Source organism: Entelurus aequoreus, linkage group LG03 (genome assembly GCF_033978785.1).
Source record: "Entelurus aequoreus isolate RoL-2023_Sb linkage group LG03, RoL_Eaeq_v1.1, whole genome shotgun sequence".
Taxonomy (NCBI): Eukaryota; Metazoa; Chordata; class Actinopteri; order Syngnathiformes; family Syngnathidae; genus Entelurus; species Entelurus aequoreus.
Window position 1 is genome coordinate 79990039 of NC_084733.1, and position 65958 is coordinate 80055996.

General features: G+C 38.7%; 2 protein-coding genes across 5 annotated transcripts in view; both read left to right on the forward strand.

The window, feature by feature from the left end:
- alx1 (ALX homeobox 1) overlaps positions 1-78 on the forward strand; it is a 13549-nt gene extending 13471 nt beyond the window's left edge. The window contains 1 exon segment of the mRNA XM_062042875.1: positions 1-78. This exon segment is cut by the window's left edge and continues 674 nt beyond it. The gene's annotated coding sequence lies outside the window, so the exon portion shown is untranslated.
- A 7409-nt stretch (positions 79-7487) lies between these two features.
- LOC133646931 (uncharacterized) lies at positions 7488-50379 on the forward strand. Of its 4 annotated transcripts, none has more exons than XM_062042870.1 (16): positions 7488-7779; positions 16471-16728; positions 20370-20630; positions 26094-26345; positions 30900-31157; positions 35587-35644; positions 36595-36643; positions 36726-36820; positions 40653-40701; positions 40790-40884; positions 43690-43904; positions 43983-44245; positions 44333-44449; positions 44540-44666; positions 44771-44809; positions 48218-50379. In XM_062042870.1, the coding sequence occupies exons 1-16, from the start codon at positions 7563-7565 to the stop codon at positions 48487-48489; spliced, it is 2625 nt and encodes an 874-aa protein (XP_061898854.1). In that variant the 5' UTR covers positions 7488-7562; the 3' UTR covers positions 48490-50379. The 4 variants fall into 4 exon arrangements, with proteins under 4 accessions (XP_061898854.1, XP_061898857.1, XP_061898856.1 ...); XM_062042873.1 differs by having other exon boundaries at positions 40793-40884; XM_062042872.1 differs by having other exon boundaries at positions 36729-36820; positions 48218-50378.
- The last annotated feature ends 15579 nt before the right edge of the window (positions 50380-65958 follow it).

Sequence of the window (65958 nt, forward strand, 5' to 3'; positions counted from 1 at the left end):
CATTTTTATTTTAAAAAAAATAAGGAGTCAACCCCATTAAAACAGATTCTGCTGCTTTTTGTGTTCAACCAAAAAATAAAACGAGGACCAAAACGCAATGTTGAGTTTTGTCGCCCTCTGCTGGCGAACAAACGCATCGCGGTGAGTAACTTTAGACGTGTTTGTTGTAATGGTTTTACTGCCTTTAATTATTAGCACTCAATTATTTCCCTAAGATTTACAATATTAATGTTATTTTTGATTTACTTTTTATATTTATATCTTTAAATGTCAAACACGTTTAAACCACATTTACATAAAAACATAATATATCCACTGCTATTTCAGGACCTAATTTAAGAATTTTCCTCGGTTTTTACCTTTTCAACCCTATTACGAAAATGTGTAAATACTTTTGCTTGTGACTGATTTAATTTTAGAAATGTACTATTGCTTCTTTTTGTGTGAAATCGAATTATAATGAAAACTTGACGATGAAGTTGATTGTTGTCGCCCTCTGCTGGCAAACAGACGCATCGCGGTGAGTACGTTCAGAAGTGTGTTTGTTTAAATTATTAGTACTTGATTATTTCCCCCAAAAGTTTGAAAATAATACTCTTTTTGATTTAGGTTTTGTATAAATTCATTTTCATGTCTTTAAAAGTAAAAAAACCCACACGTTTTATCCACATTTACATAAAAATGTAATCTATCCTCCACTATCTCAGGACTACATTTGAAAAATGTTGTCATTTTTTTGCATTTGAACCCTATTACAACAATGTTTAAACGGTTTTGGGTGTGATTTATTTATTTTTAGACATTTATTTTGCTTCTTTTTGTGTGAATTCAAATTAAGTATGAAAACTTGAAAAAGTTGTTTTTTGTCGCTCCCTGCTGGCAAATAGACGTATCGCGGTGAAAAAACTTTCGAAGGTTTTTGTTTTTTTAAAAATAATTGTTGCTGTCAATTATTAGTACTCGGCTATTTCCCAGACGTTTACAAACAAATATTTATTTTTGATTTTGTTTTCATTTATTTCCATCTTTAAAAGACAGATACACTAAAACCCCACTTTAAAAAAAAATAAAATTCCATGTTTTCATGAAAATGAAGTATCTCCTATTATCTCAGTTCTATACTAAAATATTTTGTTTTCTATTTCTGTTTTAACCCTATTACACAAATATCTTAATAATTTTGGTTGTGGTTTATTTTTTCTTCTTTTTGTGTAAAATCAAATTAGGATAAAAACTTGATGATGATGTTGACTTTTGTTGCCCTCTGCTGGCCGATAGACGCATAGCGGTGAGTAACCTGAAGTTTTATTGTTCTCAGTAAATAATCAATTCTATCCCAAGAGTTTACGATCATTATTTACCTTTTGATTTTTTTTATGTATTATCTTTTTTTATATGTATTTAAAATACACTATACATAAAAAAACACTTTTTAATCCATGTTTACATAAACACGCTGTCTCAGTATTATATTATTATGTTTACTTTGCAATTAAGTAAACACAATCTCATCGGAATATAACCTGCGTTAACTCCTGCCACGAGAGCGTGTGACTTCAGAGGGGGCGGAGCTATGTGTTACGATAGAGGCAACATTTCCATTTTTGGACATGACGTACGTACTTATTAACGATAGTATACAAAATGTGAATTAACACCAATGGGAACATTTTAAAACTCCGCCAGACTCAATTCCACCTGTTTGACTGATGAACATTATCACATCATTTATTCAGAAAGTACAAACAACATCATATAAAAATAGAATACCTTCAGCCGCAACATGTAAGTGTAAAAAGAACCCAAACATTATGATTTGTACATTTTTAAACAAATAAAAAAAGTTGTCTTTATTTTTAAGTTATCATGCAATGATAACAATGTGACCTCGGACTATGTTAAAGGCCTACTGAAATGATTTTTTTTTATTTAAACGGGAATAGCAGATCCATTCTATGTGTCGTACTTGATCATTTCGCGATATTGCCATATTTTTGCTGAAAGGATTTAGTAGAGAACATTGACGATAAAGTTCGCAACTTTTGCTCGCTGATAAAAAAAAGCCTTGCCTGTCCCGGAAGTAGCGTGACGTCACAGGAGCTAGTATTCCTCACAATTCCCCGTTGTTTACAATGGAGCGAGAGAGATTCGGACCGAGAAAGTGACGATTACCCCATTAATTTGAGCGAGGATGAAAGATTCGTAGATGAGGAACGTTACAGTGAAGGACTTGAGAGGCAGTGATGGACGTATTTTTTTTCGCTCTGACCGTAACTTAGGTACAAGCTGGCTCATTGGATCCCACACTCTCTCCTTTTTGTATTGTGGATCACAGATTTGTATTTTAAACCACCTCGGATACTATATCCTCTTGAAAATGAGAGTCGAGAACGCAAAATGGACATTCACAGTGACTGAACATGTAAATACACGATTAATAATATTCAGCTTTGCGAAGCTAAAAAAATAGAAGCTAACCTAGCAACGTAGCCAACGTGATAGCATAGCAGTCTCAAATGCAGATAGAAACTAAATTTTAAAAAAACCCTGACTGGATGGATAGACAGAAGATCAAAAATACTATTAAACCATGAACATGTAAATACATGATTAATAATATTCAGCTTTTCGAAGCTAAAAAAATAGAAGCTAACCTAGCTACGTAGCCAACGTGATAGCATAGCAGTCTCAAATGCAGATAGAAACTAAATAAAAAAAAACCCTGACTGGATGGATAGACAGAAGATCAAAAATACTATTAAACCATGAACATGTAAATACACGATTAATAATATTCAGCTTTTCGAAGCTAAAAAAAAATAGAAGCTAACCTAGCTACATAGCCAACGTGATAGCATAGCAGTCTCAAATGCAGATAGAAACTAAATTTAAAAAAACCCTGACTGGATGGATAGACAGAAGATCAAAAATACTATTAAACCATGAACATGTAAATACACGATTAATAATATTCAGCTTGGCGAAGCTAAAAAAACAGAAGCTAACTTAGATGCGGCGGCGGGCTTACTCACTGTAGTGCGTCTGCTATCCTGCTCAAAACACAACACAACCTCCTGGTGTTGGTGTTGCTGTAGTCCGCCGCTCCACCGATCGCACCTACAACTTTCTTATTTGCAGTCTCCATTGTCCATTAAACAAATTGCAAAAGATTCACCAACACAGATGTCCAGAATACTGTGGAATTTTGTCGAAGAAAACAGAGGTATTTGAATTGTGTCCAAACACTTCCCTTGACTTCGTGACGTCACGCGCATCCGTCATCATACCGCGACGTTTTCAAGCGGAAGTTTCCTGGTAAGTTTAAAATTGCACTTTATAAGTTAACCCGGCCGTATTGGCATGTGTTGCAATGTTAAGATTTCATCATTGATGTATAAACTATCAGACTGCGTGGTCGGTAGTAGTGGGTTTCAGTAGGCCTTTAAGGTAACGTGTGGAGTTCCCCAGGGTTCGGTTCTTGGCCTTGCACTCATCATTATCTACATGCTACCGCTAGGTGTCATCATACGCAAAGTTATCACAAAACTTTGTGTTTCAATGAGTGCCCAGCGAGAAGACAAAAGCTGTCTTTGAACCTACCAAGAAGAAGGCTTGTAAAACTCCACTGTGTAGGATGGGAAGCAACATGAAGGTGTTCTGTTTCTTTCATGTATTGTAATCAACAGAAATATATTGTTTTGACCCGAGAACTACAAAGCGAAGAGGAAGCAGGACCAGACTCTCCTCCAGGCACCGCTTCTTTGAACTGTTTTACGACCTTTTCTTTGAACTGTTTGTAATCAAAGGCGATGGCTGTTTACGACCCCCGTCCCTTAGAAACAGCTGTTGCCATGAAATCAGGGAAAGTCCAAATAAAAGAGGAGGCGTACCATTTTTCGCCAGAGCGTGCTGGGAGACTGTTCAAGAGTACAGCCCAGACGTATCTCCTCAATTGAGCCTAATTTTATTCTGTCTCTGTTTAAATATTTGCTTCTTGTCTTGTTTAATAGATGTCATCAGTGTTTGAACCTGACATCTTCTTGGTCCTTCGAGCCGGATTCCAACACGTCTGACGATTCCGGCAGAGTGAGTTAAACCAGAGGACCATGGCAAACATCTCCTGATTGAGGAACTGTTTTTTTTTCAAACGGCTGGAATCTGAAGATTAACGGAAAACCGAGGACAAGAGAAAAGAACGCAGAGTTCAGTGAGTACGTTTTGAATTACAAAGGGAAAAGCGTGTGACTGAGGGTTACGATGCTTAGACAAACCCTGTAAATCCTAGGCTCTAACAGGTAAAAAGACCAATAATAAGAAGGGTGGCAAAGAAGAAGAAAAAACAGAAATTTCCGTAAAATTCAAAATTGAAAGTAAGCTAAATTAAGGACAGCGGAGTACGCGTAAAAAACCAAAATTCTAAAACTGAAGAGGCCAATATACTGAAGGGCGGCGGCGTCCGCGAACACTGAAAAATCTGTAAAATCCGAAAACAAATATACTGGAGGGCAGCGGAGAAACACAGCAGAAATGAACCATTAACTGAAAATCGCAAGAAGAAGTTATTGGGGATGGGGAGATTTTGGGGAAGTTATGTGATAAACAGGAGGGAACTGTCAGAATAATTGTATCTAAGTTATCAAATACGGTGTTAGCTTTCACTGTTAAGCTGATGACACCCAACTCTACATGCCCCTAAAGCCGACCAACACGCCAGATTGTAGTCAGCTGGAGGCGTGTCTTAATGAAATTAAACAATGGATGTCCGCTAACTTTTTGCAACGCTAAGAAAACGGAAATGCGGATTATCGGTCCTGCTAGACACCGACATCTATTTATTAATACCACCTTAACATTTGACAACCAAACAATTACACAAGGCGACTCGGTAAAGAATCTGGGTATTATCTTCGACCCAACTCTCTCGTTTGAGTCACACATCAAGAGTGTTACCAAAACGGCCTTCTTTCAGCTCCGTAATATCGCTAAAATTCGTTCCATTTTGTCCACTAGCGACGCTGAGATCATTATTCATGCGTTCGTTACGTCTCGTCTCGATTACTGTAACGTATTATTTTCGGGTCTCCTTATGTCTAGCATTAAAAGATTACAGTGGGTACAAAATGTGGCTGCTAGACTTTTGACAAGAACAAGAAAGTTTGATCATATTACGCCTATACTGTATATACCTTTATATACTTATATACATATATATCTACCTATACTGGCTCACCTGCACTGGCTTCCTGTGCACTTAAGATGTGACTTTAAGGTTTTACTACTTACGCATAAAATACTATACGGTCTAGCTCCATCCTATCTTGCTGATTGTATTGTACCATATGTCCCGGCAAGAAATCTGCGTTCAAAGAACTCCGGCTTATTAGTGATTCCCAGAGCCCAAAAAAAGTCTGCGGGCTATAGAGCGTTTTCTATTCGGGCTCCAGTACTCTGGAATGCCCTCCCGGTAACACTTAGAGATTCTACCTCAGTAGAAGCATTTAAGTCCCATCTTAAAACTCATTTGTATACTCTAGCCTTTAAATAGACCCCCCTTTTAGACCAGATGATCTGCCGTTTCTTTTCTGCTCTGCCCCTGAGGGGGGGGGGGGGGGGGGGCACAGGTTCCGTGGCCACGGATGAAAGGCTGGCTGTCCAAAGTCAGGACCCAGGGTGGACCGCTTGTTTGTGCATCGGTTGGGGACATCTATGCGCTGCTGACCTGTCTCCGCTCGGGGTGGTCTCCTGCTGGCCCCACTATGGACTGGACTTTCACTATTATGTTAGATCTACTATGGACTGGACTTTCACAATATTATGCTAGATCCACTCGACGTCCATTGCACCGGTCGCCTTAGGGTGGGGGGTCCCCCACATCTGCGGTCTTCTCCAAGGTTTCTCATTGTCATCTCACTGGGTTGAGTTTTTCCTTGCCCTGATGTGGGATCTGAACCGAGGATGTAATTGTGACTTGTGCAGCCCTTTGAGACACTTGTGATTTAGGGCTATATAAATAAACATAAATTGATTGATTGTACCAGTCCGGCTCATTTGGGAATAGATTTTCCTTCACGCGGCCCCTGAACTGAAATTATTTTGACACCCATGACGTTGGCAATTTGCACGGGAGTCACTTTCACCTCACGATCTCGGCTTCCGTCTGCTCCAACATCTCACTCTTCCTTCGTGCTGGCTTCTAATAGCATCAATTCATCCTCAGTATGTTCAGCTTCAAAAAGGTGAGGTTGTGAATCCTCATTTGTCCAAAAAATAGTCGTCTTCGTTGTCTGTTACCGAATCTGCCATGATTAGGACACACTCGTGTTTGTTTCCGGAAGTAAGAGCACGCCTTTGTTGCCAGAAGTCAGAAGTGCGTTGCTATGGAAACAGAAAAAAAAAATGCGCAGAGGAATTAGTTCCGGCAATTATTAAAATGACCAAAATACGATAAATATTGAACATATTACATATGAAGGTGTCTGTTACTACATTATATATATACTTGCAGTGTGTATATTGTATATATTACATATTGTTATGAAGGTGTATGTTACTACATTATATATATATACTTGCAATGTGTATATAAAACATATTGCATATTATTATGAAGGTGTCTGTTACTAGTATACTACATTATATATATATATATATATATATATATATATATATATATATATATATATATATATATATATATATATATATATATATATGTATATATGTATATATATATACATATATATATATATATATATATATATATATATATATATATATATATATGTATATATATATACATATATACATATATATATATATATATATATATATATATATATATATATATATATATACTTGCAGTGTGTATATTGTACATATTACATATTGTTATGAAGGTGTCTGTTACTACATCATATATATACTCGCAATGTGTATATAAAACATATGATATATTATTATGAAGGTGTCTGTTACTACATTATATATATATACTTGCAGTGTGTATATTGTACATATTACATATTGTTTTGAAGGTGTCTGTTACTAAATTATGTGTATACTTGCAGTGTGTATATTGTGCACATTACATATTGTTACGAAGGTGTCTGTTACTACATTATATATATACTTGCAGTGTACGTAAAACGCTGATGCTCGCTGTTCGTCGCAGACATCGAGCGACAGAAGCAGAACAAAAATGCAGTTTATAATAACACCAGAAAAAGATGCTAGATTTGTTGCTCGTCGTTTTTGATAAAGAAAAAAAAGTCACTAAGTGTCCAAACACTTGAAAAATTCTCAACAAAGCAAATTGTACAATAATCTGAAAAATAGAGCAAAAAGATATGATAAAAAAAAAATGTTGATTGTAATTAATATTCAAATTTGTTTTTAAACGTATGTATACATTTTTATTTACATATCATAGCAAATTATGCAAATGCACTGATGACGTCATTGTGTTCGCGCCCCCCACCATTCCGGAAAACCCCCGAACTCGCCCTTACGGTCGGACGAGTGACTGTTTTGAGTTTTGGACGGACTGTGAGTTTGTGAGAGAGATGGAGCTCAGCGAATCGAATGAGGTAAAAAGGCTGTCAGAACTGACTCCTGAAGACTTCCAGGAGTTTTGTACTACACTGAGGAGCCGAGGGTTGTTGAAGGAAGGAAGTTACACCGAACCGTCGCAGGTGGTGGAAGTCCTGCGTTCCTCGCTGGGCGTCCGCGAAACTCTCGCCTCGATACAGTCTTCACTGGGTCGCCTCCTGGAAAATATATGTAACTATTCTACTATTTTTTTTTAACGTGACAAAGTCTGAACTTTTTGGCGCCTTTGCTATAAATGACGAGTTGCTCTAACAACACAACGTCGAACATTTAGACCAGGAAGTATGACGTCATTATTGGAGGCGGGGCAACAAAACATGGCTTGTGCCGCCTAAATGTTTTATTTCCCACCATTACTCAACTAATAATCTGCTTTTTTAAAATTGCGAACCAAGACTAAAAGCAACATGGAGAGCAATTTTAACTCATGAGTCGATACAATAATTACTTTTTTTGCCTTAAAAATACAGATATGCCAAACAATGCCCATTTCACACATTTTACTGTTTATTTTTCATAACATCTCGTCCACAGGTGTCAAACTCAAGGCCCGAGAGCCAAATCTGGCCCGCCACATTATTTTATTTGGCCCACGAAAGCCTGGAAATAATATGCGTTAATAAAATGCTTAATCTTTTCTTACTAAACATCAATTTGTTCTTTTCCTTTTGACATTAAAAATCTTGTACTGCATGCAATTGCATATCTTTTAAAATTCAATATTATCAAAATCAAAATATTCTAATATCATGTATTCCAAAAATATTTTTTGTTAATATAAAGATAAATACTGTGCTTAAATATCTGCTTGACTTATGATTTCAAAACAAATGATCAATTAAATTTTAAACTGTAAAATTGACAATAGATTGTACGATTAAATTCCGCCGAGTGAACTTTTTTTTTTTTACCGTAAAAGCAACTTTGGTACTGTTTTCTTCCATATACAGTAAGACACTAAAACATTTACAAAAAAAAAAAAATTAAAACAACAAGATTTTACGGTAAAAAAATAACAAACTGACAGCTCTGTTGAATTGTACCGCTAAAGACAGTGTTGTTTTTCCATTTATTCAACTTTTTTATATGCTGTAAAAAAAAACACTGCTTTTCCTGTAAAATTCTGGTGACTGAGCTGCCAGGTTTTAAAGTACATTTTTATGTGTGTATATATATATATATATACATATATATATATATATATATATATATATATATATATATATATATATATATATATATATATATATATATATATATATATATATATATATATATATATATATATATATACCTCCCGGGGGGTGATCAAGGGTGATGGGTCAAATGCAGAGAATAATTTTGCCACACCTATTGTGCGTGTGACAATCGTTTGTACTTTAACTTTAATATATATATGTATGTATATATATATATATATATATATATATATATATATATATATATATATAAATATATACATATATATATATATATATATATATATATATATATATATATATATATATATATATAAATATATACATATATATATATATATATATATATATATATATATATATATATATATATATATATATATATATATATATATATTAGGGCTGCGACTAACAACTAATTTGATAATCGATTAATCTGTTGATTATTACTTCGATTAATCGATTAATAATCGGATAAAAGAGACAAACTACATTTCTATCCTTTCCAGTATTTTATTGAAAAAAAACAGCATACTGGCACCATACTTATTTTGATTATTCTTTCTCAGCTGTTTGTAAATGTTGCAGTTTATAAGTAAAGGTTTATAAAAAAATAATTAAAGAAAGTAGCCTCTGCGCATGCGCATAGCATCGATCCAACGAATGGATGACTAAATTAATCGCCAACTATTTTTATAATCGATTTTAATCAATTTAATCGATTAGTTGTTGCAGCCCTAATATATATATATATATATATATATATATATATATATATATATATATATATATATATATATATATATATATATATACATATATATATATATATATATATATATATATATATATATATATATATATATATATATATATATATGTGTGTGTGTACATGTATATTCATATATTACTCAGTGTTAAGAGCAGCCCCCTGAGGGCAACCATAACTGCAATGAAAACGAGTTTGACACCCCTGATCTAGTCATAACAAAACTTAATTTTATCACAATTTAACCTAAATTGTTTAATTTCTGCCACCAAATAATCTGCTTGTGTTCTTGTCACATATTTTGCACCTTTGCAGTTTTTTTCCCCACTCCGGCCTGAAAGTCTCTTCTTATAAATTTGTAGTAGAAGTGTTTTTTTTAAAGTCAATTTAAAATGCACGCATGCAGCTCAAAATGTTTGCATATTCATTATTTTGTTCATTTATTTCTGACTATAAAAACTATTTATATTTTATATATTTAAGCAGTTTTCAATCCATCCATCCCTCCATTTTCTACCGCTTGTTCCTTTCGGAGTCGCGGGGGCTGTCATTTCCACTATATTTATGTTTTCTCTTTTTTGTGTATTGTAAACTGTAAAATTGTGCTTGTACTAGACCACAGGTGTCTAACTCAAGGCCCGGGGGCCAGATGTGGCCCGCAACGCCATTTTATTTGGCCCTCGAAAGCCCGGAAATAATAGGTATCAATAAAGTACTGTAACTTTTCTTACTAAATGAATTATTTCTTTCTATTTTGGGGAAGAAAAAAAAAAAAGTACTGCATGTAATCACAAATTATGTTAACTTAAATATTGTCTAATTATGCAAAAATATATGATCAAAAATTCAAACCATTTTTTAAATAGAAATAAATGCTAATAATAATTATTTCAAAGCAAGTTGTCCATCAAATTGTGCAATGTAAAAGTATCAATTTACTGTGGTTTTTACAGCATTTTTCTCTAAATAAAAACAACTGTGCTTTTATTTTACTGTAATAAACTCTAGTGCTGTTTTGGCATTTACAGTAATACACCGAAAATCCAATCCAATCCAATCCACTTTATTTATATAGCACATTTACACAACAAGAATGTTTCCAAAGTGCTGCACAGCCATGTTAAAAACAATATTAAAAACAATATTAAAAACGATATTAAAAATAATATTAAAAACAATATTATGCTACACCAATGACTGAATAAAAACAAAGAATAAATGAATAGAAAACCAATACAGAGACAATATAAAAAATAAATATGATTAAAAACGATTTTAAAGGGTAAAACCAATTAAAACAGTAAAATAGACATCAAAATTTATAACCCTAACCCTAACCACACAGGACAACAGAGGACAGAAGACCACACAACTCACGTAGTGTTAAAAGCCAAAGAATAAAAGTGGGTCTTAAGACGAGACTTAAAACACTCCACTGTGGGAGCAGTTTGAACATGGAGGGGCAGAGTGTTCCAGAGTTTAGGGCCGACCACAGAGAAGGCCCTGTCTCCCCTGGTTTTAAGTCTCGTCCTGGGCACCACGAGCTGGAGCTGGCTCTCGGACCTCAGAGCGCGCGCAGGTGTGTAAATTTGGATGAGGTCCGAGATATACTGAGGTGCCAGTCCATGTAAAGCTTTAAAAACAAACAGCAAGGATTTAAAATCAATTCTAAAATGAACAGGGAGCCAGTGCAAACTCCGAAGAATTGGGGTTATATGCTCGCGTTTCCTGGCCCCTGTTAAAAGTCGTGCTGCCGCGTTCTGGACTAACTGCAACCGGGAGAGAGCTTTTTGGCTAATTCCAGCATAAAGTGCATTGCAGTAGTCCAGGCGACTTGAAATAAAAGCATGCATGACTTGTTCAAAAAGGTTAAAAGATAAAAATGGTTTTACCTTTGCTAAAAGACGAAGATGATAAAAACACGATTTTAAAACGCCATTGACTTGTTTGTCAAATTTAAAATCGCTGTCTATAGTGACGCCAAGGCTGGTGACTTTGGGACGCACATGATTTTGCAATGGTCCCAAGTCAGTGAGGGCCGGACCAAAAACTGAAATTTCCGTTTTTCCCTCATTCATTATTAAAAAATTCTGGGCTAACCAAGCCTTGACATCACATAGACAGTTGAGAAGGGGTGTCAGGGGGCCGTGGCCTTTTGAAATTGGCATATACATTTGGCAGTCATCTGCATAAAAGTGATAAGACACTCCATGTTTCTTAAAAATCTCTCCAAGAGGGAGAATGTACAAGGAAAACAGGATGGGGCCTAGAATGGATCCCTGGGGGACACCACAGTAAAGCGGAGCAGAAGAAGAGGTGGCGTCCCCCAGCCTGACAGAGAAGGACCTCTCTGACAGGTAGGATCTGAACCACTCTAATGCAGTCCCCCTGACACCCACACAGTCTCTCAGGCGGTCTAAAAGAATTGTGTGGTCGACTGTATCAAAGGCAGCTGTAAGATCTAAAAGCACTAAAATGGCAGAGCTACCAGAATCAGACATTAAAAGCAAGTCATTTGCGTGTCTGGAGCTCCTGGGTCCCGCCGTCCATCCCTTCCGGGTGGCCGTCTTGGTTGGGGCCTGCTGGGTCTGGTCCCTGCGTCTACTGTGGTGGCTTGGTGCTGCAGGGTATTCCGAGGTGCTGCGAGTCAGCCAGTTGTTGGGGTAGCGACCTTGTGAGTCAGCATGTCTGTGATCTTCTTTTAATTCTTTTTTTTTTTTTTTTTTTTTTTTTTTTATAAATAGATTTAATTATTTATTTATTTATTTTTTTCCCCCCTTTTTAAAAAAAAATATATTTTATTAATATTATTATTATTATTATTATGTATTTATTTATTTTATTTATTTATTCCCCTACCTCGGGGGGGGGGGACTCGGCGTTGGTTGTTCCATCTCCATCGTTGGGGTCCCTGCGGGTGGGGTGGGTGGTTCCTGTGGCCCCGTGCTGGGTGGTCCTGTGGCGGCCGGCTTGGGTGGGGTGGCCGTGGGCTGGCCTCGCCGCGCTCTCCGGGGGTGGGGGGGGGCTCGTGGGGGCCCTGTTGCCGGTGGGGCGGGGGCGGTCTTCCCGTCCGGTTGCGGGGGGTCTCCGGGCCCCTCGGGCGGGGCGTCCCGCCTTTCTGTCCGTGTGGGGTGTGGTCTCTCGCTGGCTTGGGGTCTGGCTTCCCCCTGTTTTTCTCGTGCCTTGTCCTCTGCCGGGTGCGTCTGTCTGCGGCCTGCTGCTGGCCCTTGTGGGCGGCACGGTGGGCCAGGCTCTGGGGTTCCTGTCGCTGTCCGTCTTGGCTGCGTGGGGGCGGTGGCCCCTGGTTCCCTGGGCACCACACCTACTGTTTGTGGGTTGGGTTCTCGGGGAGTCTGGGGCCGTACTCTGGCTCCCGCACACACTGGGAGTCAAATGTATTGTACATGCAAATTCACATATACTCACACACATACATACAGACATACATAGGTACCTACGCTCCCACATACATATACAAATAAATACAGTACATATTTACACACTCAAAGTTCGTACATCCACACGCACATTCATTATACAAACATACTGTATACACATACTGTACATATACATTCACTGTAAAAACATACATATACACATACTGTACATATACATTCACTGTACAAACACACACATACTACACATACATTCACTGTACAAACACACACATACATATACTGTACATATACATTCACTGTACAAACACACATTTACACATACTGTACATATACATTCACTGTTCAAACACACATACTGTATACACATACTGTACATATACATTCGCTGTACACACATATACACATACTGTACATATACATTCACTGTACAAGCACACATACACATACTGTACATATACAAGTAAAAAAGCACACATACACTCATGCACATAATCACGTTTCATCAAACATATATTAACGTTGTTGCCCTAGGGTAAACTGGGTATAACACATGGCACACTGACAAAGCTTAACCTATTGTTACTATAACAATCTACAAGGTTAAGGTTGCTTCTCTTTCTTCCCCTCCATTTTTCTGCATTCTTTCGTATCTCAAGTTATCATTACGTATATGTATTGTTGCATTTGAACAATTGTATTGTTGATAATAAAGGTAAAGTACTGGTATTGTTTATTATCAATAGCACTATTTCTATTGGTATTCATATTGCTCCATTTTTAGTGTAATAATGCTCATTGTCATTTCTGTATTTTTTTTTTTTTTTTTTTTAATTTTCGCTAACTGCTTATTTGCTATTACTTTTACCATCATATTTGTACATGTCGTATTTGCTGATGTTGCTCTGTTGTTGTTGTTGTTGTGTTTGCTGTTGTTGTTTTTGTCTCTCTGTCTAATCCCCCTCTTGTCCCCACAATTCCCCCCTCTGTCTTCCTTTTTCTCTCTTTCTATCCCCTCCTGCTCCGGCCCGGCTGCACCAAATGATAATATAAATACATTTAATAAAGTCAAAATACAAGTAAGGCAACAAGAGAAGTATCCTACACTTCTCTTTTGTAAAGTAAATCTGAACAGCCGATATGGGCATCTACATCTGCTATATGATTTGCCCGAGAAGCTGGGCAGGACATAAAAAAAAAAAAAAAAAAAAAAAAAAAGCAAGTCATTAAAAACCTTTAAAAGTGCAGATTCAGTACTGTGCAAAGCCTTGTATCCAGACTGAAATGGATCTAAAGTGCTATTTTCATCTAAAAAAGGCTGCAGTTGCGCTAAAACACATTTCTCCAGTATTTTTGACACAAAAGGTTATTTGGAAATGGGCCGATAATTTGACAAACATGTCGGATCTAGACCTGTTTTTTTTATCAAAGGCTCGACAACAGCTCTTTTACAAAAAGAGGGGACACAGCCAGAAATCAAGCTGCTGTTGATGATGTCCCTAACAGACAAGTCAATAGTGTTCCAGATTTCTTTAAAAAAGCGAGGGGGGACTGGGTCTGTGGGACAGGACGAGGGTTTCAGTTTGTGGACTATTCCTGTAAGCTCAGGCATGGACACAGGCTCAAAGTGACTAAACACAGCCGAGCACTGAGTGGCCACATTAAAACTCAACGGAGAGCGAGAAAGATTTAGTAGAAAAATCTACACTTGTTGATTTGCGGTACGAAAAAAAACCAAACAAACTGGCAGCTCATGCGTCAAAATTTTACTGTAAAATTGCAGTTTTTTTTATTTAAAGTAAAATAACAAATTTACATTTTACAGTAAAATTTTGGCAATTGAGCTGCCTTTTTTTTTTTTTTTTTACCATAAAAACAGCAGTACTGTTTTTCCATTTACAGTAATATACATACAATTTGGAGGTGAAATTATTGCAACTTACCATATTTTTTTTACACTTTAGTTTTGAACAAAAATCTACTAATAAAATGTATAAAAAACTTGTGTGATAATAGTATTCACTGTTAGAAGCGAGTCATCTAATCCGCCTATAAATCCCCCTAAAAACCGCCAACAATACTCCATTTACATGTCATGACCTGCATATCAAACACGTATTAGGGACATTGTTATTAGAAAAGCTAACGCAGAGGGACTACTTTTAGTGGCACCTTGATCACAGAGAGATAACAAGCTTATATATATATTAGGGCTGCAACAACTAATCGATTAAATCGATTAAAATCGATTATTAAAATAGTGGCCGATTAATTTAGTCATCGATTCGTTCGATCTATGCTATGTGCATGCGCAGAGTTTTTTTTATTTATTTATTTTTTTAATTAAAGATTTTATTTATTTTTTTTTTTTTTTTTTTTTTAATAAACCTTTATTTATAAACTGCAACATTTACAAACAGCTGAGAAACAATAATCAAAATAAGTATGGTGCCAGTATGCTGTTTTTTTTTCAATAAAATACTGGATAGAATAGAAATGTAGTTTGTCTCTTTTATCCGATTATTAATCGATTAATCGAAGTAATAATCAACAGATTAATCGATTATCAAATTAATCGTTAGTTGCAGCCCTAATATATATATATATATATATATATATATATATATATATATATATATATATATATATATATATATATATATATATATATATATATATATATATATATATATATATATATATATATATATATATATATATATATAACTTATATCAGTATGTCAGTACATATTGAGCTGCTGCGTCACCTCTGAGATGGTAAAAGTTTGTGCAGGATTATACATTTTACGCCGCATTTACATAGTGGAAGGATGTGGCCATAAATTGAGAAGTTGGTCAACCTTGAAGTTTGATTTAGACCTGAAGACACGGCAAGATCCTCGTTTGCGTCCAGCATTTCTACCTGAGAAGTGCGGAGTATGTTGAAGTCATCGTCTAAACGGGGAAGGCAGGTCTTGTGCTGAAAGATATAAACATCCCATTGGTCGTTGTACAGAAAGCGATCGTTTTATTGTGTTTGTAGTTTGTATTTCTTGTTTAGCAGTTAGCAACAGTGCTATGATTATATTCAATTCAATGTTACACCGGACCTGTTATGCAAAACCAACTTGTCTTACCCTTTGGTACCTGTTTTTGTGTATTTAGGATCTGCATAAGTCCCGGAAATGTGAACTGAAACTGAGATATTGCCTTCCTTCATACTTCCTCCAAATTATCCCAATTTGAGACGTTTTTCCCATTGATGACATCAGTGGATATCTCCGTAAATGGTCGAAATTTACCCAAAATGCTTTGCGCGAGATTGCCATTCTAGTCGGGCGTAGTTACAATAACAAGTAGTACGTGTCCTAACTGTCCGTGGACTCCATACTGAAGCGCTAAACACTATAACATGGCTGACAGGGGAGAAGACGCAGTCGAAGTGGAGGCACGTAAAAAAGACCGCTTACTGACTTTCTATGTTTCCATTGTTTTTCAGCGTTTGAACCATCCAACGTTCCGAAAAAGAGGCCTACGGAGAGGCACGAGTTGTCCTCTGATCTTCATCAGCTGATGGATGATCTTGAAAAGGACCAAGTCTTGAGTCCCACAGAAAGAGAACACATATTGAAGAACCCTGACCTTAGAGAAATAGTTCGATGTCTCTTTGCTCTGGCAGAACAGAAAGGCCCTGAAGCAAGCGAGAAGGTGACACGTTTCTTAGTCCGGAACAAATATTTTTTCGTTACAATCCATGGTGAGTTGGAGATGCCCTTTACAACCAGACCTATGGACTAATGGTTTTAACTCTGCAATATAAACCACCTTCATTATTTGCATTATTTGTTGAGGTGTGACAAACCATGGAGGCATTGCAGGAATATTTATAAAACAATCTTGTTTTCCTTCATACTTCCTCCAAACGAGCCATTTGGAATTTGCACAACCTGTGAGTCCGCCATTGTAGTCACTAAGTTCCTTATTTTTTATCTGTGCTGTTGTTGTGGGGCAGACATTAGAAATGTTGTCGTTTCTAATACAAAGTAGGGTTGTCCCGATAAAAATATTTTTGTACCGGTACCAAAATGTATTTCGATACTTTTCTAATTGAAGGGGACCACAAAAAAAGGCAATATTGGCTTTATTTTAACAAAACATATTACATACATTAAACATATGTTTCTTATTGCAATCCAGGAACAATTTTGTGCTTAAATGAAATAGTAAACATACTAGACAACTTTTCTTTCATTAGTAAGTAAGCAAACAAAGGCTCCTAATTTGTCTGCTAACGTCTGCAGTAACATATTGTGTCATTTATCATTCAATTATTTTGTTTTTGTCAACATTATTAATCTACTTGTTCATTTACATTTAATATCTGCTTACTTTCTGTTTCAACATGTTCCATCTACACTTCTGTTAGAATGTAATAATCACTTATTCTTCTGTTGTTTGGATACTTTTGATTCGTTTTGGATGATACCACACATTTAGGTATCGATCCGATACCAGGTAGTTACAGGATCATACATTGGTCATATTCAAAGTTCTCATGTGTGACATATTTTCTGAGTTTATAAAAATAATATGATTAAAAAAAAACGAAAAAAGATTTTGTGATGCTAAAAAATATCGATGTAATCATAGTAGTATCGACTAGATACACTCTTGTACTTAGTATCATTACAGTGGATTTCAGGTATTGATCAACCCATGGCATTTGTTTACATTCAGGAGAGCTAGCTCGTTGTCAGCGGTGAGCTATTCTATCCTCCTCTGGTGTGTAATGAAACATGTTTAGCTATTCCTCCTCCGGCAGGGATGATACTTCAGAATCGAAATCAGAATAGTTTTTATTGCCATTGTTTGAGAACGGGTTCCCAAACTAGGAATTGTTCTTGGTGCAATCGTGCAACATAAAACACATATAACACAGAATAAGAATAAAAATGAGCTGTAACTGAGCTATCAGATCTTGTTATTGTTCATGAGTCTGATGGCCGAGGGAAAAAAACTGTTCAGGTGGCGGGAGGTGTGGGTCTGGATGGACCGTAGTCTCCTGCCTGAGGAGAATAGTTTGTGTCCAGGGTGAGAAGAGTCAGCTGTGATCCGACCCACACGCCTCCTGGTCCTGGAGGGATGAGAGCCTGCAGCCAATAACCTTCTCAGCAGCACGTACGATGCGCTGTAGTCGATGCTTGTCCCGGTCTGTGGCTATGGGGAACCACACGGTGATGGAGGAGGTGAGGATGGACTCGATGATGGCCGTGTAGAACTGCACCAGCATCTCGGTCGGCACCTTAAGTTTCCTCGGCTGCCGCAGGAAGTACATCCTCTGCTGGGCCTTCTTGATGAGGGAGCTGATGGTTGGTTTCCACTTGAGGTCCTGGGTGATGGTGGTGCCCAGGAAATGGAAGGAGTCCACGATGGAGACGGGAATGGGAGAATACATCAGGGTGAGGGGGGATGGTGAAGCTGTGACTTTCCTGAAGTCCATGATCATCTCCACTGTCTTCTGGGTGTTCAACTCCAGGTTGTTGAGGCTGCACCAGGACGCCAGCCGGTCAATCTCTCTCCTGTAGGCGGACTCATCGTCATCCGAGATGAGCCCGATGAGGGTGGTGTCGTCCGCAAACTTGGTCAGCTTTACGGACTGGTGACTGGAGGTGCAGCAGTTTGTATACAGGGAGAAGAGCCAGGGGGAAAGTACGCAGCCCTGAGAAGTACCAGTGTTCGTGGTTCGACTGTCCGAGACAATCTTCCCCAGCCGCACGTGCTGTCTTCGGTCCGTCAGGAAGTCATTGATTCATCTGCAGAGGGAGTCGGGCACGCTGAGGTGGTAGAGCTTGTCTCGTAGCAGTCCAGAGAGGATGGTGCTGAAGGCAGAGCTGAAGTCCACAAACAGGATCCTGGCTTAGGTTCCTGGGGAGTCCAGATGCTCTAGAATGAAGTGGAAGGCCAGTTTCACTGCATCATCCACAGACCTGTTGGCTCTGTAGGCGAACTGCAGTGGGTCCAGGAGGGGGGCGGTGATGTCCTTGGGATGGGGCAGGACAAAGCGCTCAAAAGACTTCATGATTATGGCACAGGTGTGCCTTAAGCCGCCCACGATAAAAGGCTAGTCCGAAAAGCACAGTTTTATCACACAGCACAAGGCCACAGATGTCGCAAGTTTTGAGGGAGCGTGCAGTCGGCATGCTGACTGCAGGAATGTCTACCAGAGATGTTGCCCACGAATTGAATGTTCATTTTTCTACCCTAAGCCGTCTCCAAAGGAGTTTCTGAGATTTTGGCTGTACATCCAATCGGCCTCACCACCGCTGACTATGTCTAACCACACCAGCCTAGGACCTAGGTGCACCTCCATGATCGTCTGAGACCAGCCACCCGGACAGCTGCTGCAACAATTGGTTTGTATAACCAAAGAATTTCTACGCAAACTGTGAGAAACCGTTTCAGGGAAGCTCATCTGCATGCTCGTAGTCCTCATCAGGGTCTCGAGCTGACTAGCAAATGCTCACATTCGATGGCGTCTGGCACGTTGGAGAGTTGTTCTCTTCACGGATGAATCCTGGTTTTTACTGTTCAGGGCAGATGGCAGACAGTGTGTGTGGGAGAGCGGTTTGCTGATGTCAACGTTGTGAATGGAGTGGCCTATGATGGGAGTGGGGTTATGGTATGGGCAGGCGTACATTATGGACAACGAACGCAAGTGCATTTTATTGATGGCATTTTGAATGTACACAGATACAGTGACGAGATCCTGATGCCCATTGTTGTGTCATTCACCCGAGACCATCACCTCATGTTGCAGCATGACAATGCACGGCCCTATGTTGCTAGCATCTGTACACAATTCCTGGAAGATAAAAATCATCCCAGTTCTTGCATGCTAACCGGACTCACCCATTGAGCATGTTTGGGATGCTGTGGGTCGGCGTATACGACTTCCTGACAATATCTAGCTAGCCATTGAAGAGGCGTGGACCAACATTCCACAGGTCACAATCCACAACTCTATGCCTGCGTGAGGCAAATGGTGGTCACACCAGATACCCCCAGACCCTCAAGAAAGCAAAACTGCACATATTGTGGGCAGCCTAAGGGACACCTGTGCAATAATCATGCTGTTTAATTAGCATCTTGATATGACACACCTGTGAGGTGGAATGGACTATCTTGGCAAAGAAGAAATGCTCACTAACACAGCTTTACACAGATCTGTGAACAATATTTGGGAGAAATAGTTTTTTTTTGTATGTTTTACATCTTTGAGTTCAACTCGTGAAAAACGGGAGCAAAAACAAAAGTGTTGCGTTTATATTTTTGTTCAGAATATTTGGTCAATCACGCCATCTGAGCGGCATGACTTTCTCATTTTGCATTGTTTTTTAGGGGACCACCGAGCAAAGATTCTACACATGAAGTCTAGGATCGTGTCTGATGTGTCTTCCTCGGTTCTACGTCAACTGTTGGATGACCTTGTAAAGGAGTTTGTCTTGAGTCCCATTGAGGCAGAAAAGATATCAAAGAATCCTGACCACAGAGAAAGTGCTCGGTCTCTGATGAATCTGGTCCTACAGAAAGGTCAAGAGGCAAGCAGGAAGATGCTGCTTTTCTTAAAGCTGAGAGATCCAAGATTTGATGACAGTTGGGGTGAGTCGTAGTTTCCATTTTGTGACATTGTTTAGCCACTGTAGACCTACTTTAACAAGCAGACCTATGGACTAAAAATGTTAAAGGGGACCTGAAGATTTTCCTCTTTTCTGACTTACAAATGTTGTTACAATGTTGGATACTCGTGTTAAACAATGCCAAAGTGTGAAATCATGAGATTCATGTATTTGGGTGTGAGCTTGCAACCTGTTTTAGAACCTGTGTGAAGTTGGCCCCCCACCTTGTCCAAATCTTCCAAAACTTGTCCAAAATCTTGTCCGTTACAGTTTTTAAGTTATTCTAAAATACAATTTCTGACTAATGAGGTCACCCCACTTGTCCAAATCACCCCAAACTTGTCCCATTCGCTTGTGATGCAACTATTATAGTTTTTCATGTTACGCTTTTATTCCAAAAATACCAGAGAGGCAAATATACAGACAGAGTCCTTTTAATTTCACCAAAAACTGCAAGCAGCGTTAAAAGGGCCCTTACCCCCCGTACCCACTTCCCCACGCCATTCCTAATGCCTCAGCATCCATCCAAAATTTCAGGAAGATGGGAGAATGTGGAAGGAAGTAATGACTGTTATGATTTTCCACCACAAGAGAGTGATATTGGTGTTGATATCAATTTGTAATCATGAACAGACCCCAATTTAAAGGCCTACTGAAATGATTTTTTTAAATTTAAACGGGGATAGCAGATCCATTCTATGTGTCATACTTAATCATTTCGCGATATTGCCATATTTTTGCTGAAAGGATTTAGTAGAGAACAACGATGATAAAGTTTGCAACTTTTGGTCGCTGATAAAAAAAAGCCTTGCCTATACCGGAAGTAGCGTGACGTCACAGGAGGAAGGGCTGCTCACATTTTCCCATTGTTTACAATGCAGCGAGAGAGATTCGGACCGAGAAAGCGACGATTACCCAATTAATTTGAGCGAGGATGAAAGATTCGTGGATGAGGTACGTGAGAGTGAAGGACTAGAGTGCAGTGCAAGACGTATCTTTTTTCGCTCTGACCGTAACTTAGGTACAAGGGTTGATTGGATTCCACACTTTCTCCTTTTTCTATTGTGGATCACGGAATTGTATTTTAAACCACCTCGGATACTATATCCTCTTGAAAATGAGAGTCGAGAACGCGAAATGGACATTCACAGTGACTTTTATCTCCACGACAAAACATCGGCGAAACACTTTAGCTACGGAGCTTACGTGATAGCATCGGGCTCAAATGCAGATAGAAACAAAATAAATAAACCCCTGACTTTAAGGATAGACAGAAAATGAACAATAGTATTAAACCATGGACCTGTAAATACACGGTTAATAATTTCCAGCCTGGCGAAGCTTAACAATGCTGTTGCTAACGACGCCATTGAAGCTAACTTAGCTACAGGACCTCGTCAGAGCTATGATAAAAACATTAGCTCTCCACCTACGCCAGCCAGCCCTCATCTGCTCATCAACACCCGTGCTCACCTGCGTTCCAGCGATCGACGGTACGACAAAGGACTTCACCCGATCACTGATGCGGTCGGCGGCCCGGAGACGGAGGAAGTCAAGGTGAGGTTGGCGGCTAGCGCGTCTGCTATCCATCTCAAAGTCCTCCTGGTTGTGTTGCTGTAGTCCGCCGCTAATACACCGATCCCACCTACAGCTTTCTTCTTTGCAGTCTCCATTGTTCATTAAACAAATTGCAAAAGATTCACCAACACAGATGTCCAGAATACTGTGGAATTTTTCGATGAAAACAGAGCTGTTTGTATTGGGACACATTGGTGTACCAATACTTCCGTTGCCTCCGTGACGTCACGCGCATACGTCATCATACATAGACGTTTTCAACCGGAAGTGTCGGGGGAAATTTAAAATTGCACTTTATAAGTTAACCTGGCCGTATTGGCATGTGTTGCAATGTTAAGATTTCATCATTGATATATAAACTATCAGACTGCGTGGTCGGTAGTAGTGGGTTTCAGTAGGCCTTTAAAAGCCTGATCATCTAAAGTGCAGTAATGACAGTTTGATGGTTGATTGAGCAGTTTTCGTCTTAAGGCGCCACCCAATACGAATGGGTACAAACAGGAACTGACAGATGTCGTCATCATTATTTCTACCAATTAGGGTTAAGACCGATTTTTGTGGAGCCGACGTATTAACGTTTTGTGTTTTGTGGTGAATTATCGGCTCAAAGTTTGTAGCCATACCACGCCCACATCTTATGACTTCGGCAAAATTCCTTTGCAATTTATCATCGCCGGTACGTCTAGTATCTGTCATTTAAACCACAACTTATTTGGTCAAAGTTTGTTAAAGTACGACCCCTGTTTTTGGCCTAAAAATGGCAGACGGAAACCAAGATGACCGACTTCATGTTTGTTTTCAAGTATGGGTTCTTGAGGCTTTTATGTGCATCCCGTCATGATAGAGGTCTCCATCTTTTTTAGGTGAATCTGGTGGGAGGAGCTAATTTTTTTCAAACTTTGAAGGGGGTGCTATAGAGTCAATTTTGAAATTTCATTTTCGGTAACGACAAAATATACAATTTTTCACCAAACCGAAGGTGCTTGCATATATTGGTGAGTTTTTGTTCATGTTAAGGGCCGCAAAAATGTGATCAAAGTGGGAGAAAAACAGCCTTTGCTGCTCGGGCCCTAATGATGATCCGGGTTGTAAGGGCCAGGATTATTAAAGCCAGCAAACTACGCTAGGCTAGCAGTGACGAAAACATAAGACAATACCGCTGAGGGGAGAAAAGTACAAATAAAATAAGTAACAAACAAAAGTAGACCGCAAGGGAAAAACGGCAGGACCGAGCACTCAATTACAAAAACTTACAGAATCGAGATGACGCAAAAATAAACTCAACGAGCAGGAAGACTGGAACCAAGATGAGTTGGCGTGGAGCAACGTGTAGGAACAACGTGGAAAGATCCCGCTCCAACAGGTGCGTGAGATGAGACTAAATAGGCAGAGGGTGATTGAAAACAGCTGTGGTCGTGACTCCCACCTTCCCTTGGGAACCATGGCAGCTGAAAGGAAAAGGGACCAAAACACAGATATGTGGTTTTTCAACCGCGACCAAACCAAAAAACGGCAGTGATGTTCGTCTGTCAGAGTTGCATCCATTCAATCTTTGTGGATTATATGACCTGACGACTGACAATCTACAACATATTTTTATACTATTTAAATCCAACCATAATGGAATTAGATGCGCAGGTTTTGGAGTAACACAAATACATGGGAAACCAATTGTTCAATCATAAGCAAACCTAACAGAATATCTTTATTTGTCTTCAAAGAAACTTTTTCTGCTGAACTTAAAATAATAGAAATAACAGTTTTAACAGAAGTCTGTCCTGCTTAACCTAAAACAATATAAATTAAGTGTGTAGATTTATGATAGAAAAGGTCCCTAACTTTCATCAATGAGAACTACTTTGACAAAGACAAAGTAGAGATATTTGTCTTTTATTAATATGACTGATAATAATCAATCAATCAATCAACCAACCAAAGTTTACTTATATAGCCCTCAATCACAAATGTCTCAAAGGGCTGCACTAATCACAAGGACATCCTCGGCTCAGATCCCACATCAGGGCAAGAAAAAACTCAACCCAATGGGAACAAGGAGAAACTCTGGAAGGGAACACAAAAAATTGGTGCAGGTTCAAAATCACCATGAAGACCACAATGAACTTAGACTTTGTCTCAGTGTATTTACAAAGCCATTAAACTTTAAGCACTTCCTGTTTAGCGTTCTCATGTTGGCAGTTTACCATTAAAGACGTGTTTGGAAAAGCAACCGAGTGTTTCCTCAAACCGCCACATTGGTGAAATCCGCACCTGCCACAACACATTATTATCATCATTGAAATATTACAATTATAATATAATTAAAACAATTTTCAAAATGACACCATTATAGCCGAATTAAAGGTAACAAAACTACAAACTCAACCAATGTGAACATGTTAGATTTAAGCATTAAATAAAAAAGAACCAAGAACAAATGTAGAAAGACACATTTTTATAATGGAGTTCAGGGTGCGCATAGCGCCATCAACCAACTGCGAGCGCTGCACGGAACTCAAACTACTTCAAGGATGATGGTCATGGTGACTTAAGTCTTTGTATCTTACCGTTTTAAGATGCAAAGACTCCACCCGGAAAAGGGTGGAGTGCCATCTCCGGGTTGGGGAGGAGACCCTGCCCCAAGGGAGTCTTGTTCAGGAGAGAGGGAAGAGTGGATCGTGAGATCGACAGGCGGATCGGTGCGGCGTCTTCAGTAATGCAGACGCTATATAGATTCGTTGTGGTGAAGGAGGAGCTTAGCCGGAAGGCAAAGTTTTCAATTTACCGGTCGATCTACGTTCCTATCCTCACCTATGGTCATGATCTTTGGGTTATGACCGAAAGGACAAGATCACGGGTACAAGCGGCCGAAATGAGTTTCCTCCGCCGGGTGGCGGGGCTCTCCCTTAGAGATAGGGTGAGAAGCTCTGCCATCCGGGAGGAGCTCAAAGTAAAGCCGCTGCTCCTCCACATCAAGAGGAGCCAGATGAGGTGGTTTGGGCATCTGGTCAGGATGCCACCCGAACGCCTCCCTAGGGAGGTGTTTAGGGCACGTCCGACCGGTAAGAGGCCACAGGGAAGACCCAGGACACGTTGGGAAGACTATATCTCCCGGCTGGCCTGGGAACGCCTCGGGATCCCCCGGGAAGAGCTGGACGAAGTGGCTGGGGAAAGGGACGTCTGGGCTTCCCTGCTTAGGCTGCTGCCCCCGCGACCCGACCTCGGATAAGCGGAAGAAGATGGATGGATCTTACCGTTTTTATATTTTATCCTTTGGGTGGATTAATTTCAATTAAAGACGGTGTTGTGTGTCACTACAGCATTAGTCTGCCGCCAGCCATAACAGGAGCAGCTGATTGTTTGCACCTGCGCTGATTGGAGTACAGCCAATCCACAGGGCGCTTAAAATCAGCTGACACGTCATCTTGGACCACTATGGACTGGACTCTCACGTTATTAACCATATCCACTCGGCATCCATTGCACCGATTACCCAGAGGGGGGTTACCACATCTGCAGTCTTTTCCAAGGGCTCTCGTTGTTGAGTTTTTTCTTGCCCTGATGTGGGATCTGTGGCTTGTACAGCCCTTTGAGACATTTGTGATTAAGGGATATATAAGTAAACTTTAATTGATTGATTGATTGATTTTTAAATAATGACATGTGTGACGTTGGTTACGCTTGAATTGCTATTGCGACATCCAGTGGATGCATTTAAAACAGCAGCTTCTTTCATTCTTTCATTCTGTCACACCATCTGAGCTGCAGTTTACACTCAGATTATCCTGACATGTGCCTCACCTCCACACATGAGCATGTTCTCCTGGTCTGTGATGTCTGACATGACTTTCTCTGTCTGCATTGTTTTTAGGTGACCATCAAGCAAAGTTTAGATACATACAACGTAGTAGGATTTCTTTCTATGGTCTACATCAACTGTTGGATTATCTTGAAAAGGAGGATGTCTTGACTCCCACAGAAAGAGAAGAGATATTTAAAAATCCTACACGTGAAACAATTCTTAGGTCTCTGATTGATCTCGTCGTACAGAAAAGTCAAGAAGCCAGCAGGAAGATGCTGCTTTTCTTAGAGCTGAGAAATCCTGAATTAGAAGAAAATAATGGTAAGTTGGAGTTTCCTATTTTTTTTTTACCTTGGTTAGCCACAGTAGAGTAGAACTTTACTACCATTACACCTAAAAAGTACAGCAAAGGTAGTTTTCAGTACAACCCGCCCAAGCACAGACATACAGTTTACAGATGTAGACAGAACAGGAAGACTGATAGGTCGTCACCGAGCGCCGCCTCTTAAAGTGGTAGGAAGGAAAGGTAACAATTGGAAATGGAGGAAAAAGAGCAATTTCCAAACTAAGCTTCTTGGTGGTTTGGAGGTGGTCTCAGTTTGTGACCAGAAAAAAACCTAAAGCAACATAAGCACAAATGAACACATATTACGACACACAAGATCTCGAGAGCTGCAACGGGGGAAGAGGGGCATCCGGCCCAAAGCTGCAGCCATCAGGGGCGCTGCAACTGGTGTCCCTCGTTCTGCTGGGGTTGAAGCGGGGAAAATGTGGGATGGGGGTTGGGGGTGAATGTATCCGCATCTGTATAGTACTAGTCCATGGGTACATGTGTGCCTATAAGCATGGAAGATGCTCCGTTTGGCATCACGGCCTTTTGCTTCATTCCGCAGAGTGATATCGCAAAATCGCTGGTTGCTACAGAGGCGTCAAATATGTAGTTCAACCAAGTGAAAACATCCCAGGTATCAATGAAAGAGGGGAAAATGAATTTCAGGGCGTCTTTTACTGCAACAGACTCCCCGGAGTGTTTACAGCATGCCCTTGCCAAGGCCCGGAGCCAAATTCTAGAAAAGTATTGTTTTGATTAGAGCGAGCAGACGCATTCCATTATGTTTGCCTACTTCAGTTGTTAGTTGTGTCTCTCAAATTGTTCATTCGTTCGCATTACAGAGCGCAAAGATTCTCTGAGATGTTATCCATTTTGCGATTCAGTTCAGAAATCGCCAAGGTCTGAGTGCCCCCTGCTCTGCCCAACCCATCCATCACGACGGGCAGCCAATTAGCTTCCTGAACAGCTGCTTTCGTCTTCAGAATTTGTCGATAGACCAGATTAACACTTAATCCGATCAGCAGATGTCTTGTTATCACGTTTCCAAATAGATAAATATCTTAATGTCTCCGATGGAAAAAATCGCCAGGCACACGACCCTCCCCTCTTCTCACAGGTGCATTGGAATGTTCTGCCCCCTCATGTCAGAATGGCCCCCACTGTTGAATGTTTTAAGTCTTGTTTTAAAACCCACTTTTATTCTCTGGCTTTGAAATCGGCGTGAGTCTTGTGGTCCTCCGTGTCTTTTATTGTTTTATTATATCATATTGATTTATTTTAATTGTTTTATTTGATTTTATTGATGTCTTTTATTATTTTATTCTATTTTTTAATTTTTCATTGTTTACTTGTTTCATTTTAAATGCTTGTAATTTGATTACTTTTTATTGTTTCTTTTTTATGTGCAGCACTCTGTAGACAGTTTTGTTGTTAGTGCTATATAAATAAAGGGGATTGGATTGGATTGGGTTGGAAGAGCACACACATCTTTCCTTGTCTGAAAGATGTGTGTGCGACCCGACATGCCACAAACATGGAGCATTTTGAAGATAAAATAACGGCACTGCTGCGGGAGTTTGAGCAACGCTTTCAGATTTTATTGCAGACTGGAGAAAGACTTCAAAGTTTTTTGCTCACCATTCATTGTGAATGCATCTGGGGCCGTACTTATCAAGCTTCTTAGAATTACTCCTAAGAAGTCTGCTAAGAGTTGACTTAAGAGTAAATAAATTATTCGCTGAAAGCTGCACTTAAAAGTTAGTTATCAAGTGTCTTACTCACACTTTCAGCGAAGTGTAGGACTGAATCTTAAGAGTCACACTCAGAGCTGAATTACGACATTACTATGTGCTGTAAACGGAATTTTAGGTGACGTCATTTCTGTGTCCATAGAAATGACCAATCACGGAAGGGAATCCCTTGTCTAAGAAAAAAGAAATATCTTAGAAATATTTAAGTGGACAATGGGAGTGTATATTTTGACAATAAACTACAAAATAATACAAAACCAACAAACAATATTGGCAATGAATCAAAAATAAATGTTTCCTTTTTGTTGCACCTTTCCTGCTTCCTGCTCCCAGACCGTAACAAAGAGGCAGGGGAGACACTTCTCCAGGATGTATGCTCGGGGCAACACTCTTCACTTTACCCGGCAGTGGGTCTCCACAGGTGACGACTTTAGAGTGAATGATGAGTCCGGCGATTAGTTGCAAATCTTGCTTTATTGATTGCTTGCACACAGCCAATCCAACACAAAACAAACTAGTCCCCGCTCGCACTCACAATACCGTTCCCTCTCTTCTCTCGCCCACACACTCACTGACGTCACTCACCTCACATGCTGTAACCTAGCGTATGTGTGTGCCACACACATACGCTACTCTCATAACATTTTCTTTCCAATTCATTAATTAGGCAACTAATTTGAAACTGGTGTGGGTGGCTCTATATATACTAGTCCACTGCAGCCACATGCAGAAATCAACAAGGAATCGAAAATTATTAAATCTGTGACAAAAATAATACCTGCTCTGTCTAAACGATACCGTTTGATCAGCTGCTCGTCATCAAACAAAGATGAACGTTCGCGCACGTCTCTCGCCTCAGTGCCATCCCCTGCTGGCAACTCCTAACCACTTAAGACACCTCTGAAGGTCTCTTAAATATCGTGGAGAGTAGGAGTGATTCTTAGACTTAAGAACGTTGATAAAAAGCTTTTATTCTTAAATTTGAGAGTAGGACTACATTTCGCAAATTTTTAGGACTTAAGTGTAAAATGGCACTCTAAGAAGCTTGATAAGTATGGCCCCTGATCTGCCCGTCAACATCCAACTTGAAATAATAGACTTGCAGTGTGATTCGGATTTGAAGGGCTTGGAAACATTTTGTCCATATCTCTTGCCCGGTTACCCGAATTTGACAGTCCTTGCTACAAAAGTGTTGCGCATGTTTGAAACCACATATCTTTGTAGCAAGTTTTTCTCTCTCATTTAATAAAACAAAGTTATGCTCAAGGCTGTCTGCCACTCTGTAAAAAAATACTGTATTCTGTATAAATGTATAGAAAGTGAACAGTGTGTTATTTACTGCAATACTGTCAGTCTCTTAAGTTCACATGTTTGGTTTGTTGAACTTGTTCATGCATTGCACAGCTTTTATTTCTCTATCAATACACAGTGATGCCTTCAAGGCAGGGAGTAACCCTCTTGAACAGCTTCTATCTCAGTTTGTTGAGTTGGCACATAATTATTATGTGGAAATGACAAATGAGGTATTGATACCTGGAAGGGTTTTTATTTATTATGTATGTTGTATTTTGTTCAATCCCAGATAGGCTGCGACTTAAAGTGTGATGGTAGATACACTGGGGCGAAATCTGAGTTCATTATCTTTGTCACTGTGTTTTTGCAACTGCAATATTTTCCTCAGAATGTTCAACAACTTCGAGTGTTTTGACAAGAGGAACATTTGTGACACGTACATGTTCAGAATGCACTTGTTCTATTTTTGACCAAAGTAAAACATAGAAAACAAACTGAAGTTGTCGAAGTTTTTTTTTAGGTTATTATGCCATGATTTTACTAGTCCGGCCGACGTGGGAATAGATTCTCCTCCATGTAACACCCGGATAAGTTTTTCAACATGTTTAAGTCGGGGTCCACGTTAATCAATTCATGGTAAATATATACTATCGGCATAATACAGTTATCACACAAGTTAATCATCAGAGTATATACATTGAATTATTTACATTATTTACAATCAGTGTGCGTGGGAGAGCGGTTTGCTGATGTTAACGTTGTGAATGGAGTGGCCAATGATGGGAGTGGGGTTATGGACAAATAACGCAAGTGCATCTTATTGATGGCATTTTGAATGCACAGAGATCCTGATGCCCATTGTTGCATCATTCACCCGAGACCATCACCTCATGTTGCAGCATGACAATGCACGGCCCTATGTTGCTAGGATCTGTACACAATTCCTGGAAGATGAAAACATCCCAGTTCTTGCATGCTAACCTGACTCACCCATTGAGCATGTTTGGGATGCTGTGGCTCGGCGTATACGACAGCGTGTTCCACTTCCTGCCAATATCTAGCTAGCCATTGAAGAGGCGTGGACCAACATTTCACAGGTCACAATCTACAACCTGATCCACTCAATACCTGCGTGAGGCAAATGGTGGTCACACCAGATACCCCCAGACCCTCAAGAAAGCAAAACTGCACATATTGTGGGCAGCCTAAGGCACACCTGTGCAATAATCATGCTGTTTAATTAGCATCTTGATATGACACACCTGTGAGGTGGAATGGACTATCTTGGCAAAGAAGAAATGCTCACTAACACAGCTTTAGACAGATCTGTGACAAATATTTGGGAGAAATAGGTATTTTTTGTATGTTTTACATCTTTGAGTTCAACTCGTGAAAAACGGGAGCAAAAACAAAAGTGCTGCGTTAATATTTTTGTTCAGAATATTTGGTGAATCACGCCATCTGAGCGGCATGACTTTCTCATTTTGCATTGTTTTTTAGACCCTGAAAACGATGATCTACACATGAGGTATTGGTTCGAGTCTGATCTGTCTTCCTCGGTTCCACGGCAACTGTTGGATGACCTTGTAAAGGAGAATGTCTTGAGTCCCATTGAGGCAGAAGAGATATCAAAGAATCCTGACCACAGAGAAAGTGCTCGGTCTCTGATGAATTTGGTCCGACAGAAAGGTCAAGAGGCAAGCAGGAAGATGCTGCTTCTCTTAAAGCTGAGAGATCCACGTCATCATAGGATTTGTGGTGAGTGGGAGTTTCCATTTTGTGACCTTGTTTAGCCACAGTAGACCTACTTTAACAAGCAGACCTATGGACTAAAAATGTTAAAGGGGACCTGAAGATTTTCCTCTTTTCTGACTTAAAAATGTTACAATGTTGGATACTCGTGTTAAACAATGCCAAAGTGTGAAATCATGAGATTCATGTATTCGGGTGTGAGCTTGCAACCTGTTTTAGAACCTGTGGGAAGTTGGCCCCCCACCTTGTCCAAATCTTCCAAAACGTGTCCAAAATCTTGTCCGTTACAGTTTTTAAGTTATTCTAAAATACAATTTCTGACTAGTGAGGTCACCCCACTTGTCCAAATCACCCCAAACTTGTCCCATTCGCTTGTGATACAACTATTATAGTTTTTCATGTTACGCTTTTATTCCAAAAATACCAGAGAGGCAAATATACAGACAGAGTCCTTTTAATTTCACGAAAAACTGCAAGCAGCATTAAAAGGGCCCTTACACCCCCGTACCCACTTCCCCACGCGTTCATTTCTAAGAACAAGAATAGACTGTCGAGTTTCTGATGAAAGTTCTCTTTTTCTGGCCATTTTGAGTGTTTAATTGACCCCACAAATGTGATGCTCCAGAAACTCAATCTGCTCAAAGGAAGGTCAGTTTTGTAGCTTCTGTAACGAGCTAAACTGTTTTCAGATGTGTGAACATGATTGCACAAGGGTTTTCTAATGATCAATTAGCCTTCTGAGCCAATGAGCAAACACATTGTACCATTAGAACACTGGAGAGATAGTTGCTGGAAATGGGCCTCTATACACCTATGTAGATATTGCACCAAAAACCAGACATTTGCAGCTAGAATAGTCATTTACCACATTAGCAATGTATAGAGTGTATTTCTTTAAAGTTAAGACTAGTTTAAAGTTATCTTCATTGAAAAGTACAGTGTTTTTCCTTCAAAAATAAGGACATTTCAATGTGACCCCAAACTTTTGAACGGTAGTATATATATATATATATATATATATATATATATATATATATATATATATATATATATATATATATATATACTTTTGAACGGTAGTATATATATATATATATATATATATATATATATATATATATATATATATATATATATATATATATATATATATATATATATATATATATATATATACTACCGTTCAAAAGTTTGGGGTCACATTGAAATGTCCTTATTTTTGAAGGAAAAACACTGTACTTTTCAATGAAGATAACTTTAAACTAGTCTTAACTTTAAAGAAATACACTCTATACATATATATATATATATATATATATATATATATATATATATATATATATATATATATATACCGGTATATGAAATATGTGTGTGTGGGAAAAAAATCACAAGACTATTTCATCTCTACAGGCCTGTTTCATGAGGGTTTCCTCAATCATCAGGAGATTTTTTTTTTTAAATCTCCTGATGATTGATTAAGATTAAAGTACCAATGATTGTCACACACACACTAGATGTGGTGAAATTTGTCCTCTGCATTTGTCCCATCCCCTTGGGGAGCAGTGGGCAGCAGCGGCGCCGCGCCCGGGAATCATTTTGGTGATTTAACCCCCAACTCCAACCCTTTGTTGCTGAGTGCCAAGCAGGGAGGTTATGGGTCCCATTTTTATAGTCTTTGGTATGACTCGGCTGGGATTTGAACTCCAACCTACCGATCTCAGGGCGATCGGTGTGTGTGTGACAATCATTGGTACTTTAATCTTAATCTACATAATAAATAAAAACCCTTCCAGGTATCAATACTTCATTTGTCATTTCCACATAATAATTATGTGCCAACTCAACAAACTGAGATAGAAGCTGTTCAAGAGGGTTACTCCCTACCTTGAAGGCATCACTGTGTATTGATAGAGAAATAAAAGCTGTGCAATGCATGAACAAGTTCAACAAACCAAACATGTGAATTTAAGAGACTGACAGTATTGCAGTGTTGTATTTTGTTCAATCCCAGATAAGCTGCGACTTAAAATGTGATAGTAGATACACCGGGGCGAAATCTGAGTTCATTGTATTTGTCACTGTGTTTTTGCAACTGCAATGTTTTCCTCAGAATGTTCAACAACTTTGAGTGTTTTGACAAGAGGAACATTTGTGACACGTACATTTTCAGAATGCACTTGTTCTATTTTAGACCAAAGTAAAACAAAGAAAACAAACTGAAGTTGTCGAAGTTCTATTTTTGGGTTATTATGCCATGATTTTACTAGTCCCGCCCACGTGGGAATAGATTCTCCTCCATGCGGCCCCCTGAGCTAAAATGAGTTTGATGCCCCTGGTTTAGACAATGGTGCACTGTTAACTGGAATGAAGAAGTCGAGAAGGGAGAAGAGATACTTTCAGTGAGTCATGCGGACAAGGTCATTTTCTCGTCAGCTTGGGGCGGCATGGCGTGGTGGGTACAGCGGCTGTGCCAGAAACTTTAGGGTTGCCATCCAAATCAAAGCCGTTGTGTCCTTGGGCAGGACACTTCACCCTTCCCCCAGTGCTGCTCACACTGGCGAATGAATGATGGGTGGTGGCGTGAGGGGCCGTAGGGGCAAATTGGCAGCCACGCTTCCGTCAGTCTACCCCAGGGCAGCTGTGGCTACAAATGCAGCTTACCACCACCTGGTGTGAATGTGGAGTGAATGAATGATGGGTTCTCGCTTCTCTGTGAGCGCTTTGAGTATCTAATAGAAAGGCGCTATATAAATCTAATCCATTATCATTATTATTATAATGTGCTTTTCACAGTAATGTTGCAGTTTGTAATAAACATACAAAGGTACATACAATATATTGCCAAAAGTATTTGGCCACCCATCCAAATGATCAGAATCAGGTGTCCTAATCACTTGGCCCGGTGAATAAAATCAAGCATTTAGGAATGGAGACTGTTTCTACAAACATGTGTGAAAGAATGGGCCGCTCTCAGTGATTTCCAGCGTGGAACTGTCATAGGATGACACCTGTGCAACAAATCCAGTCGTGAAATTTCCTCGCTCCTAAATATTCCAAAGTCAACTTTATTATAAGAAAAGTGAAGAATCTGGGAACAACAGCAAGTCAGCCACCAAGTGGTAGGCCACGTCAACTGACAGAGAGGGGTCAGTGGATGTTTAAGCGCATAGTGCAAAGACTTTCTGCACAGTCAGTCGCTTCAGAGCTCCAAACTTCATGTGACCTTCCAATTAGCCCACGTACAGTACGCAGAGAGCTTCATGGAATGGGTTTCCATGGCCGAACAGCTGCATCTAAGCCATACATCACCAAGTCCAATGTAAAGCGTGGGATGCAGTGGTGTAAAGCACGTCACTACTGGACTCTAGAGCAGTGGCGACGCCTTCTCTGGACTGATGAGTCACGCTTTTCCATCTGGAAATCTGATGGACGAGTCTGGGTATGGAGGTAGCCAGGAGAACGCTACATTTCGGACTGCATTGTGCCGAATTCGAAATTTGGTGGAGGAGGAATTATGGTGTGGGGTTGTTTTTCAGGAGTTGGGCTTGGCCCCTTAGTTCCAGTGAAAGGAACTTTGAATGCTCCAGGATACCAAAATGTTTTGAAGTGTTGGTATATGAACACTTCAAGTTCATATGTGAGTGAAGGCAGGTGGCCAAATACTTTTGGCAATATAGTGTACATGTTTTCCATCACCATGGGTTGATGGGTTTGACAGGTGGGCACCCTCCTCCATTAGTGTTTTCAATAGGAAGAAATTATGTGCTGCCATAATTTTATAATTCTTGGACTCCCTTGTGGTCGCAAAAGGAAGTGTGGGCAGCCAGATAGTTCAATAAGTCCACTTGGGCAATGATGAGTCTTTTAAATCTTGTGAAGTCTTCCAAGACTGTGTGGCTCCACTCCAGCACATGTATCTATTTTTTGATAACGCAGGTTGTGTATTCGCCTCTAAATATTTAAAATAAGCTAAAACTCCAGGTCACGTGTTAACTTGGGCAACACGCAATGTACAGAATTGCTAAAGCATTTATTTAGGTAGAAATGTTATAATTTACACTCAAATATAGTCCACAGTTTTATAAGCTTGATATTGAAACACGCCATTGTACTTCCAACCTTCCGTATCCATGCACGCTAAATACTTGCAGCTGTAATTGCATTCCCACAAAGTATTGACATGAATACTTTTAAACAACACACTTCTCAGTTTTTATACATAAAAAAAGAAATAAAATAAAGTATAATTTTACTTATAAATTAAAATTGTGTGCTGGTTTGTGTTGGTCTTTCACATAGATTCCATATAAAATATATGTTTGTGGTCGTGACGTGACAAAACATGGAAACGATTAAGGGATATGAATACTTTTTCAAGCCACTGTATATGATTTTATATGTATCTTTTTACTGCATGTTTTTGATGTTGTAGATAATTCGATGGAGCCAAACTGGGGCATGTCCAGTGGTCCCAGTGGAACATGGAAGATGTAAGTTTCTGTCTTTGTTATTTATTTCATTCTTTCTGCTAGTAAAGATTACCGTGAGATAAACTTTTCCATTTCACATGTCAAAGGTACAAGGCAACGGAACACAGTTCCTGAAGCGACGACTGTGGGCCTTTAGTAAAGCAGCTGTTACGACGTGCTCATTTGAATTTTTAAGACACCTGCGCTAATTAGAGCTCAACACAAGATATTTATGAAAGGTTGTTCCCGTATAAATGTAATAATTAGTCCTAAACTTTACAAATAGCGTGAACAAAGTACCTCTAAGACTATGCTGATATTTATTACCAATAGGGATAGATACCTTTCACATATCAGCCGATACAGTACCAATTACCGGTGCCCGGGAATCCGTATTGGTACTCAGAATGTTCGTTTTTTTTTGTGTGTGTTCTTGTGGTAATAAATCTTGTAATTGAAAGTTTCATAATTAAATTACATTTTGGAGTTCAAGATTCAACACTGATAATAATAACTATGCATTCAGTATGCATTCATTTCAGTGTGTCCTTAGTCAAGAAGTAGTCTTTGCCATTAAGTTGAATGTGCCAGTCTTGTCTTTTGTTGAAAAGTATTGTAGTTTTTACACACCAGCTGTTTGATTCCTTTGTTGTGGTTTTCATTACCAAAGGTGGCGGTGTTGAAATCGCCAATGCTAATAAGTAGCAGGACTGACAGCACTGGCGGAAATCGATCAGTACCCATGAAAGTATAAAAATACTGAATTCAGTACCCATCCCTAATTAGTATTGCTTAGGTTATGCATTTTTTCATGTAAAATATTTATGTCTGAACAACATTTCAGTCCAATCAGATTGGCAACTTTCCTTCAAATGAATTAGCAAAAGTGTAGCGCGATGAAATGTTAGCTTGTTAATTAAATTATATTGTAGTCTGTTTGTATAAAAACTGACATTCTTGACCACATTCAGGGACATGGAGCCATCAGCGACTGGTCACAGAGCAAAAACAAGATTTGAGGTTGTCCAAATGAGTACATTTTCTCATCTTAATCCTTTAAGTCTTGTTATCTTAAGTCTTATACTAATTGTACTCCTTTAAGCAGGCAGAGCGGCTCACTGGAAGCACAACACTTACTGAAGATGAATGGACTATGCTTGAACCAATAGTGAGCCATCTTGATGGTCCTTGGTACAGGTAAACCACATGTTCAGTACTTTCATTCAGTAGGTTTACATTCAGCAAAAAAAAAAAAAAAATGGTTGCATGAATTAGCTTGAACCCGCTTTTAAAAATGCATGTAAACACCTTAATTAGATGAGCTTTGGGTTATGACCGAAAGGACAAGATCACGGGTACAAGCGGCCGAAATGAGTTTCCTCCGCCGGGTGGCGGGGCTCTCCCTTAGAGATAGGGTGAGAAGCTCTGCCATCCGGGGGGAGCTCAAAGTAAAGCCGCTGCTCCTCCACATCGAGAGGAGCCAGTTGAGGTGGTTCGGGCATCTGGTCAGGATGCCACCCGAACGCCTCCCTAGGGAGGTATTTAGGGCACGTCCGACCGGTAGGAGGCCACGGGGAAGACCCAGGACACGTTGGGAAGACTATATCTCCCGGCTGGCCTGGGAACGCCTCGGGATCCCCCGGGAAGAGCTGGACGAAGTGGCTGGGGAGAGGGAAGTCTGGTCTTCCCTGCTTAGGCTGCTGCCCCCGCGACCCGACCTCGGATAAGCGGAAGAAGATGGATGGATGGATAGTTATAAATAAATCCTCTTCATATTTGTTCACTAGGGATGTCAAATGATTATTTGTATTTTTTATTTGGATTAATCATGATTAATCACTGCAATTTGTTGTTTTATAGTCAGACCTGTGTGTTTACTTCCGTACCTGACGGTTTCGGCTACAACTGTCACGTGATGTTTTTTGGCGAAGCGCTTACAGGAAAATGACCATTGTGCCACATGGGCTAACTGAGTGCCCGTCTGCAGGCAATTTCCTGTTTGTTTTTTATTTTCTGAGACACGTAGTGTGCACGCTGGTGCCCTTTTTTTCCCCCTCATTTTGATTTCTAGCCATCTCCAAGGCAAGGCAAGGCAAGGCAAGGCAACTTTATTTGTATAGCGCTTTTCATACACAAGGCAGACTCAAAGTGCTTCACAGACAACAAAGTGAAATGAAAGAAAATAAAAGCAAAATTAAAATGCAGACAATAAAAATAAAAACAGTGCAGACGTTAAAAGTTAAAAGATTAAAAGATTTAGCTGAAAGCTAAGGTGAACATAAAAGTCTTCAGTCTAGTTTTAAAAGTAGTGAGAGTTGGGGAGAGTCTGACATCTTCAGGAAGTTTATTCCAGCTATGTGTTGCATAGTGACTGAATGATGATCTCCCTTGATTTGAGTTTACTCTTGGAACCGCTAACAGATTGGTCTCAGAAGATCTTAGTGATCTAGAGGGCGTATATAGTGGGAGCATATCAGTGATATACTTGGGCCCTAGACCATGTAGTGATTTATATGTGAGCAGGAGGATTTTGAAATCTATTCTCTGATGTACAGGGAGCCAATGTAAGGATTTAAGAATTGGTGTAATGTGCTCACATTTTTTGGTCTTTGTTAGAACTCTAGCAGCAGCGTTCTGAACAAGCTGTAGCTGCCTGACAGTTTTTTTGGGAAGACCTGCAAGGAGACCATTACAATAGTCTAGCCTACTGGTAATAAAGGCATGTACAAGTTTTTCTAAGTCTTGAGCTGACATGAGCCCTCTAAGTCTTTTTACATTTTTGAGGTGATAGTAGGCCGATTTTGTTACTGATTTGATGTGACTGTCGAAATGTAAATCAGAATCTAAAATAACCCCAAGATTTCTGGCTTTATTTGAGGTTTTCAGGGACAGTGATTGAAGGTGTTGGATGACTTTAAACCTTTCTTTTTTAGCACCAAAAACAATTATCTCAGTTTTATCTTCATTTAGTTGTAGGAAATTTTGGCACATCCAGTGTTTGACTTGCTTAATGCACTGGCACAGAAGATCTATGGGGCGATAGTCATTTGGTGATAGCGCTACATAGATTTGGGTGTCATCGGCATAGCAATGATGGTCAATGTTATTATTTTGCATGATTTGTCCTAGTGGGAGCATATAGATGTTAAATAAAGTCGGCCCCAAGATTGAACCTTGGGGGACTCCACACGTTACGTTGGTTGGTTCTGATACAAAGTCACCAATGGAAACAAAATAGTTCCTATCTTGTAGATATGACTTGAACCAGCTTAAAACTGTGCCTGAGATCCCCACCCAGTTTTCCAACCTGTCCAAAAGTATTGAGTGGTCGACAGTGTCAAATGCAGCACTGAGGTCCAAAAGCATTAATACTGAAGTTTTGCCAGAGTCTGTGTTTAGACGGATGTCATTTATAACTTTAAGAAGGGCCGTCTCTGTGCTATGAAGAGGTCGAAATCCTGACTGGAAGTTGTTGTGGCAGCCAGTAGAAGCCAAGAAGTGATTTAGTTGTTGGAGGACAACTTTCTCAATTATTTTACTTATGAATGGTAGATTTGAAATTGGTCTGTAGTTGTTGATAACAGAGGCATCTAGGCTCCGCTTTTTTAGAAGAGGTTTAATGACTGCAGTTTTGAAAGCCTTCGGGAAATTGCCCGATTTAATAGAATTATTAACTATTTGCAAGATGTCTGTTGATAGGCAGTCAAAAACATTCTTAAAGAAGTTGGTAGGTAAAACATCAAGGCAGCAGGTGGATGACTTTAGAGCTGTCACCGTTTCCACTAGAGTTTTAGAGTCTATGGCATTAAAGATGGTGTTTAGCAGCAGTAGCTTTTCATTGTGAGGTGTGCATGCACTTTCAGAATGTAACGTAACAACAACGCACTGCTCGCATGGGAAACAACTCAAATATTAGGCGGGGTTCGGATTTTATTTATGAAGACGGCTAACTCAAGCACCGTCATAAACACACACACACAGCACCTGACTCAACATGGCCGTGTGTACATGAATGTTTTTACTGTTTGTTTTGCCCAACTGGGGCATGTCCAGTGGTCCCAGTGGAACATGGAAGATGTAAGTTTCTGTCTTTGTTATTTATTTCATTCTTTCTGCTAGTAAAGATTACCGTGAGATAAACTTTTCCATTTCACATGTCAAAGGTACAAGGCAACGGAACACAGTTCCTGAAGCGACGACTGTGGGCCTTTAGTAAAGCAGCTGTTACGACGTGCTCATTTGAATTTTTAAGACACCTGCGCTAATTAGAGCTCAACACAAGATATTTATGAAAGGTTGTTCCCGTATAAATGTAATAATTAGTCCTAAACTTTACAAATAGCGTGAACAAAGTACCTCTGAGACTAAGCTGATATTTATTACCAATAGGGATAGATACCTTTCAGATATCAGCCGATACAGTACCAATTACCGGTGCCCGGGAATCCGTATTGGTACTCAGAATGTTCGTTTTTTTTTGTGTGTGTTCTTGTGGTAATAAATCTTGTAATTGAAAGTTTCATAATTAAATTACATTTTGGAGTTCAAGATTCAACACTGATAATAATAACTATGCTGTCCAGTATGCATTCATTTCAGTGTGTCCTTAGTCAAGAAGTAGTCTTTGCCATTAAGTTGAATGTGCCAGTCTTGTCTTTTGTTGAAAAGTATTGTAGTTTTTACACACCAGCTGTTTGATTCCTTTGTTGTGGTTTTCATTACCAAAGGTGGCGGTGTTGAAATCGCCAATGCTAATAAGTAGCAGGACTGACAGCACTGGCGGAAATCGATCAGTACCCATGAAAGTATAAAAATACTGAATTCAGTACCCATCCCTAATTAGTATTGCTTAGGTTATGCATTTTTTCATGTAAAATATTTATGTCTGAACAACATTTCAGTTCAATCAGATTTGGCAACTTTCATACAAATGAATTAGCAAAAGTGTAGCGCGATGAAATGTTAGCTTGTTAATTAAATTATATTGTAGTCTGTTTGTATAAAAACTGACATTCTTGACCACATTCAGGAACGTGGAGCCATCAGCGACTGGTCACAGCGAAAAAACAAAATTTGAGGTTGTCCAAATGAGTACATTTTCTCATCTTAATCCTTTAAGTCTAATGTTTGTTATCTTAAGTCTTATACTAATTGTACTCCTTTAAGCAGGCAGAGCGACTCACTGGAAGCACAACACTTACTGAAGATGAATGGACTATGCTTGAACCACTAGTGAGCCATCTTGATGGTCCTTGGTACAGGTAAACCACATGTTCAGTACTTTCATTCAGTAGGTTTACATTCAGCAAAAAAAAAAAAAAATGGTTGCATGAATTAGCTTGAACCCGCTTTTAAAAATGCATGTAAACACCTTAATTAGATTGTGTTAGATTTTTGAGATTTGGATTAACATTAGAAAAGAAAGTACATCTTAGGCTGCATCAGGTATTATTTCAACACTGGTGACCAAACTATACTATTGGAAGATGTCAAGGTATCATCGTCTTAGCAATGAAGATGTTTAAGACGCAACAGTCCCTGGCATAAGTGGTCGCGTCGAGCCGTGTTTAAGGTGCCTCCTTCAGGTCTGAGTTACAGACTTCCAGAGGCAGGCAGTCAGCCAGGCACCTATTGTCTGGAGTGATGGGGTCTACATGAATAAAATGTGAAAATAAACAATAAAACAGGGACTTTGTAACCTGACAAAGGTGCAGACTGCAATGCAATGTCAGTTATAGAACACGTAATGCACTAGATGTAGAAAGCAAGCCCAGAGCAAGTAAAAGTAAAATTGTTGCTTTCCTTGGAGAGAAAACATTCCCAATGGGGAAAAACAACATTGACATGTAGACACAAGGGCAAAAGGTTGGCACTGATTTTGAAATTACATAACAAGCTGTTCCACCTATATAAGTAGAAGATACCTGTGTCAAACTTGAATTACGGTAGTAAAAAGATTGCACCAACTACGCACAAGAAAATGACATTTGAAAATACTAATACTTTTTAAGTGATTAGGGTGTTTACCTGGTCAAATTGACCACACAGTTACACCTGTTGCGCATGCTCCCAGGAGGATGTGGCGCTCTGGGACAGAGTCGTCGAGGAATTACAGCACATGGAGAAATTGGGAATGATAGTAAGGCAGACCGAGCCAACTAAATGGGTGAAGAGCATGGTACATGTGGTCACACCCAAAAAGATTGGAAGGAAGCAATTAAACGGAAGCATTACTATTTGCTCATGTGGAGGAAGTTATTTCTCGCATGCCAAAAGCAAAATATTTCTCAGTCCCAGATGCCAATCAGGGCTTTTGGCAGATAAAATTTGACAATGAAAGCTCCAAACCCTGCACATTTAACACCCTTTTGGAAGATTCTGGTTCCTGCGTTTGCCATTTGGGATTTCATCGGCTCCAGATGTGTTCCAGAGGGCTATTGTGCAGATGATTGCGAGTCTGGAAGGGACTTGTAAACAAGTACTTTACACACACACGTGGGAAAATGAAAGACACTGATTTATTTAGAGCATCTGACTGACGCACGTGAAAATTATTGCCGTCAAAATTAACGAGTTAACTCAATATTATAGTCCAAAATACAACCTGAAAGAGGTTTGAACTCACAACCTACCGATCTCAGGGCAGACACTCTAACCACAAGGCCACTGAGCAGGCTCGATAGATGACATGCATTCAAGTAAAATGTTTAAAACGTTCCTGGATGTGATTTTGACACTGAAATTGCATTTGTGTACAAATATTTGAGTGTTTTCTTAACAAATTTTAAATATGCAAGCGAGCAATCAACAGTGAGTAATCATAATCCAAAGAGGTTTATGAGGTGATCAAAAACATTACGCAATTTGTTATTTTTATAGCCAGACCTGTGTGTTCACTTCTGTACCTGACGGTTTCGGCTACAACTGTTAATAGGTAGTAAAAAAAAAAGTTACATTTCGGTTCTTAAATACGCCGTAGTGACTATCTGTAAATTTCAGAACAAAGAACTCAGAAATTGACAGCGATAAACCAAAAGTAACACGATCCAAGATGAGAGAAGGTGGACAGCATTGCAACAAGTGGTATTTCTCATTCAAAATGACAAAAATTGGAAAAATCTATAAAATCAAGTCTTTTTTTCAAAACAAATCACAGGCAAAACAAACAGTAAAAACATTCATGTACACACGGCCATGTTGAGTCGGGTGCTGTGTGTGTGTGTTTATGACGGTGCTTCAGTTAGCCGTATTCACAAAAATAAAATCCGAACCCCGCCTAATATTTGAGTTGTTTCCCATGCGAGCAGTGCGTTGTTGTTACGTTACATTCTGAAAGTGCATGAACACCTCACAATGAAAAGCTTTTGCTGCTAAACACCATTTGGAGATGGCTAGAAATCAAAATGAGGGGAAAAAAAGGGCACCAGCGTGCACACTACGAGTCTCGGAAAATAACAAACAAACAGGAAATTGCCCGCCGACGGGCACTCAGTTAGCCCATGTGGCACAATGGTCATTTTCCTGTAAGCGTTTCGCCAAAAAACATCACGTGACAACCTCTGAGGACGGCAACATTTGTAGCCGAAACCGTCAGGTACGGAAGTAAACACACAGGTCTGACTATAAGACAACAATTTGCAGTGATTAATCATGATTAATCCAAATAAAAAATACAAATAATCATTGGACATCCCTAGTGAACAAATATGAAGAGAATATATTTATAACTATAATAACTTAAATGTTTACTGTATAATTATGATTTTAACTGGAGGTTACACTCTCTCTTAGTGTAATATGAACTCATGCTGTCTGCCACCAATGACTCATATAATATAATAAACAAACACATTTGATCTGCCACAAATACATTTGGCGACACCTGTTTGCCATCGCTCATAAACACATATGTAACGCACCTGGTTTGCTGGAGAATAAGAGGACACAGCAGGAGGTACCCGTTTTGCCTACTTAGCCACTTTGTGTGTTTGTGAAAACTGAAAGTCTACACATCCGTCACTCTTGGTGGTTTATGTCAAAAAGAGTATTTCCTCCTGTTCCACCAGCTTCCAGTGTGGACCAGGTAAATTTGAATGCAGTTTGTCGAGCCTGCGCTGGATTTGTACGGACACAATGAGCTTCAAGTACCGCTTTGAGCCTTGGTGGGAACACAAGGACAAACTGGAGGCCATACATTACATAGCCGGAGGCCCCCTACTGGACATCTCAGTGGATGAGGGACAGTTTGATGACGTGTATCTGCCACATTGGATCTGCACAGGTAGGCAAGCATGATGTAATTCACAAGCAGTGTCAGATAGTGCTGCAAATAATAATTGTGCATTGTTTTTTTGTGCAGCTGCTAATTCTTCCCTTTTGGAGCACTTTGCAGTTCTGCGTGTGGATGATGATGGGTATATTTTAGAAAAAAACTGCGAGGTCACATCATCACACGTCAGGCTACCGCACCCAATTTTCTCTGTAAAAGGTGTGATCATCAGGTTTTCGCACTTGCTCGGCATTTCGTTGCCCATGAAGTGCAAGGTGTTGATATATAAGACCAAAAAAACCTTCCTGACGCTGCATGTTCATGTGATCCTGTGTGACCCCGCTCTTGAAAAGGTCATTGTCCATTTTTGGTGGCGGTAGAATGATTCAGTCAACATATTTTGTTACTTTAATGTATAACTGTTTTTCTTCTGGCACTAGGAACTGGACAAGGAGACTTACGTGAAGATTGAGAAACCTCACCCCGAGGAACCCATGAAACTGGATGAGCAATTCTCCCTCAAAGTCGATGTTGACAGTGCAAAAATATACCCAAATGTATGACTGGAACTGTCTTTTTATTTGTATATATCAAACGGTCAAATATGTAACAATGCAGACATAACTTTCACTATACTTCCTTCACAGAAATTAAGGCTCAAACACGAGAGTGACCCAAATTTCTTTGAGGTGTACGTCAAGAGCCCGGGGAGTGAATTCACTCTCATGCTTGAAAGTGCAGCTGGAGAAGTGTGGAGATGTGAGATCCGACAGAGTAAGTGATCTTCTTTCATTTGTTTACACTACTAAGACCGCATGGTCCATTTACGAGTTGTGGATTTATCCAGACAAATATCTGGATTTTTTTTTTTTCTTCAGATGACTACGAAAATGCAACACCTATTGGGCCTGATTGTGGTGAGTATTTTTTTTTTTTTTTGCATTGATTTTTAAGTGCTCATCAAAAGATGAAATTATTTTATTAAAAATGCAACACAATACAGTGAAACATCGATTTACAAACTTATTTGGTTCTTGAACAGAGTTTGTGTTTAAAAAGGTTTGTATATCGAAGCAAATTTATTTGTTAAGAAACAGTCCACGCACTAAATTAGTCCGATTTCTCAAATAATTTGGCTCTAAGTAAGTCTCCTACAGTCCATGGAAACACCTTAATCTGATCATGTTCAGTTTTTGAAAAGTCGGACTTCACACCTGGATTATGCGAGTGTAAACCGGATTTCTCTAGGGGGTGTGTGCGGCCGGAGAGGACCGGGTCTCAACGCACATGATACAACCCAGAAGCAGATACCATTCAATAAAAACAGCAACAATTGCAACCTTCATCTGGAACAGTATCAGTCGGGGCCAGGAACGGTCTTTTTCTTCTGATATAAAACTCCTTCCATCAATCCACAGAGCCTTTTGAATAAATTCCGAGACATCCAAAAGTTTGGTTTCCATGAATTGATTTTCCGTCCGAAAATGTATTCGAAAAAACTCTTCCGTTGGTCTTTCTTTGTACAGTCATGTTCGTAGCAAAATCGACGATCATTTCTTGCTATTTAACATCAGCATAGCCATTAGAGACGTAATATTTGTCATCTGTGTCAATATTACAGCGGACATCTCTTAAAACAAGTTGTAAGGATTCGCAATTCCTAGTGTGACGACATACTGTAGGTCAACCGGAAAAGCAATTCATTTGTCTGCCCTAAAATGAATTAAGCGCCCCCCAGTGTACAGGAGGCATATGACCATTAGTCGCATTAGAGAGTGTGCATGGACACATAGGTGTGAAAGTACAAAAACATGTTATATTTGAGAAATCAGACTAATTTAGTAGTGACTGTAAACATTGATAATGGCTTCCAGCTTCGACAAAAGTCCATATTTCTGTGAAAGTTTGTAGACTTTGAACGCAATATAAAGCGACGTACAAACATAACATGGGGGGTAATGGATAGGGAGGATGTTTGATAAGAAATTATCGAGTTCGAGCCCATTATCGAATCCTCTTATCGAACCGATTCCTTATCGATTCTCTGATAGATTCCAGATAGGTTGTTGTATATGGAAAAAAACACAATTTTTGGTTTAACAAAAGCTCACTTTTATTTTATAAGAAAAAAATAAAATAAATAAATATTGACTGTTACCCCCCTAAAACAAAATATATGACTGTTGTTACCCAAAGTATATTAAGTGGGATTTTTCAGAAAAACAAATATATACAGTAACACAAAAACAACCTGTCTCTGTGATCACTATAGGTGTATAAATAATAATATAGTGTTAAATAAAATCAGTCCCTTGGGCACAAAACTGAAAATAATACATCTCTCCAAAAAGTGCACTTCTGCTGCTATTGGAACATACTAACTACACACACTATGACACTAAGAACACCACAGTCATCAATCAACAATTCTTCCCCCCTTACATGAGAGCGAAGCCTGGCAATAATTGCATATTGCCTGTTCTGCCCTCACTATATGTGTTGAGGTTATACAGCTTGGCAGACAGCTAACAAACAATCCAAAGCAGATTAATCCATTTAGGCTCTTTATTGTTGTTGATCTTGCTTTGTCTTTTTCTATCTTTACTTTTGTCTTGCACTGGACTGTTATTTTATTTTTTTAAACTGAAATACACACAAGCCAAATGTATAAGTTATGTGATTCAATTAACATACTGAAATGTAATACACAATGTGTAAATATTAGCTTCACACAAATATACAGTACTATCATCAAACAAATACTTCTGAGTGTTGAAACTATTTCGATGGTGGAAATACACGACTGGCAGCCATTTTAAGTCCTCAAAACATCCATTGAAACAGTGCACAAAAATCGTTTTTCAATAAACATCTTAGTATCAAACTTAACCACGTTCCACCTTAATATTGAGTTACATAAACAAGTTAAACAGTTTACTTACAGTCTTATCTTTTCCAAGGCTTCTAAGAGCTAACATAACTTGTCTACTTCTCAATTGTCTCAACCCGGAAGTGCCCAAACTAATGACGCGTAGTATTTTCATATCGCCACAAGGTGTCAGTAAGAGTCTACAATCAAATGGGCATAACATTGCAGGTCCCACAGGGCATTTCCTGTACGTGGGAAGGGATTCGTTCCCAGGGATTCGAATAAAGAACCAACTCTTTTTCTTTACTATAGTGGCCTCGATAACGGGAACCGGTTCTCAAAAAGGGATTTGAGTCCATGGAATTGGTTCTTTTCTTATCGAACAACTGGGAGAACCGATTTCGAACATCATCCCTAGTAATGGAACACCTTTTTTCACAACAAATCCCCAAAAAACCCGACAACAACTTAACTGTCCCTCTTCCAGTCAAGTTTAACTTGTTTACATAGCTCAATATTAAGGTGGACAATGGTTCAATTTGATAGTAAGATGTTTATGAAAAAACTATTTTTGCCTCACAATACGAAGGTCCTGGGTTCGATCCTGCGCTCGGGATCTTTCTGTGTGGAGTTTGCATGTTCTCCCCGTGACTGCGTGGGTTCCCTTCGGGTACTGCGGCTTCCTCCCACCTCCAAAGACATGCACCTGGGGATAGGTTGATTGGCAACAATCAATTGGCCCTAGTGTGTGAATGTGAGTGTGAATGTTGTCTGTCTATCCGTGTTGGCCCTGCGATGAGGTGGCGACTTGTCCAGGGTGTACCCCGCCTTCCGCCCGATTGGAGCAGAGATAGGCTCCAGCACCCCCTGCAACCCCGAAAGGGATAAGCGGTAGAAAAGGGGATTTTTGTGCACTGTTTTAATGGATGTTTTGAGGACTTAAAATGGCTGCCAGTCATATATTTGCACCGTGTAATTATTTTCGACACTCTGAAGTATTTGTTTGATGATAGTATTGCATATTTGTGTAAAGCTAATAATTACATACAGTACCTATTGTGTATTACATTTCAGTATGTTGTTTGAATCACATAGCTTATACATTTGTCATTGTGTGTATTTCAGTTTCATCTGCTTTGGAACTTTATTGGATTGTTATCTGTCTGACAAGCTGTATAACCTCAATACATACTGTATAGTGAGGGCAGAACACGTACTCTTACGACTTAATTCCTATATATTTATGACTTTTTATGTAGTAAGTCTTGTTGTTAAGATGTTTTGTCATGAAATGTCACTTTATAAATAAAACAAGCTGACTCGTCCTTAGGAGGCCAACTACACACTGTAATGTACAATATGCATGAATCCACATAGTGTAACTACGGTGGCTTTAAATAGCATAAAAGACAATAAGGTAACGTTTTTAATCAAAGGTTTTGCTTTATTCTTGTAGTTCAGGTGCTGTTGAGAGTAAGGGGAGAGTTTGTGCAGCGGATCAGCGAGGAAGTAATGTACCAGTTGTTGGATGACCTTCTGGGTAATGGGGACCTGAACGATGGTGAGAAAGACGCAATCATACAGAAATCCCCGATTTGTGCGGGGAAGGCGCGGGAACTGATTGACAGTGTGAGAAAGAAAGGAGAAGCGACTTCCAGGAACATGATCGTTTACCTACAGCAGAGGGACCCGACACTTTCCACTAAGCTGGGGCTACCTCTTTTTTAATGACGTTGGCCAAAGTAAAAAATAAAAAATGAATCTGCTAAGATAGGCTCCAGCTTACCCCCGCGACCTTAATAAGGATAATTGTTCAATCAAAAATGGATGGATGTACAAGTTTGTTCAATCCCCACCTTCTACCATCCTAGTCACGTCCGTTGTGTCCTTGGGCAAGACACTTCACCCTTGCTCCTGATGGGTGCTGGTTAGCGCCTTGCATGGCAGCTCCCGCCATCAGTGTGTGAATGTGTGTGTGAATGGGTGAATGTGGAAATAGTGTCAAAGCGCTTTGAGTACCTTGAAGGTAGAAAAGCGCTATACAAGTATAACCCATTTATCATTTATTTAGCCTGTCAATGAGCTGGGTCATTGTGCGTTAGCTTTAAGCTAGCGGCATTAGAGCCAACCTTCATCCTGTATAATTGTATTGCTTTTTGATTTTTATTCCAAACTGTATTCTTAATTATACATGATTATTACATGTATGTGCACTTCATGTGTATATTGATGTACTTTCCTTTGTGTGCTTAGTTTTACAGGGACTACTTTACGGAGAATATCAATTGTCATTTGTAAAAAAAAGGACTATTAACTAGGGGTGCACAACTAAAAACAAAAACATTCACATCCGAAACACGATTCTTATTCATTCTGATTCTAAATCACTTCATATTCTTAAAAAAATTATTAAAAAAAACAAAACATCTATGTGCTTTTTATAAGAATCAACTTTTAAAAATATGTTTTCAGGCCATCTTCATGCAACCAAAAGCAGCTTTTCTAACCTGTAACCTGTTTTGAAAAAGTTTCATTGTAATTATTATACCGAATAATACATTGCGAGAATCAGTTTGGTTCGAGAATCGTGTTAAATCGAGAAACCAATTCCCAGGAATTGGTTTCTCTTGCAAATTATATGATGACATGTTGACCAGGTCCCTAGCAATACCCCCACTGCCCCAAGTATATAGGCAATCTGAGGGAAATACTGTATATATTTACTTAATAAAGGGGAAAAAGAGAGCACTCAGAGAGAACTCCAGCTAATTAGTGATTACTCGACCCCCAAAAAATGTCTGCGGGCTCTAGAGCGTTTTCTGTTCAGGCTCCAGTACTCTAGAATGCCCTGCTGGTAACAAGTAGAGATGCTACCTCAGTAGAAGCATTTAAGACCCATCTTAAAACTCATTTGTATACTATAGACCCCTTTTTAGACCAGTTGATCTGCCGCTTCTCTTTTGTGCTCTGCCCCCCTATCTTGTGTAAAGAGGTTCTACAGGCCACAGATCAATTTCCACGGTGGAGGTGCTAGCCTTTTCAAGTCGGGACCCGGGTCTGTTTGTGTCCATTTTGATTTTTTTTTTTTTTTAAATGGATTCCTGCTGGAATGTGAAAGCTGTAGTCAATTTTATCAGACACGTCTGTGTCATTATGTTTTATAGTTTAAGTTTATTTCAAACATGCTTAAACTTACAACTTGAAACATCACAATTTTCATGTTCTCTTTTCAATATGTTTGAAAAGGAGCATCCACCGCTTTTCCATTTTTATAGTAATTGCTAACACATTTGTTTACTTCCTGTTCTCAATTTGTACACCATTTACTCCATAGATAATACAATCCAAAAAAACAAAACAATAATGATAAATAAATAGTAAAGTAAATTGTAATTCACATATTGAGATGAATAAGAGTGTCTAATTTTCAATAAATTCTGAATATTTATCAGGATTCCTCTTTGTACTTTATAAACACTTGGTGTTTGAACAGTTTCTTGAACTGGATCAGACTAGTACTTTGACTTCTTCTAAAGGTCTTAAGTGTTGTACATGCATACAATTGTTTTAAACTACATGTTTTCTCTACATATTCGCATCAACCACAAACATACTAAGGAACTGAATCTTAATGTAAAATTCCGGTGTCCTTATTGATATTGATTATATATATATATATATATATATATATATATATATATATATATATATATATATATATATATATATATATATATATATATATATATATATATATATATATATATATATATATATATATATATATATATATATTAGATATATATATGTGTGTTAACCCTATTACAAAAATGTCTAAATATTGTTGGCTTATATAGGTTTATTTTAGCTGCTTTTTGTGTGAAATCAAATCAGGATAAAAACTTGATGATGGAGTTGCCTTTTGTCGCCCTCTCCTGGCAGATGGACGCATAGCGGTGAGTAACGTGAAGTTTCATTTAATAAGTTTTATTGCTCTCAGTTATTAATAATCAATCATTTCCAAGGAGTTCACGATAATTATTTTCCTTTTGATATTTGTATTAATTATTTATTTTTTTATCTTTAAAAGACACTTTTGGTCGTGATTTATTTTAGAGGTTCATTTTTGCTACTTTTAGTACAAAAATGTCTAAATATTGTTGGCTTATATAGGTTTATTTTAGCTGCTTTTTGTGTGAAATCAAATCAGGATGAAAAATTCATGATGACGTTGACTTTGTCGTCCTCTGCTGGCAGATAGATGCATAGCGGTGAGTAGCCTGAAGTTTTTTTGAATACGTTTTAAAGTTAAAAGTTAAAGGCCTACTGAAATGAATTTTTTTGAATTTAAACGGGGATAGCAGATCCATTCTATGTGTCATACTTAATCATTTCGTGATATTGCCATATTTTTGCCTAAAGGATTTAGTAGAGAACATCGACGATAAAGTTCCCAACTTTTGCTCGCTGATAAAAAAAAAGCCTTGCCTGTACCGGAAGTAGCGTGACGTCACCGGTTGAAAGGCTTCTCACATTTTCCCATTGTTTACAATGCAGCGAGAGAGATTCGGACCGAGAAAGCGACGATTACCCCATTAATTTGAGCAAGGATGAAAGATTCGTGGATGAGGAAAGTGAGAGTGAAGGACTACAGTGATGTGCAGGACGTATCTTTTTTCGCTCTGACCGTAACTTAGGTACAAGGGTTCATTGGATTCCACACTTTCTCCTTTTTCTATTGTGGATCACGGATTTGTATTTTAAACCACCTCGGATACTATATCCTCTTGAAAATGAGAGTCGAGAACGCGAAATGGACATTCACAGTGACTTTTATCTCCACGACAATACATCGGTGAAACACTTTAGCTACGGAGCTAACGTGATAGCATCGTGCTCAAATGCAGATAGAAACAAAATACATAAACCCCTGACTGGAAGGATAGACAGAAGATAAACAATACTACTATCAGGAGACACCGAACCAAACACTGGACATGTAAATACACGGTTAATGCTGTGCCGCCTGTCGAAGCCTAGCAATGCTGTTGCTAACGACAACATTGAAGCTAACTTAGCTACGGGACCTCGTCAGAGCTATGATAAAAACATTAGCGCTCCATCTACGCCAGCCAGCCAGCCTTCATCTGCTCATCAACACCCGTGCTCACCTGCGTTCCAGTGATCACCGAGGCCGTCGGCGGCCCGTAGACGTAGGAAGTCAAGGTGAGGTCGGCGGCTAGCGCGTCTGCTATCCATCTCAAAGTCCTCCTAGTTGTGTTGCTGTAGTCCGCCGCTAATACACCGATCCCACCTACAACTTTCTTCTTTGCAGTCTCCATTGTTCATTAAACAAATTGCAAAAGATTCACCAACACAGATGTCCAGAATTCTGTGGAATTTTGAGATGAAAACAGAGCTTTTTGTATTGGATTCAATGGGCTCCGAATACTTCCGTATCAACGATTGACGTCACGCGCATACGTCATCATACAAAGATGTTTTCAACCGGAAGTTTAGCGGGAAATTTAAAATTGCACTTTATAAGTTAACCCGGCCGTATTGGCATGTGTTGCAATGTTAAGATTTCATCATTGATATATAAACTATCAGACTGTGTGGTCGGTAGTAGTGGGTTTCAGTAGGCCTTTAAAGTACCAATGATTGTCACACACACACTAGGTGTGGTGAAATGTGTCCTCTGCATTTAACCCATCCCCTTGATCACCCCCTGGGAAGTGAGGGGAGCAGTGGGCAGCAGCGGTGCCGTGCCCGGGGATTGCTCTCTGTAATTAATAATCAATTATTTCCTAGGAGTGTATGATAATTATTTTCCTTTTGATTATTTATGGATTTTTTTTTTGTCTTAAAAGACACTACACATACAAAAAAAAAAAAAACTTTTTAATCCATGTTTACATAAAAACAAAGTATCTCCTCCACTATCACAATATTATATTAAACATTTTTTTTGTTTTGTTTCAACCCTATTACAATAATGTCTAAATAGTTTTGGTCGTGACTTATTTTTAAGGTTAATTTTTGCTACTTTTTGTGTGAAGTCAAATCAGGATGAAAACTTGATGATGACGTTGACTTTGTCGCCCTCTGCTGGCAGATAGACGCATAGCGGTGAGTAACCTGAAGTTTGTTTTAATTTATTGCTCTCTGTTATTACTAATCAATTATTTCCCAGGAGTTTACGATAAATTTCCTTTTTTATGTTTTTTTTTTTTTTTTTTTATCTATACAAAACACTATACGTAGAGGAAAAAAAAGCACTTTTTAATCCATGTTTATATAAAAACAAAGTATCTCCTCCACTATCTCAGTATTTCATTAAACGTATTTATATTTGTTTGTTTCAACCTATTGCAATAATGTCTAAATAGTTTTGGTCGTGACTTATTTTAGAGGTTAATTTTTGCTACTTTTTGTTTGAAATCAAATCAAGATGAAAACCTGATGTTGACTTTGTCGCCCTCTGCTGGCAGATAGACGCATAGCGGTGAGTAACCTGAAAAGTTTGTTTTAATGTATTTTATTGCTCTGTTCGTTCATGTATTACCCACGTCTAATGTTATTCAATCAAGATGTCATTAATTCCAATGATTTTGCAATATTTTGACATAAATGACCACGACTGTATTACATTAAAGGCTTATTGGTAATACAACTAATTAGATTCAAGTGGATTTAAATTGAGTTACGCTAACTCAATGTTGTGTTATTCCCAACCAAACTATTGGGTTCAATTATTTAACCCAAAAGTTGAGTTATGCTAATTCAATGTTGGGTTATTCCCAACCAAACTATTTGGTTGAATTATTTAACCAAAAAGTTGAGTTATGCTAACTCAATGTTGGGTTATTCCCAACCAAACTATTTGGTTTAATTATTTAACCAAAAAGTTGAGTTATGCTAACTCAATGTTGGGTGGTTGTAAATAATGTTAGTGAGATTAATTCATAATAAAATTCCCTTAAAGAAAAAAGTAACTTTTAAATAAAAAACATTTGCCTTTTATCCAAAAATGTGTTACTCGTTAATAAACAACCCAAAAATGGTTCATAATTGTGAAAACCCAGAATCTGAGTCAAAATAATACTCATATAACCCAAACAAATGAATTGCTATTCATAAAAATAACTCCAAAATGTAACCCAACTCTAGCAACTCATAAATTGGGTTATCAAAATAGCCCAGCATTTTTTAGTGTGTGCTCTAAAATCTGCGGCCGTTGTTTATTACAGTGCTATTACTGTAAATGGAAAAACGGTAGCACTTTTTATTTTCACAGTAAAAATCTGGCGACTGAGCAGCCAGTTATTTTTTCTTCTTCCTGTAAACAAGGGCCGTCAAACTGGTTTTCATTGAGGGCCACTTGGCGGCCATTTGTAACAGTGAATACTATATGAATATAAATGTATCATATTGTTACACAATTAACTACGCATTTAATTATTTATTTGTTGCATACACTGTAGATTTTGCGGTTAAAAAAAAGAAAAAGGGCAGCTTGGTCACCAACATTTTACCATAAAACGGTTGTTCTTTTTACAGTGTATTACTGTAAATAGAAAGACATTACTTCTGTTTTTTTACGGTAACATTCTGGTGACTGAGATTAGCTATTAGCTTTCCTGTTTTATGCAGTTCAATTACCTTTTCTCGCAGATCCTTTGACAATTATTTTGCCTTCCCCATGACTCAGAATCCAGAAACATCTGTGCAGCACTGGATGAAAGATGCAATGGTCTGTCAGAAGCCCAGAAACTCACTGACCTTTTATACACACACATTAATTACAAACAAACATGTCACAGGTGAGGATTAGAACTTTGATTAACCATTCAAAGCTGTTTGTGTCAACTTTTGTGCATGTTATCAGATCAAAGTCACTGGGGTATGCAAACTTTTGATCAGGGTCATTTGGGTACTTTCTTTTGTCATTTTGATTGAAAAAAGAGTAAACACAGTTGTTTGCCAATAAATAGCTTCACACAACCATTAAGCATGAGTGGAAAAAAGGTTTTTGTGTTATCATTCATATTCTCTGAAGAATGGCCAAGAAATCATAAATTCTCCCAGGGTATGTAAACTTATGAGCACAACTGTATATATGTATGTGTGTGTGTGTGTGTGTGTGTGTGTGTGTGTGTGTGTGTGTGTGTGTGTGTGTGTGTGTGTGTGTGTGTGTGTGTGTGTGCGCGTGTGTGTGTGTGTGTGTGTGTGTGTGTGTGTGTGTGTGTGTGTGAGCAAATGTGTGTATATATGTATGTGTGTGTGTGTGTGTGTGTTTGTGTGCATGTGTGTGTATATATGTATGTGTGTATATATATATGTATATGTATATATATATATATATATATATATATATATATACATATATATATATATATATATATATATATATATATATATATATATATATATATATATATATATATATACAAACCCCGTTTCCATATGAGTTGGGAAATTGTGTTAGATGTAAATATAAATGGAATACAATGATTTGCAAATCCTTTTCAACCCATATTCAATTGAATGCACTACAAAGACAACATATTTGATGTTCAAACTCATAAACTTAATTTTTTTTTTGCAAAGAATAATTAACTTAGAATTTCATGGCTGCAACACGTGCCAAAGTAGTTGGGAAAGGGCATGTTCACCACTGTGTTACATCACCTTTTTTTCAACAACACTCAATAAACGATTGGGAACTGAGGAAACTAATTGTTGCAGCTTTGAAAGTGGAATTCTTTCCCATTCTTGTTTTATGTAGAGCTTCGGTCGTTCAACAGTCCGGGGTCTCCGCTGTCGTATTTTACGCTTCATAATGCGCCACACATTTTCGATGGGAGACAGGTCTGGACTGCAGGCGGGCCAGGAAAGTACCCACACTCTTTTTTTACGAAGCCACGCTGTTGTAACACGTGCTGAATGTGGCTTGGCATTGTCTTGCTGAAATAAGCAGGGGCGTCCATGAAAAAGACGGCGCTTAGATGGCAGCATATGTTGTTCCAAAACCTGTATGTACCTTTCAGCATTAATGGTGCCTTCACAGATGTGTAAGTTACCCATGCCTTGGGCACTAATACACCCCCATACCTCACAGATGCTGGCTTTTCAACATTGCGTCGATAACAGTCTGGATGGTTCGCTTCCCCTTTGGTCCGGATGACACGATGTCGAATATTTCCAAAAACAATTTGAAATGTGGACTCGTCAGACCACAGAACACTTTTCATCTTTGCATGAGTCCATCTTAGATGATCTCAGGCCCAGAGAAGCCGGCGGCGTTTCTGGGTGTTGTTGATAAATGGCTTTGGCTTTGCATAGGAGAGTTTTAACTTTCACTTACAGATGTAGCGACAAACTGTATTTAGTGACAGTGGTTTTCTGAAGTGTTCCTGAGCCCATGTGGTGATATCCTTTAGACATTGATGTCGGTTTTTGATACAGTGCTGTCTGAGGGATCGAAGGTCACGGTCATTCAATGTTGGTTTCCGGCCATGCCGCTTACGTGGAGTGATTTCTCCAGATTCTCTGAACCTTTTGATGATATTACGGACCGTAGATGTTGAAATCCCTAAATTTCTTGCAATTGCACTTTGAGAAACGTTGTTCTTAAACTGTTTGACTATTTGCTCACGCATTTGTGGACAAAGGGGTGTACCTCGCCCCATCCTTTCTTGTGAAAGACTGAGCATTTTTTGGGAAGCTGTTTTTATACCCAATCATGGCACCCACCTGTTCCCAATTAGCCTGCACACCTGTGGGATGTTCCAAATAAGTGTTTGATGAGCATTCCAAAAAATGTTTATCATTTTGAACATCAAATATGTTGTCTTTGTAGCATATTCAACTGAATATGGGTTGAAAATGATTTGCAAATCATTGTATTCCGTTTATATTTACATCTAACACAATTTCCCAACTCATATGGAAACGGGGATTGTACAAAATGGGTCAAAATGTGACCTATAATTTTATGTAACCAGAATTGTATTGTTTATAAGCTGAAGCAAATATGTGGAATATTTATTTTCATGTTGTTAAATGACGATCTTTGTCGGGTTTCTTCTCTGCAGATCCCAAACAACTTGTGGTCCAGTCCGCCTTCCGCCGGCTCCGTGGTCTCGCCCTGCATGCTCCCCCGAGGCTCGACCCCTGCATGGCCTCCTACTCGCCCCGCTCGGCCTCGGGCGGCGCCGACCACGGCTACTTCCAGAGCCAGTTGGGCCACGTCTCCCTCAACAGCTTTTTCGGCGCCGACCCCCTCTCACGCTGGCCCCCAACCACCACCACCACCACCACCACCACGCCTTCGAGACCAAGCCCGAGTTGGAGCGGCGCTCGTCCAGCATCGCCGTGCTGCGCATGAAGGCCAAGGAGCACGCCGCCAACATCTCCTGGGCCATGTGATCCCGGCTTCTAGAACTTTGGGGTGACTCCGCTTCATAACTCTGCTGGTCTTTGGAGGCGGAACCCCTCACCCCCCTCACCCCCCTCACTGCTCCTGTCAATTAAAACCAAACTAACCTGTGCCATCAGGAGTCAAATGTTGGACGATGTGGACTTTGAAGGCTCCAGTTAGCGGACATTCTGCTGTCCTTCATTTGGATCCACCACTGGAGTGTTTTTTTCGTTGTTGTTTTTTTTCAATAAACACCGCCACTCATTTTCCTCCTGGACCGGACTGACATCTTCTTGTGCTTTGCAGCATAGTTCTGGTCCTGGCAGGTCCACATGAGGGTCCGTGTTAGCGCTGAGAAGGACGTTGATGTTTCTGTAAAAAAAGCGAATAAAATCCCTTCATCCTTTCATGTGGGCCATTGTTACCTCCGCCAGGGGGCAGAAATAACTTCATCGAAAACATTTCACCTTAGAAGTTTGTACTGCAGCCTATTTAGGCAGCAGACTTCTTAGACCAAATAAATAATCCCAATCAGACTTGAAGAAACATTCAATTCCTCCATAGTTGCAATCTTCTTGATATTGACAAGATTTATGCTGATTAAAAATGACCAAAGTTGTCTTTCTTCTCAGTACAATTCATTTTTATTTAAAAAAAAATAAGGAGTCAACCCCATTAAAACAGATTCTGCTGCTTTTTGTGTTCAACCAAAAAATAAAACGAGGACCAAAACGCAATGTTGAGTTTTGTCGCCCTCTGCTGGCGAACAAACGCATCGTGGTGAGTAACTTTAAAAGTGTTTGTTGTAATGGTTTTACAGTCCTTAATTATTAGCACTCAATTTTTTCCCTAAGATTTACAATATTAATGTTATTTTTGATTTACTTTTTATATTTATATCTTTAAAAGTCAAACACGTTTAAACCACATTTACATAAAAACATAATATATCCACTGCTATTTCAGGACCTAATTTAAGAATTTTCCTCGGTTTTTACCTTTTCAACCCTATTACGAAAATGTGTACATATTTTTCCTTGTGACTGATTTAATTTTAGAAATGTACTTTTGCTTCTTTTTGTGTGAAATCGAATTATAACGAAAACTTGACGATGAAGTTGATTGTTGTCGCCCTCTGCTGGCAAACAGACGCATCGCGGTGAGTACGTTCAGAAGTGTGTTTGTTTAAATTATTAGTACTTGATTATTTCCCCCAAAAGTTTGAAAATAATACTCTTTTTGATTTAGGTTTTGTATAAATTCATTTTCATGTCTTTAAAAGTAAAAAAAACACACGTTTTATTCACATTTACATAAAAATGTAATCTGTCCTCCACTATCTCAGGACTACATTTGAAAAATGTTGTCATTTTTTTGCATTTGAACCCTATTACAACAATGTTTAAACGGTTTTGGGTGTGATTAATTTATTTTTAGACATTTATTTTGCTTCTTTTTGTGTGAATTCAAATTAAGTATGAAAACTTGAAAAAGTTGTTTTTTGTCGCCCTCTGCTGGCAAATAGACGTATCGCGGTGAAAAAACTTTCGAAGTTTTTTTTTTTTTTTTAAATAATTGTTGCTGTCAATTATTAGTACTCGGCTATTTCCCAGACGTTTACAAACAAATATTTATTTTTGATTTTGTTTTTATTTATTTTTATCTTTAAAAGACAGATACACTAAAACCCCACTTTTAAAAAAAAAAAAAAAAATCCATGTTTTCATTAAAATGAAGTATCTCCTATTATCTCAGTTCTATACTAAACATATTTTGTTTTCTATTTCTGTTTTAACCCTATTACACAAATATCTTAATAATTTTGGTTGTGGTTTATTTTTGCTTCTTTTTGTGTAAAATCAAATTATGATAAAAACTTGATGATGATGTTGACTTTTGTCGCCCTCTGCTGGCCGATAGACGCATAGCGGTGAGTAACCTGAAGTTTTATTGTTCTCAGTAAATAATCAATTATATCCCAAGAGTTTACGATCATTATTTTCCTTTTGATTTTTTTAATGTATTATCTTTTTTTCTTTTATCTTTAAAATACACTATACATAAAAAAACACTTTTTAATCCACATTTACATAAACACGCTGTCTCAGTATTATATTATTATGTTTACTTTGCAATTAAGTAAACACAATCTCATCGGAATATAACCTGCGTTATCTCCTGCCACGAGAGCGTGTGACTTCAGAGGGGCCGGAGCTATGTGTTACGATAGAGGCAACATTTCCGTTTTTGGACATGACGTACTTACTTATTAACGATAGTATACAAAATGTGAATTAACACCAATGGGTACATTTTAAAAATCTGCCAGACTCAATTCCACCTGTTTGACTGATGAACATTATCACATCATTTATTCTGAAAGTACAAACAACATCATATAAAAATAGAATACCTTCAGCCGCAACATGTAAGTGTAAAAAGAACCCAAACATTATGATTTGTAAATTTTGAAACAAATAAGAAAAGTTGTCTTTATTTTTAAGTTATCATGCAATGATAACAATGTGACCTCGGACTATGTTAAGGTAACGTGTGGAGTTCCCTGGGGTTCGGTTCTTGGCCCTGCACTCTTCAGCATCTACATGCTACCGCTAGGTGTCATCATACGCAAATACTGTCAGAATAATTGTATCTAAGTTATCACAAAACTTTGTGTTTCAATGAGTCCCCGGCGAGAAGACAAAAGCTGTCTTTGAACCTACCAAGAAGAAGGCTTGTAAAACTCCACTGTGTAGGATGGGAAGCAACATGAAGGTGTTCTGTTTCTTTCATGTATTGTAATCAACGGAAATATATTGTTTTGACCCGAGAACTACAAAGCGAAGAGGAAGCAGGACCAGACTCTCAGCCAGGCACCGCTTCTTTGAACTGTTTTACGACCTTTTCTTTGAACTGTTTGTAATCAAAGGCGATGGCTGTTTACGACCCCCGTCCCTTAGAAACAGCTGTTGCCATGTAATCAGGGAAAGTCCAAATAAAAGAGGAGGCGTACCATTTTTCGCCAGAGCGTGCTGGGAGACTGTTCAAGAGTACAGCCTAGACGTATCTCCTCAATTGAGCCTAATTTTATTCTGTGTCTGTTTAATTATTTGCTTATTGTCTTGTTTAATAGATGTCATCAGTGTTTGAACCTGACATCTTCTTGGTCCTTCGAGCCGGATTCCAACACGTCTGACGATTCCAGCAGAGTGAGCTGAACCAGAGGACCATGGCAAACATCTCCTGATTGAAGAACTGCTTTTTTTCAAACGGCTGGAATCTGAAGATTAACGGAAAACCGAGGACAAGAGAAAAGAACGCAGAGTTCAGTGAGTACGTTTTGAATTACAAAGGGAAAAGCGTGTGACTGAGGGTTACGATGCATAGACAAACCCTGTAAATCCTAGGCTATAACAGGTAAAAAGACCAATAATAAGAAGGGTGGCGGAGTCCGCAAAGAAGAAGAAAAAACAGAAATTTCCGTGAAATTCAAAATTGAAAGTAAGCTAAATTAAGGACAGCGGAGTACACGTAAAAAACGAAAATTCTAAAACTGAAGAGGCCAATATACTGAAGGGCGGCGGCGTCCGCGAACACTGAAAAATCTGTAAAATCCGAAAACAAATATACTGGAGGGCAGCGGAGAAACACAGCAGAAATGAACCATTAACTGAAAATCGCAAGAAGAAGTTATTGGGGATGGGGAGATTTTGGGGAAGTTATGTGATAAACAGGAGGGAACTGTCAGAATAATTGTATCTAAGTTATCAAATATGGTGTTAGCTTTCACTGTTAAGCTGATGACACTCAACTCTACATGCCCCTAAAGCCGACCAACACGCCAGATTGTAGTCAGCTGGAGGCGTGTCTTAATGAAATTAAACAATGGATGTCCGCTAACTTTTTGCAACGCTAAGAAAACGGAAATGCGGATTATCGGTCCTGCTAGACACCGACACCTATTTATTAATACCACTTTAACATTTGACAACCAAACAATTACACAAGGCGACTCGGTAAAGAATCTGGGTATTATCTTCGACCCAACTCTCTCGTTTGAGTCACACATCAAGAGTGTTACCAAAACGGCCTTCTTTCAGCTCCGTAATATCGCTAAAATTCGTTCCATTTTGTCCACTAGCGACGCTGAGATCATTATTCATGCGTTCGTTACGTCTCGTCTCGATTACTGTAACGTATTATTTTCGGGTCTCCTTATGTCTAGCATTAAAAGATTACAGATGGTACAAAATGCGGCTGCTAGACTTTTGACAAGAACAAGAAAGTTTGATCATATTACGCCTATACTGTATATACCTTTATATACTTATATACATATATATCTACCTATACTGGCTCACCTGCACTGGCTTCCTGTGCACTTAAGATGCGACTTTAAGGTTTTACTACTTACGTATAAAATACTATACGGTCTAGCTCAATCCTATCTTGCTGATTGTATTGTACCATATGTCCCGGCAAGAAATCTGCATTCAAAGAACTCCGGCTTATTAGTGATTCCCAGAGCCCAAAAAAAGTCTGAGGGCTATAGAGCGTTTTCTATTCGGGCTCCAGTACTCTGGAATGCCCTCCCGGTAACAGTTAGAGATGCTACCTCAGTAGAAGCATTTAAGTCCCATCTTAAAACTCATTTGTATACTCTAGCCTTTAAATAGACTCCCTTTTTAGACCAGTTGATCTGCCGTTTCTTTTCTGCTCTGCCCCCCCCCCCCGTCCCCCCCTCGTGGATGGGGGGCACAGGTTCCGTGGCCACGGATGAAATGCTGGCTGTCCAAAGTCGGGACCCAGGGTGGACCGCTTGTTTGTGCATCGGTTGGGGACATCTCTGCGCTGCTGACCTGTCTCCGCTCGGGGTGGTCTCCTGCTGGCCCCACTATGGACTGGACTTTCACTATTATGTTAGATCTACTATGGACTGGACTTTCACAATATTATGCTAGATCCACTCGACGTCCATTGCACCGGTCGCCTTAGGGTGGGGTCCCCCACATCGGCGGTTTTCTCCAAGGTTTCTCATTGTCATCCCACTGGGTTGAGTTTTTCCTTGCCCTGATGTGGGATCTGAACCGAGGTTTTAATTGTGGCTTGTGCAGCCCTTTGAGACACTTGTGATTTAGGGCTATATAAATAAACATAAATTGATTGATTGTACCAGTCCGGCTCATTTGGGAATAGATTTTCCTTCATGCGGCCCCTGAGCTGAAATTATTTTGACACCCATGACGTTGGCAATTTGCACGGGAGTCACTTTCGCCTCACGATCTCGGCTTCCGTCTGCTCCAACATCTCACTCTTCCTTCGTGCTCGCTTCTAAAAGCATCAATTCATCCTCAGTATGTTCAGCTTCAAAAAGGTGAGGTTGTGAATCCTCATTTGTCCAAAAAATAGTCGTCTTCGTTGTCTGTTACCGAATCTGCCATGATTAGGACACACTCGTGTTTGTTTCCGGAAGTAGGAGCACGCCTTTGTTGCCAGAAGTCAGAAGTGCGTTGCTATGGAAACAGAAAAAAAAAATGCGCAGAGGAATTAGTTCCGGCAATTATTAAAATGACCAAAATACGATAAATATTGAACATATTACATATGAAGGTGTCTGTTACTACATTATATATATACTTGCAGTGTGTATATTGCAGGGGTCACCAACGCGGTGCCCGCGGGCACCAGGTCGCCCGTAAGGACCAGATGAGTCGCCCGCGGGCCTGTTCCAAAAAAAAAAATTATTATTTTTTTTTTTTTTTTAATTTATTTATTTATTTATTTTTTTTAAATTAAATCTACATAGAAAAAACACAAGATACACTTTCAATCAGTGCATCAACCCAAACAACCTCCCCCATGCACACTCATCCACACCCACTCACACAAAAGGGGTTATTTCTTTCTGCTACCAATATTCTGGTTCCCACAACATAGACAACACATCTGCAAGGGACACAGTCCCTGAAGCACACATGATTGTATAGGCTGCTGGTCCACTAACATTTTCATTAATTACTATTTTTTATGTAATTATTTTTATATTGTTTTACTTTCTTTTTTATCCAAGAAAATGTTGCTTATTTTATTTTATTTTTAAAAAAAAGGGCCTTATCTTCAACAGACCAGGTTGTCAATGAAATTATATTTGTTTAAAGGGTTTTTTAAACCAGGCCCAGTCCAGATAATGTCCAAGTCGGACTCAGCAACACACACCTTCATTCATGTACACAGAAAAAAATTAGGGAACACATCAGATTGCATATAATTTATAAACAAAATTACATTTTCAAAATAAGCATAAATCCAGATTATGTCCAGGTCACTCAAATTAGGGAACACAACAACAGATATCATATAATCTATAAACATAATTATACTTTCAAAATAAGCCTTTGAGGACTTCTCATCTTTTTTTTAATGTTTTTTGGCATCATTATCGTTTTCAACCATGTAACTTTCTAAAATTAGAAAATACTGAATAAATGTTTTAAAGAAAGTAATACTAATATGAATATGAATGAATATGGCATCCCATGGCAACGGGCAGTCAAAAAAGTCCTCCCATTTTCCATTTGTGTTGTATGAGGCAGCCTTCAAAGATTTCTTTATTAAATAAAAAATTTTTATTTTTCTATTTATTTTAGTTCCTTTTTGCCAACTAGAATTTCTTATTAGAGGTTTACAAACTAATAATTTAGTAGTTCCATAATTAATTATTTGTTTCCATCTTTTCCCAATTACTCCAGTTAGTTGATAAAATGAAAAGCTTGAGCAAGCATCACCATACATAGCTCTAAATTCATCATACTTCATCATTTTACCATTCTCATTGATAATATCATTGACAAAAATGATTCCTCTTTCAAACATATTTTTCCAAAAGAAATGCTTTCCATCTATTACAATATTAGAGTTCATCCATATTAACTGCTGCAAAATATCGTCTCTTTTTTCTGGCACATAAAATTGAAAACACCACTATGAGTGGATTGTTTCATTTATGAACCCCACCATGTTTCCCAGCAGACTCTCTGAGAGGGGATCACTTGTAAAAAAGGATACAATTTCTTTTGATACAGTACATGTTTTTTGTCCAACAGGACATTTGTGTACCACTCAATGTTTAAATACATCTTTGGAACAATTGATGCTTTTAAAGACAGACACATAGCTTCAAGGTTGAGAAGTTTCAGGCCCCCATATTCATACTCTTTGTACAAAACCTTTCTTTTAATCTTTTCTGGTTTGCCGTTCCAGACAAAATCGAAGACCCTCCGCTCATAAATCTTAAAAAAGTTTTGTGATGGAGCTGGTAATGACAAAAACAAATAAATAAATTGAGGAATAATTAACGAGTTGGCAATAGACATTTTACCATACAAGGTTAGGGATTTCCCTTTCCATAATTGCATAATTTTGTCCAGCTTTCTTAGTCGATTATCATAATTTACTGAGCCTAGATCTTCCAGATTTTCTGGGACAACAACACCAAGTATGTTAACTGGTCCATCTGTCCACAAAACAGGCACTTTGCATTCCATTCGAAAGGACGTTCCCTTTAGATTTCCGATCCTTAACATTTTACATTTATCATAATTAAGCTTAAGGCCAGATTGCTGTGAAAATATGTCCAAAAGATTAAGAAGGTTCCGCAAACAATGAGGAAAAATCTTATCTTTGTGAATCAGCCTTTTCTGACATGAACTTCATCAAGAACAAACACAGAACACGCCTCACTGATGCACATCTGCAAGACTCACTCAGAGTTGCAGTGTCAAGTTACACACCAGAGTACAACACACTAGTTAACAGCATGCAATGCCAGGCATCCCACTAACTGACAAAGAAACAGATAACAGATTTGGTGTCCAGTTCAAAGTGTGACATGATTTAAAAATTTGAGAGTTTACTTTTGTATTTTACATGAGTTATTATTTGTACAAACATGGTGCAAAGTAATTCATGATTTGTTAAAAAATGTTAGTGGCTAGCTAGTTAAAATGGGATATTGTGATTTCACAAGACTGTCTTAGAAGTGATAATTTGAAAATGTTCAATTTGAAAAATGTGCACTTAGAGAAAATATAAAAATAAAGTGTTGCATATTGATATTTATCTGTTTCTATATATATTTATTGTGAGAAATCATTAAGATGATCAGTGTTTCCACAAAGATAAATATCATTAATTATTAATAATAACAGAGTTAAAGGTAAATTGAACAAATTGGCTACTTCTGGCAATTTATTTAAGTGTGTATCTAACTGGTAGCCCTTCGCATTAATCAGTACCCAAGAAGTAGCCCTTGGTTTCAATAAGGTTGGTGACCCCTGCTGTATATATTTCAGAATTGTTGTTGAGATTTTAAACATACCCTTTGGAACGGATTAATACAAATAAAACAAGGTACGACTGTATTGTATATAATCGTACATTTGTGCAAAATGTCCAAAACATGCACGTTTGGCTAACTGAAGACACTAAATCGACTGCCGACCAGTTCAGGGTGGTCGGCCAGCGTCAGCTGTATTAGGTAGAAAATGAATGGAAAAACTAAATAAGGAACAGTTTATGTAAAAACTATAACAAACAGAACACCCAAATCAATGTATGTATGAATAACTCAAGGTGAAACAAAAATGAAAGAAGTTTGATCTTAAAAATATTACCGTATTTTCTGGACTAGAATCAGCTACTTTTTTCTACGCTTTGAACCTTGTGGCTTATAATAAAGAGTGGCTAATTTATGGATTTTTTTTGCATGTTTT

Bases quoted from the DNA above. Each gene is read 5' to 3' on its own strand.
- LOC133646931 (XM_062042870.1), top strand. From the start codon at position 7,563: ATGGAGCTCAGCGAATCGAATGAGGTAAAAAGGCTGTCAGAACTGACT. The intron at 40,702-40,789 runs GTTGTCCAAATG...TACTCCTTTAAG, and splicing joins GCGAAAAAACAAAATTTGAG to CAGGCAGAGCGACTCACTGG. The intron at 44,667-44,770 runs GTAAGTGATCTT...TTTTTTCTTCAG, and splicing joins GAGATGTGAGATCCGACAGA to ATGACTACGAAAATGCAACA.